At 34.6% G+C, this 72089-nt stretch overlaps 8 protein-coding genes across 8 annotated transcripts; 3 read left to right on the forward strand and 5 right to left on the reverse strand.

The window, feature by feature from the left end:
• Window positions 1-5479: 5479 nt before the first annotated feature.
• Window positions 5480-6994, reverse strand: LOTGIDRAFT_157986 (hypothetical protein; the record flags this gene model as incomplete). The annotated part of the gene is made up of 1 exon (XM_009050567.1): window positions 5480-6994. The coding sequence occupies one exon, from the start codon at window positions 6992-6994 to the stop codon at window positions 5480-5482; it is 1515 nt and encodes a 504-aa protein (XP_009048815.1).
• A 6415-nt stretch (window positions 6995-13409) lies between these two features.
• LOTGIDRAFT_157987 (hypothetical protein) lies at window positions 13410-14039 on the forward strand (the record flags this gene model as incomplete). The annotated part of the gene is made up of 1 exon (XM_009050568.1): window positions 13410-14039. One exon carries the CDS (start codon window positions 13410-13412, stop codon window positions 14037-14039), a length of 630 nt encoding a protein of 209 aa, XP_009048816.1.
• Window positions 14040-15075: 1036 nt separating this feature from the next.
• Window positions 15076-16371, reverse strand: LOTGIDRAFT_157988 (hypothetical protein; the record flags this gene model as incomplete). Its single annotated transcript, XM_009050569.1, has 1 exon — window positions 15076-16371. The coding sequence occupies one exon, from the start codon at window positions 16369-16371 to the stop codon at window positions 15076-15078; it is 1296 nt and encodes a 431-aa protein (XP_009048817.1).
• Window positions 16372-18345: 1974 nt separating this feature from the next.
• LOTGIDRAFT_112314 (hypothetical protein) lies at window positions 18346-20144 on the forward strand (the record flags this gene model as incomplete). The annotated part of the gene is made up of 4 exons (XM_009050570.1): window positions 18346-18499; window positions 19001-19113; window positions 19358-19472; window positions 19918-20144. Coding segments are annotated over 4 exons (609 nt in total), but the record flags the coding sequence as incomplete, so codon positions are not given.
• Window positions 20145-21598: 1454 nt separating this feature from the next.
• LOTGIDRAFT_112412 (hypothetical protein) lies at window positions 21599-39885 on the reverse strand (the record flags this gene model as incomplete). The annotated part of the gene is made up of 19 exons (XM_009050571.1): window positions 21599-21814; window positions 22048-22139; window positions 22371-22469; window positions 22899-23048; window positions 23601-23828; window positions 24077-24170; window positions 24489-24608; window positions 24999-25106; window positions 25466-25665; window positions 25834-25955; window positions 26439-26582; window positions 29841-29927; window positions 30323-30452; window positions 31104-31176; window positions 31607-31758; window positions 34254-34401; window positions 35819-36008; window positions 39247-39397; window positions 39792-39885. Coding segments are annotated over 19 exons (2598 nt in total), but the record flags the coding sequence as incomplete, so codon positions are not given.
• A 7017-nt stretch (window positions 39886-46902) lies between these two features.
• On the reverse strand, window positions 46903-48528 carry LOTGIDRAFT_157992 (hypothetical protein; the record flags this gene model as incomplete). The annotated part of the gene is made up of 1 exon (XM_009050572.1): window positions 46903-48528. The coding sequence occupies one exon, from the start codon at window positions 48526-48528 to the stop codon at window positions 46903-46905; it is 1626 nt and encodes a 541-aa protein (XP_009048820.1).
• Window positions 48529-55896: 7368 nt separating this feature from the next.
• LOTGIDRAFT_157993 (hypothetical protein) lies at window positions 55897-57596 on the forward strand (the record flags this gene model as incomplete). Its single annotated transcript, XM_009050573.1, has 2 exons — window positions 55897-55899; window positions 56037-57596. The coding sequence occupies 2 exons, from the start codon at window positions 55897-55899 to the stop codon at window positions 57594-57596; spliced, it is 1563 nt and encodes a 520-aa protein (XP_009048821.1).
• Window positions 57597-60302: 2706 nt separating this feature from the next.
• LOTGIDRAFT_157994 (hypothetical protein) lies at window positions 60303-61956 on the reverse strand (the record flags this gene model as incomplete). Its single annotated transcript, XM_009050574.1, has 2 exons — window positions 60303-61862; window positions 61954-61956. 2 exons carry the CDS (start codon window positions 61954-61956, stop codon window positions 60303-60305), a joined length of 1563 nt encoding a protein of 520 aa, XP_009048822.1.
• Between the last annotated feature and the right edge of the window lie 10133 nt (window positions 61957-72089).

A 72089-nucleotide genomic window follows, 5' to 3' on the forward strand; every position in this document is an offset into this window, starting at 1 on the left:
TAAACTTTATTCCATTTTTCAAGCCGCAGTGGTTCAATGAGTTAGACGCTTGCTTGCTAACCTGAGGCACCAGGTTTCGATCTCAGCATAGATCCAGATAATACCTTCGGATTTTTCAAGCCGGAATCCACTTGTAATACATGGACTGAAAGCGTTTATTCGTTCAGTAGGGAAATTAAAACGAGGCCCTATGTGCTACAGGCTTTGGTGTTAAAGGCCCCTCAACAGTTGGAAATAAATAAAGAGTAAGTTAATGTCACTGTTTGGGAAAAAATTCCCTCTCTTTGCATGGCCTTAAACTCCATTCATTAAAGATTGACCTATATTTCTTCAAAACTTAAATATATTTTGAATTGCCTCCCTTGAACATTTGACAAGGAAAGCCATTATTTAGATGACTGATTCGTTAAATTCAGGTCAACTTGACATATTACTCAATTATTAGTCTTTCAGTCATCATCATCATCATTAATCAACCGAATAATCATTAGTTTGCAGAATACTTTAATATGACCTGTACATGTCCGACATTTCCACCTTAACCTTGAAGTAACAAAACCTTGGGAGAATGTTGGACAAAACGTGGGAGAATGTAGAACAAAACCTTGGGAGAATGTAATGTACACTTTTACATTTAACGTAAGCACCTATACCCGTACTTTAAAAGTGTATGTTCTTATCGCTATCTAACACCAAGCAACAATGGTAAATTTATCGGGTCCTATTTCTAAATAATGATACAAGACCAAAAGTAAAAATAAGGGTAAACCCAAAGCAAAACAAATTTTGAGGATTACTTCAATAACAATTTTGTTGTGTTGCTGTGCAACAGCAATTATATACAGTCCGAGACACGCCTTAAAATATGACTGCTAATTCAATTCTCAAATTTCCATTTTAAATCAGATTATCGGTTTGGTTTCAATATCCACTTTCTAATTCAAATAATTACTTTTCACGCCTTTCTTAAAAGTGTATTATTGACATGTGTCACTTTGTAAGGAATTAAAGAATTTAAAAAAGGTTATTGAAATTAATGAAATAGTTGATATTGATTTCTAATTTATAACAGTATAGCCAGTCGTATAAAATACCCCAATTATTAGACGAACGTAACAGATTTTATCCTTTCTTCTTGCAACATACATAGTTAAACAGGTAAGACGTTTATATCTAAAGTACAACTCTAAATCTTGCTGTTATACACGGAACACGATATTTTGGTATAATATTCCAAAAATTTATTGTAAACACCGTTTCAACAATTTACATTGTCAGCATCATTTTCACCTGATGTGAATTATTGAAACGCTGTGTAAAATGGAACTCAGTAGTAGGATACCATAATATTGTGTTCAGCTCTAAACTTGTTCTCTACAACCCATAAATGTCGCTTATGGATGAAGGAATAAATCTTATCGACCTTTACCTGCATGATTATTGCCGGATCACTGGTTACAAGTCGAAACGTTACAGACCCTTACTATAAGCCTCTGATCATCTTCGTCTTCGTGAAAGTTTGTAAATGCAGCGATTTGATTGGATTGTAAGCTATCATCACCAGTCTCTGATAGATATTATTGAAGTATTATTGTAATTTGTCTGGTCAGTTGTCGCTGATCAGCACGTTATCAACCAGTACCAGCCTCTGATGAACATTTTTGGCGGTTAATAGGACTAGTAGTAGTTCCAGGCGTCACAAGTCCACACATTTCTGACCATTTCGTCGGTCATTGGTTACTGACCATTACAGGCCTCTAATAGACATGTCAGTTATTAAGAATAGCAAGATCAGTAGTCACAAGTCTGAATCGTACTGATCTCTACCAGTCTCACATTTCATGGTTAATGGGATGTGTAAGGTTAACGGACAATAATCCAAATCTTAAAATACCCTCATCAGATTCTGATAGATAGATTCTGATAGACAGTTATAAGAAAGTGTTGAGTCAGAAAACAGAGGCTTTCACAGAATTGATAATCACTATCCATATAATCTACGATTTGTTTCAGATAAATATTCAAAATGAAGGCAATGACATGTTTGTTATTATTAGTTGTTGTTGCCATGGTAACAAGTGACCCATGTCCACCACATACACAAAAATGTGATGACCTAGACGATGATGCTGTTTGCGAGTGAGTATATTAATTTGTTAACATATATTTAAATCATTTCTGAAGTCTGAGTTACAGCATATTTCACGGTTTTGTTTCAATATTTCTACAATTAATGTATTAAGCACTATTTTAATAGTGGTATTTCTATATAACTCTACAACTAATGTTTTGGGCACTATTTTAACAATGGTATTTCTATATAACTCTACAACTAATGTTTTGGGCACTATTTTAACAGTGGTATTTCTATATTGCTCTACAACTAATGTTTTGGGCACTATTTTAACAGTGGTATTTCTCTATAACTCTACAACTAATGTTTTGGGCACTATTTTAACAGTGGTATTTCTATATAACTCTACAACTAATGTTTTGGGCACTATTTTAACAATGGTATTTCTATATAACTCTACAACTAATGTTTTGGGCACTATTTTAACAGTGGTATTTCTATATAACTCTACAACTAATGTTTTGGGCACTATTTTAACAATGGTATTTCTATATAACTCTACAATTGATGTATTGAGCACTATTTTAACAGTGATATTTCTATATCACTCTACAATTGATGTATTGAGCACTATTTTAACAGTGGTATTTCTATATCACTCTACAATCGATGTATTGAGCACTATTTTAACAGTGGTATTTCTATATTGCTCTACAAGTGATGTATTGAGCACTATTTTAACAGTGGTATTTCTATATCACTCTACAACTAATGTTTTGAGCACTATTTTAACAGTGGTATTTCTATATCTCTCTACAATTGATGTATTGAGCACTATTTTAACATTTTTTTTTATATGATTCTACAATTGATGTATTGATTTGTAACATCAAACAACTCAACATAGTCAACCATAGTCAATCATCAAATTACGTGCTGAAGACATCTGGATCAAATTTTACCCCATTTAGTTTGTATCAATCAATAACAAAGAATTTGTCCTAACAGAAAAAGACTCGATAGATTTATTATTAACTAATATAATAATATTATTATGATAATTATATACCGCCTTACGCCAATTAACCTATATTTAATAGTTATTATACTCTAATAAACTTCCTTTCTTTATATTGATCTTGATTTCGTTAGTCTTTGTTGTCTTTAGTTTAATTTTTACTATTATCTGGTAGCAGCTGCCCCATAGATCAAGCGTATAATTCCCATCCACAATTCGTTTGTTATTCGGCCAATTGACATAATTAGTGTGTCTTAATTTTAATTTTCAAGCGTTTTCTGGCATCACTGTTGCAAAAGTTGCTTATAATATCTACAGACCACAGTTGTTTGTGAATATTGATGCTATCAGGGTCCCTACAACACATAAATATTTAAGAAATCTTCTCTACAATCGATAATAACTTCAACATTTTTTCTTCAACAGCGAAACCTGTAAAACCACCCACGGCGGTATGGGAAGAATGTGCACAGTCAAATGGACGAAAAATGGTGTTGATGTTGGATGTCATTCAATGTATGGTGTATTGAAGTAAGCCGCTGCTGATGATGAAATCTCAGAATGTTGAATCAGATAAATTGATAGGTCTCATATACACATATATAAACAAATAAATAGAATTAATAGTATTATATCGTTGTGGTTTTCAGTAATGTTGGAGTTCACCTATAGCCAATCAATTGAAATGACATGGAATTGGGTTTAATGTCATTTTTTTTGGTGACCAACTTTTGGGTGGACATGTTGGTCATCGATATTCTATATAACTTATGTATTGAACACTCTTTTAACTGTGGTATTTCTATATCACTCTACAATTGATGTGTTGAGCACTATTTTAACAGTAGTATTTCTATGTTGCTCTACAATTGATGTATTGAGCACTATTTTAACAGTGGTATTTCTATATCGCTCTATATTGATGTATTGAGCACTATTTTAACAGTGGTATTTCTATATCACTCTATAATTGATGTATTGAGCACTATTTTAACAGTAGTATTTCTATGTTGCTCTACAATTGATGTATTGCGCACTATTTTAACAGTGGTATTTCTATATCGCTCTATATTGATGTATTGAGCACTATTTTAACAGTGGTATTTCTATATCGCTCTATATTGATGTATTGAGCACTATTTTAACAGTGGTATTTCTATATCACTCTACAATTGATGTATTGAGCACTATTTGAACAGTGATATTTCTATATCGCTCTACAATTGATGTAGTAAGCACTATTTTAACAGTAGTATTTCTATATCGCTCTACAATTGATGTATTGAGCACTATTTTAACAGTAGTATTTCTATATCGCTCTACAATTGATGTATTGAGCACTATTTTAACAGTAGTATTTCTATATCGCTCTACAATTGATGTATTGAGCACTATTTTAACAGTAGTATTTCTATATCGCTCTACAATTGATGTATTGAGCACTATTTTAACAGTAGTATTTCTATATCGCTCTACAACTGATGTATTGAGCACTATTTTAACAGTGGTATTTCTATATTGCTCTACAATTGATGTAGTAAGCACTATTTTAACAGTAGTATTTCTATATCGCTCTACAATTGATGTATTGAGTACTATTTTAACAGTGGTATTTCTATGTTGCTCTACAATTGATGTAGTAAGCACTATTTTAAAGATGGGTCCCCATATTTTCATTTATGAAAATGAAAATGCTAATACTCATATGAATAGAAAGTAGACGTGTTCTAATGACTTGGAAAAATACCAGTTTGTCTCACCTGTCCATAATAAATTCATGTCCAAATATGAATTCATTCATAATTAGCTAAATTAGAAGAGAATTACCAGCAGAATTCAAAGTGTCTTTTTTTGTTTATCCAGACTGTACATACATAGGCATTTATGATTGGTTAAAACTCTTATTTATATGCAATAAGAACATAATGATATGATTTAGAATACATGATAATTCATTAGAAACACCAATTAATCAAATAATTTGCTTAATTTTATCTAATATATTTCAAGTGTGAAACATGTCGCACTCAAAAGGCGGATCAATCATATTCACATTATAAAATTCTCTAAGCCCTCGAAATACACAAGAGCTGTAAAACCTTGTTAATCTCTTTAAGAACGAACAATATTATATTCCATTATTTATTATATAATAATATATTTCATATGGCAATTTAACATTCTACCCACCTATAAATAGTTATGGGGTTTTAACTTCCTACTCTGCGTTAATACATTGTGTAAGGAGGACAACGTTTATAAAGACAGCGGTATTACCCTTACCCACTTGCTGATGACCCACAGTCGAAAGATCTGTAACGTCCATACTTGTACCACACTGTTCTTCTGTTTATTGTTCCATCTGAACGACTAAACAGTATCTACCTTCATATGAGGTTATCTATATCTAAACCGACACGATCGGACAGTTGTAATTTATCACCAAATGAGAATCGTCTTCTTTCTAGGAGCATAGCTTTGTAGTGGGCATCTGATTCTTTGAAGCCGTCCACAGTGCTGGGATCAGAATGGCGCCTTCTCACATCATAACCCGAGTCTTTGAAAACGTGTTCGACAATCGAATTAGATCCAGTATCAAAATTGGTAATTGGCCGACTAGTACAAGTGTCCCAGTCAGTTACAACTATAGTCGGAATTGGTCTTGCTGAATCTTGGTCCTCAAGATCCTCAGTGTCGTCTTCAGAAGCATCATTTGCACTAAGGGAGATGTGTGGAACAAAACTCTGTCTGTGATTGTAAAGAGGACTGCTAGGGGCACTCCTTGGGTGTTGATTAATGTTACAAGATAAGCCTTTTCGAGGGGAAGAGTCCGAGGTGGTGCCAAAAGAGACGTTTTTGTGATGCTGTATCGAATATCGTATAGGACTCGTTGCTCTGTATATTCTATTTACTGTTGAACCATACAATCGTCTAGGACTGGATTCCAACACATTTGTTCCCCTTTGAGGTTTTTTGGGTTCGTATTTGTGTGTAGTATAAGCGCGTTGGGTCAATCGTGGGCTTAATGGAGAACTTCGAGGTCTTTGAAGCACAGCAGCGGATGATTCTTGTAAAGAAGCTGATTCGTTCACAGTTCTTCGATGCGAAATGCTTATCTGTGAACTGCTTCTAGGTCTAGCTTTGCTCGATGTTACAAAATATGACTCCGGCTTGCTTAGTCTTGGCGATAATATCTTCTGATGCAAGTCTTGACCCTTTGGTGATACCTCTGATGTTTGAATTCTCAGCCTCGGTGCCGGAGACTTTGGTCTGCTTAGTTTCACAAACAAATCTTGAGAAGGACGAGGAGAATCTGGTTTCGCCAACCTTTCCTGTGCTGGTGATAATCTAGTACCGTGATGTTCACTGGAATGGTTATTGCGGGGTGAAAGCGGTCTGGCTTTCGGTAATTTACTGGTTTCTGTCATCATGGGAGATCTGGGTCGTTTATGTCTACCTTGAAGGGTGACGGACGTAGAATGGAGTGTAGAATGTTTTTGTCCACCGCTAATGAGCGCACACTTGTTTGTTGCTGCGTTAGTAATAAGCACATTGGTGCAGTCCGTTATCATTTTTCTGCAGAAGGCTGGTTTAAAATCCTTAGCCGTAGGTGTATCACCATTCGTAGGCGAACCATGAGCACTAGTATTGCAATAACGTTTCATAGAAGTGCCATGATTTAACCTGTTTTCCATATCAGTTATGTTTCCATTGATTGAATTGTCATCTGCCCGGATATCACTGCAGTCTGGTTGTAAAGAGTTCTTCCTTGAATAGTCCTTATTACAATAAGGTTGTATGTGACCTTCAGTCGAACGTCGTCGGTGGTATCCGACATCTTGTAAGGCTTGTTCGATCTCAAAATCAATCCGCTCAAACTTCTCAGATAATTCAAATTCCATATTTTTTTTAAACATTAAGTCACAAAGTCAGATCAATCAAGAGTCATCAAGAGTTGAATATCCACGAATGAACTATCTCCAAGTAAGTTCCAGTTTAAAGCTTTCCTTCGTTTATGGCCCTTAACACAATTATGAATATCCAAAAAAGAAATATAATATATCATGAATATGTTACATAAAGTCCAAATATTAGTCGTTATCACAAGATATAGTCAGTCCATCCTCAGTACACCGCCCTAGTCTACCTAGATTTCTTTACACTACTTACCAAGGGGTAATCCAAAACCAGTCGTGACCCCGGCACAGCTTTAGCTAATCTTCTAAAGAGCTTAATCGTCTCGTTAGACTGTAAACTTCAAACGAGATTATTATGCTGTATCTGATCAAGCGAATAAGGTTTGATAATTTTAATTGTTAAATAGAACGCATGAGCAACATGAGAAATATAATGCGGTTTATGTCATAGCGTTTAAAGGTTCAATGTTTACATAATATCCAAAATCGATAATTATCATTTTCAAGTTTAGATCATCCTGATCAATGAGGTAAATATAGATATTAATAAGATTCCAAAGCCTTTTGATCGCTTAGATTGTAACCAGTTGGATTTCCGTCCACCAAAGTTGAAATCCCAATAATAGTATTATAAAATAACACGGAGTATGATATAATATTTTTTTTAGATAGGTGTATATCGTGTTAAATTATCTACTTAAATTGCTTACGACCAGCGGATTCAAGTAGATCTTTTTATTGCAAGATTATCCATTTAGATTAAATTAAAATAGAACTATCTATTGTGCAATCTTCTGACATGTGATATGCTTTAATTAACATGTACATTAGTTACGTTACAAATCGTTAATGCAGAAGATTATATTTCAAACCTTAAGTGCTCAAACAGACAAATTTATAGTATTAAAGTATTTTTGTGGATTGATCTCGGCGAGTGTAATCGAAGTATGAATTAACGCAGTCTCGCGAATAATGTACGTTTTTTTCATGAATGGTATGGAACTACAATGGCCACGAGTTCGTTCCATGAAAGGCTATAGAACCTAATTCTATACGTATATCAAAATATACTCTAAATATGTATTTCTTAATAAAGGTTAACAACCTTCGACAACTGAAGGCAGATCAAAATATCAGGCTACGTATTCTCGAAACGATCTTAGCGCTAGGATGTTCTAGGTTCTTATCTTCTAACATTGATTCTAGGACATCCTAGCGCTAAGATTGTTTCGAGAATACGAGGCCCGAACTTTACGTTAAAAGTGTCATCTTAACGGAGCAGCCTAGAAATATTACGTTGGATATGACTCTGTATGTTTTTATTTAGTCTCCCACCCACTCTGTTCTCCCTGTAATTACGACAAAAGGGTTCAAATTTACTATCAAAGCGAATTCTCATAACCCTCATTGATACTTGTTTACGCAACATTAAATGTCGCGTTCGTGACTAGGTGTAGCTAATGTAAACACTAGAAATACGATTATGATAAGGAATCATAATAAAATTGTAATTACTCGCAAGTTACTATGTTCATTAAAAATCTCATTACTGTGTTAGAAGTTTTAAAAGTTCTGACGTGGTATCGCTTTTGTAACAAGATCGTTAACTTGTTTTTAACATAAAGTTTTTACAATTGCTAAATTCCCTTTAAAAACTTATGTTTATGTGACCGAATAGAACTATTTTCTATATCAGTATATTATATAAAGGTGGAGACTTTGTGTTTCATAAAGTTTCCGTATAGATTCAGCGATTCCATTTCTGATGCCGAATCAACTATGGGATTTCAAAGAGTAGGAAGAATTTCTTTTGGTTCACAAGAACTGCTCTTAAATATGACATATATATTTTTTATTGAACAGAACTCGATTGGTTAAATATTAAATGACCCTAACATGAGATGCATACCCATTTCGTCAGATCAAGTGAAGTCATTTACTAAGACAACACGAAACAGACCATTCACGGTATGCAGCTACTCACTGTATCAGTTTGAAATGAATTGTTTTCTTAATAAGGTAGACCACTATACCACAATGTAGTTGGAATTTTAACAATTGCTCACTAACAAGAAAATAATAAATATAATAAGTTAATATATGCCTCGAATATTAGTAATCAATAATAATTAATCACATACATTTCTCGCCTTCTTTCACAATTACTGAAGAGCTAATAAACCAAGTTTGGTAACCGATTAATTATATTATTAATTCATTCTTCAAGGAAATATTGTTGATAATAACGCTATGGTTTTATTGTTGTCGTTTGACGTCATCCTACTACATGAGTTGGGGATTCAGGTTTTTCATTATCCGTGCCACAATTGTTTCTGGTCCAAACTCAACCTGTATCGTTTTTTAATGAAGTATTTCGTTCGGTACACAAAACAGAAACCTATTTTATTTTCTACAAAGCATATTCAGGTGGGCAGGGGCGTATGCAGTATAATGCTTGATGTGAGAGGGGTTGGAAAAAAAGGGTTGTCCCTGCCTTGGAACAAAGCATGGAGTGCCCATGAAATTTCACGGGGCTGTGGGGGCATGGCACAATAGCCCACTCTCTAAATTGGTAGCATAATTACAGAATGGTGAAACAAGTAAACCTGGAATTGAAACTCAACGTATCTACATAACAATCCTCAACCATCAGCAAGTCTGATTCCACGAGCACCCTTTCCTGTCATTTAAACTTAAGGTACCCTCACACTATAGCGATCGCACATTGCGTATGGTTGTGAATAAGAATAGCGGTCATAAGTTTTGGAAATTTCATTGTTCGCAACGATACGATCGCTATGGCATGAGTTCACCTTTTGTTTACTTCAACACTGGAAATACGTTTGTTAAGGGAAGCAACTCCTTGATTGATTGGTGCTTGAATTTCGATAAAGCAATAATTTTTATCTTTTTCTATTACATTTGTTGAGATGTAAAAGGATACCAAGGCTTCGTGTGCTACAGATTGTGCACGTTAACGATCCATCGACATTTTAGAATGACAAAAGAGTTGGCTAATGTCACTGGCCTGTCGATATTCTGTCAATGCACAACGTATGTTACATTAGTCAAATCTATAAGACCAACCCAACCCAAAACACCATTTCATTTCATTTACTGTAACTGATCTTTCGTTGTTTGTTGCACACAATATTCTGATATTAGCCGTCAAGTGAAGAATAAACTCGACTTTAACCCTACCACTTCAATCAATCAATAAGCTGACTGGCTCAGACTAAGATTATGAATGATATAATTAGAACTGGCAGGCAAAGGGTTAAAGTAATCCAGTCTTCAAATTATTAAATGCAAAAACTGAAAGAACCCGATTTATCTACCCTATCACATTTGATTCGAGATGATAAAGAGACCCTCAGACCCTATGACATAAACGAATGCATACTTTTCCGTAACAAATCATACCATTCTACTACTAAGAAACTACTGGTCACTCGGATTCCCTTTCGGCCCTCCCACCCCTCCCCCCATTATTTATTTTTCCCCTGGGTCCTACAAAACGATATTGAAGCATTATTGATTTTTCACCATTGGGTAAACCATCATTACTTTTTAGGAAGTTACCAGACAACAAACACAATGTCCCTCTCTGAGTATGCGTCTAAATCCGATTTGATGGACGAAATTTACAATCGTCAAATTCCTTCTATATACGTCGTTATTTGACAACAATAATATTCCTTTAGAGAGATTCCTTTAATGATTCTACGATCACATACCTTATAATTATGAAAAGTCGTAATAAATATTTTACCTGATAAAAATTACGATAATCAACAGTTTTATTGGTTGATTATAACTGGACAGTACGCTGTTAGTGGTCGCGGTTCTCATATCTTTTATCGTAAACGTGACGGTTAGCAGTACACTGGTTGGTTGTAAATAACTCTTGGATGAGACAGTATTTATTTTGTGGTAAATACATATTATAAATTCAGTATTCCTGATGCAGAAGTAAAACAAGAACCAGTGTTAGATGGAGTATACCATGCCTTCGCTTTGTAAGGTAAGACTAAATATGTTATTTGAAGAAAAGTAAACAAGTTAACGCTCGCTTTGAGCTAAAGCCTATATTACAGATTATGTAGTTGATGGTAGATGACAAGTTAACGCCCACTTCCAGCTAAAGCTGATGTCGCAAACTCGGTAGTTGTTGGTTGATGACAAGTTAACGTAAGCTGACAGCTAAAACTTATATCGCAGACTAGGTAGTAGTTGGTAATGACAAGTTAACGTAAGCTTACAGCTAAAACTTCTATCGCAGACTAGGTAGTAGTTGGTAATGACAAGTTAACGTAAGCTGACAGTAGGAACTGATATCGCAGACTAGGTAGTAGTTGGTAATGACAAGTTAACGTAAGCTTACAGCTAAAACTTCTATCGCAGACTAGGTAGTTGTTGTTAGATGGCAAGTTAACCTGCGCTTCCAGCTGGAGCTGATATTGCAGACTAAGTAGTTGTTGGTAGATGACAAGTTAACGTAAGCTTACAGCTAAAACTTCTATCGCAGACTGGGTAGTTGTTGGTAGATGACAAGTTACCGTCACCTTCCAGCTACATATGATACCGCCGACTAGGTAGTTGTTAGGATGACAGTTAACGTCATATTCCAGCTGATATTACAGTCTATAGGTAGTGGTGGAGATTATATTCTGTGCTAGTTATTTATTGTGAGGGAGTGCGTATCAATATGATAACTTACAAACTATGAGAGCCTAGTTTATAGCTTTTTGTTATATTGGTTATAAATCAATCAGTTTATAGGTTATAAATCAATCAGTTTATAGGTTATAAATCAATCAGCCATTATTGATCTTCAAATACGATTAGTAGCATTTTATCTTAGATCTTATAGATTAATATTATAACGAGTATTTATGCACTTGGTAATGGATTGATTCGGAATACAATAGGTCAGTTATTTGCGTTTCTGACTGTTCTCTTTCTATGATCGGAAATTGATTACGAAATTGTGAAATTTGGAATCAAGAAAGATACTTTACTGGCTTTCGTGATCAAAACAGAAATCGAATGTCTGTCTGTACTTGATGGACAGCACTCATGTGCTCAATCAGCAAAATTTTTGTACTTTCCAATGAACGAGACCAGCAATATCATAAGAGTATTGCAGGCTTGATAGCATGTCTTTGAGAACTGTTTCACCAAGCAGAATATTACATAGCAATAGGTACTCTATGTACACTTAGAAAAAGTTAAAAATATTCCTCAGCGTGTTTAATATCTACCGAAATTGGACAACTTACTGAACTTATGCGCAGATTAATTACTTGGCTTTTATGTATTACTGTAATATACTTTGGTTTTATGTTTAGATAATGCAGATAAGTATATTAATATTTTGTTTGTGTTTTCTACAGGTTAGCCGAAGTTAATCCACGTAAACTGTAAAAGTGAGAAACACATTAAATTAGTCGTCGTGTCAGTGAGATTTGCAGAGTGTTATTACCAAAAGAGGAGTATGTGTTAGACTTCCGTGTTACCTACAAACGAATATTATATTTGAAGTTAGTTGAACAAAAATGCCCAACATAACGCCATAAACATGGGCTCATATAGCAGGGCAATTTAATACTGGACAGAAAATGGAATTCGCGTCTGTGGTTCTGTCACAATAGAAAAAGATCAGTCATCACCATAACGCGACCATTGGCCCGAAATTAGAATTTTACCAATCATCACCAAAACAGCCATTGACCCGAAATTGGAATTTACTGCTGTGGTGTTGTGGTGCTGTGGTGCTGTTGCATCATCTAAATTCGACGAGCGAAGGTGGTCTACTGGTAATCTTGTTGATCAACTGATTAATTCGTATCTGGAATGTCTGTGTTCGCAGTGTCATATATTATCACTACAATGTGGATCTCCACCTTAAAATATGATTTACAACCACCTCGCCGATAATACACTGTCTAACGAGTAATTTATAAACTGGTGTGTATTTTAATATTTGAATAGAAGAGTGGGGGATCATATTTATATATCAAAAAGAACAATAGTACGTGATCAAGTCCTATAGTGTTATATCAAATGATTTAAAATTGGTATCGGATATTTATGATACAAAACATATGGAATATTGAAGCTACGGGTATTTGTGTGTCTTTATGGTTGTGTTTTTGTGTGATTAAATTCGGATGTTTTGAAGTCATTACGTCACGAGTGTTGTCAGCGCATCGATTGTGATTTAATATTACAGATTGGATCGTATTGTCGATTTTATCTCTGTGATGTTTGTATGATAACAGTTTATGAAACAAGAATACCTCAAGATTCTCATTACATTTTAAGTAAGTTGTAATTTTGTGTATGTAAATTTTTCTGCGTAGTGTCTCGGTGTACATATTCAAATTGACACACCACCATGGATAAACGTGTGAACAAATGTAAAATACCTGCCACAAAAACAATTGAAGCCACAAAGAAAGCCAAAGAAGCCATGAGCCCAAAGATTGCTCCTAAAGGCAAGAAAGACAATCCAGGGCAAACCTCCTTATTGTTATTGGGTGTTAAAAATAAGAAACATTCTACTCCAGTGGGAAGCCCCAAAGGATCAAGAGGATCATCCCGGAAGTCCAGTCCAAATACATCGAGACAGGGGAGTCCTACTTCCGGTGACTCGGACCCGGATACGCCTGATGGTAAACCAAGACGACGTCGTAGTTCTCCAAAACAAGTTGTTTCTTTGAATCTCAACTCCAAAAATAATCCTTTACACCGAGACAAAGTCTTGGAAGGAATCCTCCCTGGAGGGAAACCCGATTTATCCAAAATCTCTAAACAGAAAGACGACGGCATCAAAACGAGAGAGTCGACCCCAGAGGAAGAACACCCGGAAAGAAAGAGTCCAACGATGGACGAAGAATTCCGTCAAAAAGTCAAGAAAATGGACTACAATACAGTGTTTATGTTAGCTCAAAGAACCAAAGGCCCCCAACAATATAAATATAGAAAAATACTTCAGGAAATGTACGATGAACAAAATAAATCCTAAATATATGTACAGGTTTCACTCGTTGACTGTTTATAATATAAATAAAATAGCTCAGGTTGTCAGTTTGTGAAAGGTACTAAAGTGATTGACAATCATGATGGTAATGTTCTTTGGAAATACATGCTAATTGTTATGATTTGTTGAGTGGAGGATATTTTTTTATGACCATTAATTTATTTTATAAAAACGAACATATTGTGAGATCTACAAATTTCTATTTTTGGTGTCAGTTTGTGAAGGGTCTACGAGGGGTAGATAACTCTTGCTATTTCTTAGGTTGTATTGATTTTTTACTCCATGGCCAGTAATTCATTTTATCATTACAACTTGTTGTAAGAGCTACTCATTTCTATACAGTTCTATATTTGAGAATGTGGCTCTATTAGGGTTATACACCACTCAAATTGCTGATTGTGCATCTCGGTACAATGATAATTATGTGATGCGATGCTCTGATGTTCTTTATGAAACGATGTTTAATTAAAATAATTCACTCAACCAGTGTTTTTTTTCACAACGGGTATACATGTATCTTATAGATACTGAGTGGAATTTGCACAGAATGAAACGGATATTCAGTGAATATTGTACCAGATGGTCGCGTAGGGCATACAATACGCGATTATCTTTGAATGTCTATCATAAATCTCGTTTTCATGCGGCCCACCAGAATGTTATGTTCCCAAACCCATTCGCCCAACAGCAATTGAAACATTCTAATGTTATTCCAGGTAGATTCAACGGCCCATATCAGTTTAAATTTGATGGCTTATTAAAAACACCTTTGCTTGACCATATTGATGCGCAATCATTATACGTTCTTATTTCGGAGATGAAATTTTCCTAGTTCAAGGGAGGTAATATAATATATTGCTTTTTTATCAAATACAAGGGAGGCAACACGAAAATATTTTTTATTAATTGTGAATCAAAAACGTCTAATTTTAAAGAAAATATTCGGCCTAAAAAGCAAAATAAAAAAGGGATGTGCAGAATTTAATCCACTATCTTGAAATGTAAATCCTGCCAGTGGCCATTATCTTAAATACCTACATGATGATAGAGCTGCGGCCCATGCCCCTTCTTTCAAATTAAACGAGGGTCCAGTATCTGTTCGGATATGGTCACTTAATAATCTGGCCACTATCTCGATTTTCTTATGTCCCTTGCGAAAGTTTAACAAGGATTTTAAAGTGTTCATTTCTAGTTCATTATCTTCCAGTTTTGGACAAATTGTCTCGAGGTCGTTCACTGATACTCGTTCTGGACCGCTTGGTTGATCTGCTATGATAGATTTGCGACGTAAAAGATGCCATTTTGGTTTAATTTTTTCCACAGCTTTCTGGGATATTTCTTGGCCTCTGAATTCTACTCGCTTTTCAATTTTAGGGCACAAATTCAAAGCCACATCAAAGAGTGATACTTCCTGTTTTTCTTCGGCCTGGACTTTCATTGTTAGCTCCTTTACTCGCGACCATTTACTCATGTTTTGATTCGTCTGCACTTTTTTGGTTTCGACATTTTCGCCGCCATCTTTTATTTTGGCAATGTCGTCTGGAGTAGGACTCAAACGACTGGATGGTGAATCTACAACATTATAATTACCGATATTATCTTTTTCATTTTTATCATCTTCTAAATTTAGTAATTGTGTTCGATATGCTGTCTCCGATTTGTGTCTCACTTTTTTGTTGTCGACATCATTCCTCATTTCACTGCACTCTGGTTCAGAATGTCGTCTCGTGATATCGCGACTAGACGTATATATCTTACGATTATCTAATACAGGATATTTTTCTTTGGTGGAGTCATGCTGATGGTCGCCTCCATCTTTTTCTGCAGCTGAATGCGGTGATTCAGAAGCACCATTATATCTGTCCATCGTTATTGAAACTGTGTTATAATTTTCGCGGAAACCGAGTTCATTGTGGGTAAGTGTCGATCTCCGCCGATAGAGTAACTTCCCTTGAGCCTGTTTATTGATAGATTCAGGTTGAGCAAAATTTCTTCGTCTCGAAAGCTGGCTTACTGCTCCTGACTCTATTGAGTGGCGAACTTGGTCTTTGCCTGTTACCGAATTCCTTTGTCTGAAAGTCCCTATAGAATCACTGCACGAGATGTTGTGGACACTACGTCGTCTGGTGGACTCAGCATGTTGGATATACCCGCCATATTTGGCTTTAAATCTGTTCATGGAATTATCAATGTCTTTAAGAAAACGTCGACGTTGAATCTCAACACTCTTAAATGTTTCCTGCAGCTCTCGACATGTAGTTTCTTTATTCATGAACAGGTCAATTTTTCTATCAATGTCTAATCTTTCTGATTTCATTCTGTATGCCTATTTCCGCTGTGATGCTGGTACTAAAATCCCGAAAAAGAAGTACCTGCTATCGTAATAGAAACATTTGGCTACAGATACTAGAGTAAATGTAACTATAATTATGTCATGCAATGACTAAATGGAATATTTCCACTCACAATTCTTCGTTATTTGTTCCAAATTCGCAACACAAAACACATGCCTATTTGAATTTACAATTTCTTGAAGCTCTGTAATCGTTAATTCTTTCCCGGAATGTACAGTTTATGTCTTCAAGATTTGAATTTTAAACATACATAGCCTATAGACTCCAGCTTAGCCTATCACCTTACTGGTTTGTTGGTTGGTAGATGACAGGTTAACTGATATCTGATATCGCAAACTAGGTAGTTGTTGATAGTCGTAGTCGATGGTAATTGGAATTTACCACGCCTTATGAAGCCCCAGATTAACTGATTAATTAACTATTGAATGGGGTCGATTAGAAAATACAGATTTAACACGATAATCTGACAGCTTGTCAAAATGTACTTCCTTAATCTGAATACGGTAGATATAACATTCTCGGATTTTTAATCTAGTTCTCTTACTTAATAGCAAGAATACAGCCTTGGCTAAATTAATGAAAAATATTGATTGGGAAATGGTATGCTTATATAGGCCCAGGGGTTGACTAGACGAGTCAGAGTTCCTACGACTATACGATTAAAAAAAACACGAATATTTTTTCAAATTTCATCTCATTGAAATAGAGAAAAATAGCTATAGTCCTATAAGAAATTGAGTAGAGTAGGGCGAGGGTGAGAAAAAAGCTTGGAGATCCTATTCCCCTTTGTCTGACTGAGAAGTTCGCCTACATTAGTATTCCCAATCACGACCAATTTTGGGCACCCGGGGTGCGGTGGGCTACGAAACCCATTCTTCTCCTGTACAGACGTATATATATATCTTAATTAAGAGAATTTATATATAATAATCCTGTTAAAATGAATAAAAGATACCATTGGATGGAAGTCTGTGAAATTGTTATCTATAACCTAAGCCTTATTATTATAAAACTTGGAAGATAAGCTCGGTGTTTGTTGGATAAAGCAATAGAACTATATAATATGGATAAAGTAACAGTGATCCGCTTAGTAAAGGGGAGACTACTCTTATTTAAAACAAAATGGCAGCCCCCATAGAAGAGAATAACTTTTCTGTTGAATTCGTGGGAAAAATCAAAGACACGCTTGCAGGAATCAAAGGTAGAACACATAAGGCAAAAGGTAATATGGATTTTTACATCATTTAGTATTTTGAGTTATGAAAAGAACCTTACCACAGACAAAATGTGTTTCTTACATTGCGTAGACCTAATGAACTCAAGTGAGTTGACATCGAAGTAGAATAGGCTATTAGCCTAATGACGGTTAAACCAAATTTAAGAGTTCTTTAAGGTTCATACTGTTCATTCAGATGATGCCATGTTGAGTTTTATGTTTGCAAATATTTCATTTATAAGCTTATTTAATTGTGGTCTTATGACCTGCCAGCATTTATCTCTTAGCAATGGAGAGTAGCCTAGGGGAAGTCAGATTATAATCTGATGAACAATATCGAACTGTTTTATCTGGATTTTTATTCCATATACCGTAAAAGGCCCTTCCAATGACAACAATAATGATATTTGTATATTTCAGGAAATTTAGAAGTGATATCAAAATGTGAAGAATGCAGTAAAAAATGTGAAGATTTACTTATAAAATTATCAGCTGACAGTAAACCAACAACCATTGACTTAACTAAATATCTACAACAATTCATTCCGGTGAGAAAAAGTGGATCTTTCTTTATTCGGTTTGCCATAAATACTTATTTTACTATCTAGTGTATTTCTGCAAGAAACTGTATTAAATGCATGTATCAAGTGTATCCCTGAGCCCCGAGCATCCCTTAACCTTAAGTAAAGTAAGAAATCATGGTATAGTTTAATTTCAGATAGTATTAGATGTTACTTTTATTGATGAAAATGAACTGGTAGATGAAGAATTTCCACCTGATGTTTCTACTGGAGTTATACAGAATATATTAGGTAGGACCTTTAATCAATCCCAAGAACACTGGTTGAAAACAACATGTACTCTATTGCAGGAAAGTGCATATATGCATGAACTCCTCTAATGAAGGAACATTGAATATAATTTCTTTCCTTATTCTCAAATTACTATCTCTGGTTTCAGAGTAAGACAAATATTAATCAAATATTTGAATTAGTTAAAAGTTTTTTGTATATTTTCAGATGAATTAGATGGTCTATTAGCCTTAGGCAAGCATTTAGAACCTAAAAAACATGTAGGTACCAAAAAAATATTTAAAATGTTGCATGATTACTTTAACTATCTTTGATCATTCAAGATGGGAAAAATTATTCTTCTGTGTCCATCAAGCCTGTAGCTAGCCAAGGTCTCAGGAGGGGCCAACATTTTTTTAAGGAAGCTCAACTATTTGACTTAACAAGTCTATCAAGTCATCTAAATTTCTGAAGAGAGAGGAGGGGGGATTAGCTCTAAGTTCTGCACCATGGTTTACCAACCAAAGAAGTTTTATTCTCAGAGTGATTGCCTGTATTTCTTACAGTTACGAGAAACAACAGGAGATGAACTATTAGAGTGTATTTATTGGAGGAAGGGAGCGTTGTTATATATGTATTGTAAAACAATAGAATCAGATACATCTAGAATTAAAAACAATCTTCAACAGTATAAACAGGTTAATTACATTTAGATATTTTAATGATAGCTCATACTGGACTACTGTACTCACTGGTATCAGTATCACATGTTCATTATCACGTTCACAGGAATTACAATTTCAAAAGGTTAAGCAAGTCTTTTTATTGATGAAAACATGAAAATTTGTACCTACATAAAGCAATTCTTAGTTTTTTTCTGAATGCATTCCCCCCTCTGTGTTTGCTGTGTTTTGACATTGTGAACTTGTGTGTATATTTCAGTATTTAGTTATTGGTGTAGAGAATTTAAGATGTATGTTAGAAACAAGAGAACCTGTAGATATTGATAAAGATACAGAAAGTCAGAATGATGATACTCTTCATTTAATACAATCAGGTATTGGTAATATACTATATTATATATCTACATATATACTTACATATCTATATAGTCTGTTAAGAAAAGTGGTCCATTACAGCTGTAAACCTAAGTATGTTCCATTACTTAACATATATATGCTGGTATACCTTGTACTTAGTGAAAGGATATAATACTATGTGTCTCAAGATTACCAGGAATCATGAATACAAACATAGAATGTAGGTTGTTTATTATATTTAGAGGCAAATACACTTTTATATCTTTTCTGTTCTCTATTAGCAAGGACTTCTAGCTATATTATTCATATGATCAAAGCCTTAAAGTGATGCAAATCAGAGGTGTCTCATCCATTAGCTTATCTCAAACAAGAATGCAAGACTTAGAACTTCATTTCATTCTCTTCTATAAAGTACAAGAGATATGTTTGCTAACATGTGTTATGTGTTTGTATTTTCCACAGGTATTTATTCAGATACTCACCTACTTAGTTTAGTATATGCTGGTGAAATGTGTTATTGGTTGAACCACTGTGATAAACTAGGTTATTTTCAAACTGAGGAGATAGATTATAGAGATATAGGAGAGACCTATCTATGTCGCTATTTACAAGTTGTTAACGGACCTTTAAAACACCAGGGTTGGAACACTGACAGTGCTCAAACTATGTTACAAAGTTTTAAATCCTAGGTTTTGTTATTTTATTTGTTGGCTAATAAAGATTTTTATTTACTGTTTATTTATTTTTTATATGTTTGCCTCGATCTTTCTGAACCAATGTACTAAGAGCATCTCGTCTCATTCTTGAAGTTGTTTATAGCCAGAAATTGCCTGCTAGCAACTGTGATCAAATGTAGGAATGAAGGATCGGACCGCAGCTGTGGTTAGCGACAAAAACAATATTTTTCTAGAAGTAGAACATGTCGGCAATTGCACATTTTCAGGTCCTTGAAAATCCATTTGCTCTCAGGTAACACCCCACCTCCTGTACCATTCCAAAAATTGACGGTATTAGCTATGAAGACCCAGCATATTGATGTCCAGTTGATAAACAGATGGAAGGATGCAATGGGTTGTTCTGAAAGAGTTTGTAAGTCCTCTGAAGGTTGCATCTCGTCCTATAGAACATTCTCCACAATGAATCCAGATTAATCCCATTCTAAAATATTTAAGAGAAACTTATTGAATTCTAAACGTCAGATAACGCACACGGAACGAGGTTGCTGACCTGCCATCTACCGAATCAATTCGGGGACGACCATAACAAATTTCCAAGAGACAATGAAGATATCCCCTAGCCTCATAAATTGTTTCGGATGTCGACAACTTTTGGCATACGAGTATTTATTGCACTGAAAATATTTACTATTAATTTTATTATTGCACAAGGTACATAAAGTTGACATGATAGATGTAAATGTGGATTGTATATCAAAATGCTCTTCAGGTGGTAATCTGTAATTCGTCGTTTTCAACACAATTTCCTGTCAATATTGCAGGTCGAAGAGGTGGGTAGAAGCGTTGTATATACAAACACGAATCATCTTTTTTGTCTTTCCTGATGCGTATCATCAACGATTATCACGTGGTGTTTCGGTCGCATTTTGGTCAATCTATAAGAACATCATCTGATTTCTGATGGTTATTTTTGCTCCAGAATCGTTACGGAGCTAACTTCTGTTTCGTAATGAAATTTAAATACATGCGGCGCAGAGCTGAAAACACTCTTAAATATAACAACGTTTTGGCAGAATGATATTCTGATGTAGTGCCTAGAGCTAGCACCGCCTGGCGCTGAGAAAGTGTTTCTGTTTAAATGATATTCACAAGGCAAACAAATTAACTTCAGTGAAATCCAGAATCACTGGAACTTAGTGAGTTTTCCTTCCTTCCGTTTCCTGAAAAATAACACAAAAATAAATGCAAAACCCAATACATATTTCAAAGGTTTCTCCTAAATTCTTCAGCAGAAATATAGATAAAGTTGTTATCAATATTTTAAATGCTAACTGATTGGACCATGTCACTTTTCATGTAAGTCCAGATAACTGTGTATTACTGTAAAATATGAAGAAAACGATTTCATTTATCTTTTTACCCAGGATAATACTCGCTTATAGCTTCTCGTTTTGTCAACTAGTTCATTATGTTACAAGACCTGTTTGGCAATATTTAAAAAATATAACTACGCTTAAAACGGTACCCGATTCTTGAACATAAACTAATTTTGTTTTAGAATGACTTGATAATGCTGATGATGGTCTACTTCCTTGTGTAGACATGGAAAAATTACTTCCGGATGAACTTGATATTTCTGGTGTTTTGGATAGAAGCCACCAAGTGACCATTTCACCCTTTCCCTGTAATATACAACGAACAATAATTATCTAGTCGGGTTCGAAACTTATGACCGCGAGCATATCTTCACCCGAGAACCAGACTTTTCTATATCCACTTCAAAGTTTCAAAACCACAGATTTTGTTCGTATTTCATTGGATACATTTGATATGCTAAAATTTCCCGGCGGAGGAGACACAACCCACATCCCGTTGAGCCACTGCATCATCTATTTAATTGGATTCTTTCTCTTACCTTTATGGGTATGGCTCCTCTACACTCGAAAATGTAACCTCCTATCATCTCTAGATGGTCATGTGTTGACGAACTGATGTGGATTCTGTAAGCTATAGATATAATAATAAATACAAATATACCAATTAAGATTCGAGGTATCCAATTGTATTGATTTAATACATAATATGTCGTCGATGAAAATAAAATAATAATAGAATATGCAAGATCCTTCTGCATTATAGATGATAATGGAGAATAATGGAACTATACGTCTGCCAACAATAATAATTTTGCTTAGCACCGTCAGCCGTTAGACTCTGCATGACAACAGATTACCTTACCTGCACCGTTTGATTCCATTCTAGAAGCTGTATTAACAGTATCACCGAATAAACAATATCTAGGCATCTTTAACCCAACTACACCAGTACATACTGGACCTGAAAGCATTCTCAATACAACAACTGAACCAATACCAATAGGTAGAGTTAGGATACGTTAGTGGGTGTGTTAGGGTTACATCGATAGTGTATGGGCGCCATATTCACTTGTTACAATAGTGCAATCAAATAATTAAGGCACCACGGTCAATGAAACATCGACGTTTCATCAACATCACTGACAAAGACGAGAAAACATATTTACAGCGTGGATGAATGTCATCTTATAGGCGATTAGGGGCCATGGGTTCGAACCCTGGTTTATTTGTTAACAGGCTTTCTATCTTGGGATTTGATTGGTTGTATTCGCTAGAGTACTGCATTTACCAATTGTTGCGATACAAGAAAAGTTTTGAATGATGTCAAGGTATTAGATGGAGATGGTGAAGACGTCGTTTCCCCAGCAATATTGACTGTAAGATTATCTACCTGAATGTAAGCCAACACGAATCTGTAATAGTTCGTCAGGAAGATGTGGTATAACAAATTTTTTACACGCTGCCACTATTTCTAAAGACATATTGCTGATCTCTCGGGCGTGGAATTCTGTTTTTATCGGAACACCAGATACAACCATGTCTGTAAAGAGAAAGATGACAGAATACCCAAGGGACATTTTCACAATATGATAAATAATGCATCTTTTAGTCAAGAGAATTTTAAATACAGCCAGTCAATCATTTGTTTTCTTTTATTTGCATATTTTATTTCATTATGACAAATTGTAATTATTGTGTATTCATAATTCATAGATACACATCAAATATATTGAAAACCGATTTAAGCCAGCCATTATAATTACTTAGTTTTCCAAGAAACTTGTTCTTTGAGCTGGAACTAAATCAGTTAAATTGGTACATAGCAGAATAAGGGTGGGATTACAATTGTCATTGTTTTTGTGTAGATTACAATGGAGACGAACAATATCAGACGAGAAGAAAAGAAATAATTAAATTAGGTTGTCTAGAGTATGAGGACCATGAAAACATTTCAAGACTCATACGAAAGGCACTATCTTTAGGCCCAGGAAACAGGGGGTTCCAAAACTAGTCGCCCCCCTTTGGCTCCGCCACTGTTTCTCCTTCGGCCAATACCTTCGTTCCATTTAATAAGTTATCATGGTATACTTACAAGCGTCACCTATAGTCTCAACTTTATACACATCAAACTGGTCTATAATTTCATCGAAAGTTGTATAGAGTTTATTTAGCAGGGCAATAACTTGCATAGCAGTACTTTTACCCGAGAGAGTTGTAAATCCTACCACATCACTGAAGTAGATGGTACATTCATCAAACGATTCAGCGTTTACCACGGTACCTTGTCGCAGCTGATCCGCTACTGGTTTTGGTAACATACCTACAGTGAAAGCATCAAGTTGCAAATAAAATATTGGTTTTCTATGGAGCAATGGAATGGATTTTAGTTCCAGATCAGTGTAAATGGGTCTTTTTTAAGAGCTGAAAATTTTGAGTTGCCTTCTCCGTCTGCAATGCTTTTCAATCAACTCACGTTTGCCTTCGATTTATCAACATGTAGATTGAGACCCGTTTTCTCCCCAAAGTTAAACCTTTTGGAAAACAATGGATGGCCTGTGCATTACTTACTGTATAATAATTTGTCAGTTTTTTGTTTCTCAGCCACCAGATCACGTGTTCTGTCAACAACTATGGATTCTAAATGCTTCGAGTATTTTTCCATCTGAAACGAAAGAAATCATTATAACATCTTAATAGAAAAATGTCAAACGTAACAAATTGATAATTGAGAAATCTGGCAAACAGAATCGGAGTGTAAAAGCATCCTGTATCGAGTGTTACACAAATAATATACTAGCCCGATAAATCTGGCCCTAATCAGTTCCTCAGACGTGATATATAGATGTGAGAATGTGATATCACGTCATATAAACTGTGAAGGGCAATATTATGCCGGACTAAATATGTAACACTTCTCCAAGCACTATAATGTGTAAACGTGTAAAGCCTAAGCAAGATGGTTGATTTGTTAGTGACTTACCATATGCATTATGAGATCGACAGCACTGAGTTTATTAGGGTTTATTTTATATATAGTTTTCTTGATGGTGTCAAAAGTTGGTCTTTCCTCTGGTTCGTTATTCCAACAGTCTTTTATTAACTGAAACAGAAATGATTAGTCAATTACAGCTACAATTGAATAATTCAGAATATGAGACTCTTATGTTAACGTCGTTGATTTTTCACCCCTTGGACCCAAATCAAAGAAATGAGGTTTCATATCGGTGTCCTCTTCTTGGACATAAAAGTAAAGACATAAAGAAGTGAGATATCCTGGTTAGTTTGACACCTCTAAAGATATTGATGCTAGAGATTTAGTACATTGGTTGAAAGTATATTTTCATCTGAATTTTTCGGTGTTGTTTTGACAATATCTCTCCAGATATTTCTGACCAAAGCTGGCATATTGATAGAATAATAAGTCTAATTGTTGACAAAGGAAACAAACTACAATACAGGAAGGGTAAAAGCAGAAATGTTTCGTTGTTACCGAGCAATATTCAAACGGACAAGGACATCGGCTCTCTTTATCAACAGTTGCATCTTCTTCTGGTAGAGGTGGTTTCCAATCCCCTGGTAGGACACTTCTATCTTCATCCTGGAAACAAAATAAATATTCCTTGAAGCTGTTGCCCGCAAACGTATTCTTCTTATGACTGGGTTATCAATGGTCATACAAAATGTATATTCAATATTTGACACAAAATGGTGTAATCGAATTCGTGAACACCAGATCTGTATATCCACTAAATATTATTCTGGGGCCAGCAAGTTGACATTTCCGTGACTAAAGAGCAAGAAACCATATTGTGCTATGTTATTTTATTTAACCAAACAGCTAACACAATGAGTTTTGATAATTTATTTTGACCGAAAACTAATTTTCAGAGGATTGTGACAGAATTCTCGACGAATCTGATTAGCGAATATTGAAATGAATCATTTATATCTTCATACCCCATATGGATCATTTCTATTTGCTATTTCCACCAGTAAGACGGAAAATGAGTATACATCTCCAGGACAGCTCGACCGTGTCACACCCTTTCTGATTTCTGGTGCAATATACACATCTCTAGCTGTTTCTTTATAAACCTGTTCTTGTTTGTCCTCATCACATGTTACATCAACTGCTCGATATGTTGGTAGACCGAAATCTGGGATAAATGAAACACAGAGTAAAAAATTTCTAATTAAGTATATTTATCATACAAAGGAATTAGGATTTGGGAGACTATTCTTAGCGAGGCACTAGATAATGAAGGAATAATTTGTCGAAACGCACATTATAGGTATGGATTGAAAAGAGAAGAATGGTCACGTACCAGTAACTTTTACCGTCCACCTATCATCTACTACACAATTACTGGATGTAAGTCGACCATGAACCATACCCCGACTGTGTAGGTAACTCATCCCACGACTTATGTCGCTTGCCAGTGAAAACCTAAAAATAAAACCAGAATTTGAACATTTTTTTTACACAAAGCGTCAACGGATGAATGGCGAGATGTTATTACCAGCGTTTTGTAATCGAAACATCAATACAATGATGTATAGAATATCAAATAATGATTAATTAAATTATTGATACAATAAACATGGCCATCTAAGTGGAATTGAACGTCTGAGACTGGAGTTGATTTCTGACACCAGCGTCGATAACCATCCAAAATAGAAAGAAGTTCAGCCAGGTTAGCATGGTAGCAAGATATGTTTACTCTCTAGACATCTGCTACCACTTTTCATTACGAAATACTTTCATTTATTTAATTCATTATATAAATAGTATAGCTGCAACCAATGTATTATTGCTAAAGTGTTATATTAGATTTCAGGTGTCGATTTCGAGTTTCGTTTAGCGGTTCGGATCGTTAGTACTTGGATTTTTTTTATTGCAATACTTTGAATGTGAAAGAAACATTTCTACCTGAAAGCCCAGTTGAGGGGTATTTCATCATTCAGCAATACGTCGTTTAAACTACCTTTAGGACAATATTCTGTTACTATAGCAACATCAGGAATATCTATACATCCACCAACAAATTTACATAAATTAGGGTGATCCATTTCTCTAAAATATAAACAAAAATGTGAAGTTATAGTCCAGAGCATGTATTCTCGAAACGATCTTAGCGCTAAGATGTCCTAGAATCAATGTTAGAAGATAAGGACTTAGGACATCCTAGCGCTAAGATCGTTTCCAGAATATGTGGCCAGAATTTTATAAACGTTTCCCTATTTGTTCAATTATAGGAGAATCGAACGTCAGATTGTCTTTTGAAAAGTATCTTGGATAACTGTAAGACTAGATCATGTTAAAATCATCAGAATTATTTCAAAAACATCAAAACAAAGGAACTGGCCTGGTGTCCGCCGAAAGCGTCCGCTGTACATTGCCAAGTGGGGTTACAAAGGATTCCATTGATTTTCAAGTAGTAGATATTGAGGTGCTTACGGCTATCTGATCGATTTATCTCGAGTTATATTTTTCTTAATGTTATCAATATATCTTATATTACTAGTGAGCTTTGGTATAAGAGCCTGGAGTGAACAAAATACTCCCAAAAGAAATCTATATATAAGTGAAAGGAGCCTTTGCCAATGTTTAGGCAAAGAACGTTTTAGATCGATGCCAGAAAGCGTATTGATTACAATTACGAGCATTTGTCATCCTCGGGGATAAAGGTCGAATATCAGTAAAAACAATTAGTGTATCCTGAGAAGCATTAGACATTGGATGTACCTTTGTTTGCGTCAACAAATCCCAGCGTTGGAGACGGCAAGGATTTGATTGGCTAGAGATGTCATCAAATCTATAAATGTTCAAGAAGGCCGTCTTAATATCCAACTGTAGTGGCTAAATTAAAGATAAAGCTGATAAAAAATGGAACGGAAGTTTTGGTCGAATATCTACACACTGTCTTCGAAGACAATAAATGTTGAGTTTACAACTAGTAGATTGTTTTCTAGCTTTCACCCTGAGACGACAGGGAGGATTATTTCCACACTATCCGATCTACCATCTCTTTTAACGCTTTTTTTTATATATTACTAGCTGAAGACATTCCAGCAACACATGATTGTAGGATCATTGACCATCCTCCGTCAGCTATCGAGTAACTAATTCGCCTTCTAATAAGTAACAGAATACCGATAAATCAAGCAAAGACACTGTCAATTATGACTATAAGAGGTCGGATATAAAATCAGCAAGTTTCTAGCTAAGAACCTATCATAGATCAGATATAACATCAGTACCTCTTGTTGAAAAGTTTCAACGGACTACCGTTGATGAGGCCAAATCGAAAGTCAACAAATCGACAAACTTTCTTCAACAATTACAATCTTCAATCTAATCATTAACAATTAAGTAATTTTAATAGATTATGAGGTCGATGTAGCGCTCTAAGCTCAAGGATGGGCGGTTTGTTTCTCTTTTCCTATATTATTATTACTGCCGTTAAGGGGGAATATTAAATCCATTGATCCACTAGGCCTCTTATCATTATAGAATCAATCACGTATTAAAGGGGTTGTTTTGTGGTCTTCTGCGTCTCAGGTATAATGAGAGCTGCTATTTGCACCATTCAAGCCAAAAATGTTTAATCAAAGTGACGTTATAGTCTGAAAGCACAAGAGCCACCGACTTCTGACAGGAAATCAGGGCGGTGCGAATTGAAGATAAACTTACAGAGACTAGGAAACCGCTTTAGAATCCCGTTTAAAGCAATTAAATTGAGTATTCGTGTTATTCACATTTCGATAGTTAAAATTCCAAGTATATAGTCTAATTATTATCTTTATCAACATTTAGAGCTAATGTAAGTTAAAGATACATATAACAATTGGTGCCACCACACCAATGCGAATACCAGTTGCGTATGGTTTCGAATAACGAAAGTGGTCATGAGTACCGAATGCAACTCACAACTTTTTATGACCGCTTTTCCTATATGCAATCATCCACTAGTGATCGCCATGGATCAGAATAGACATCATACGTTGTTATTGGCTACAGGTGTAACAATCGTTTAGGCTACCAGTCCGTTATCCAGGGCCGTAACTACATCAAGCCAAATGGGCAAAATGTCTTATGCTCAATTTTACAAGCAAGACAATTCCGTTATTCAAAAATCAAGTCCAAAGCAGGGCCAAATTTAGAGTAAAAGCAGCTTAGTAGTGAACTCCTCCAATGATAAGTATATCATCTGGTTTTTCGAATTGGATGTCTATGCCAAAGGTTGTTACCGTTTGAAGTTTAGCGAAAGCGTTGTGATGACTGATTTCTAAGACCACATGAGGTTTGCGCATTACATAGAAAAAAGACACTAATTAAGGGCCTTTTATCATTTTTCTACCTTATAATCCATTTTATAATATCATATTAGTAATAAATATAACATGCTTTAGCAAATAAGCAGCGCGTAAATTATAGAATTGGCAAAAATAATTCTATTACATGGTTTATGTCTTATTAACCATTGTTAACTAAGTTTGAGTAATAATTAGAGCGTACAAAATGTCAAAATGGTACTAAGATATTGACGAAATGATTATGATTACATAAATTTACAAAATAAGATATGTTTCCGATTGATTCTTAGACGAAATTATAAGCTGACTGGCATTTCAGGTTCATTTCATAACTATTATTCAATACGGTACATGTATATTGAGTAAATATTTCGACATCGGTACCTTTGATGTTTGTCGGGGGCTTCCAAGTTACACTAGAAAAAGGTCAAAAACCTTTCCCCGGGCTGCAGAAATTCCAGCGTCCTTGAACAAAACTTTCCCCTTCCTACAGAGATTTCAGCGTCCTTGAACAAACAGCCTTTCCCTGTTGCAGAGATTCCAGCGTCCTTTAACAAAAATCCTTTCCCTTGCTACAAAGATTCCAGCGTCCTTGAACAAAATACTGTCCCCTTCCTACAGAGATTTCGACATCCTTGAACAAAAAAGCTTTCCCTTTGCTGCAGAGATTTCAGCGTCCTTGAACAAAAACTGCCCCCTTCCTACAGAGATTCCGGCATCCTTGAACAAAAAAGCATTCCCTTGTTCCAGAGATTTCGGCGCCCTGAACAAACAGCCTTTTCCCTTGCTGCAGAGATTCCAGCGTCCTTGAACAAAAAAACTTGTGCCCCTGCTTCCAGCGGCCTTAAACGTAAATACTATTCCCTTGCTACAGAGCAAACAACCTTGAACAAACCACTGCCTTTTTCCTTGCTGCAGAAATGTCGCCCTAGAACAAAGCACCCTTCCTCTCGCCAAATATGTTCAGGTGTCCTTGAACAACAAGCAAAAAGGATAAGATAGAATCAAGTTTTACCTTACGGCTTTCACTTCTGATCTAATCTCAAGAGAAAGTTTGAAGTCGTTCTTCTGAATTTTCTTTACGGCTACCGTTCGTCCTTTACTGAAATAAGACCATACATCAAGCCAAACTTACGTAATAAAATTGCACGATTAATATAAGCTTAAGATGTAGTTCTTCGCAAGATTAAGGATATTCGGTAGCTGAAAATGCAATATTCATTGCAAAGTATTCAAGTCGCGCTAGTAACTTAAAGATTTTATATTTATATATAACAAGAAACATGACCAGTTTCTTCTTTACGATTCCAAATGTTTATGTATAAGTAGCTGCTACCGTAAACAACAAAAATATTCAACGCCATACCTCGAGCCCCCGGACGCGAAACGGATGAGACTAACTGCGATTCCGGGGCATTGCATTTGCGTTTCGTTTTAAGTAGCTCAAACAGTAACATTTCATCTGATAATCTTTAATCACATAGAATCTCGACTTACTAAATTGCTGTATTAGCAAATATCTGTCTACGCCTAGCGGAATCTGACATAGATGAAGTGTTCACACTGCTTCTACTATCTGACGTGTTGACTGTCAACATACTTCCAAACATCCCTCGTAACCCAATATCTATAACAGAAAGACCAAATTAGATAAAGCAAACTGAGCTAAAAATGCTGAAACGGCGTAGCCTTTTTTGGGATCACTGGTTTCATAATTGACGGTGAGTATGTTTTTTAACGACGGTATTTGGGACACAAAATTTGTACAAAAAACCCTCGTGATGTTACTGAATCATAAGCATTTGGACGTAACCCAATATCTATAACAGATAGACCAAAATATATAATGTGAACAGAGCAAATGGCGATGAAATGGTGTAGCTTCCTTTGGAATGGTGGTTGGTGGTACTGACTTAAAATCATTTAGAAGTTAACCGATGTTTGTGTCTTTTGTAGAAGAGGCGATGCGATGTATGAGTGAAAAATGCCGTTTTGTTTTCTAATTTCTATAATATGGCCCAGAATATATTGCATGTCTTTTTAACTCTAAGGATCCCAATTTTGTCGATTCTTCAATCACAAAAATTACAAGTAACATTAATTCCCCTTTTTGTCAGTTTCCGTTATTATCCGAGTTAGAAACATCTGCTAGTATTCCAGCCTCCGATAACAGTTGTAGGGCCGACAAATTCAAGACTAGCTATCAAAAGCTGGGCTAAAAGCAGATGTTTCGGACTAATAATAATATGATGCCGACAGTGAACATTATTGAACTAACCTTCTTTTATTTCATCATTTGAGATGATCCAACTTTCATCCCATAATAGTTTTCTTTGCTGATATCTGAAGTACTGGAAATAGAAATGCCAAGGAGGTCAAATTGAGTAATTATGAGACCATAGGCATCATAAAGAATTGAATCCCAATTTTTTGAACTCTTTGTACTATTACACTTCATGTCTTGTCTATCCTAGGTAAATGGTTTGCACCCCTATTGTACACCCACTTTATCTTTAACAAATTAAGAAATATGATTTTTTTTTACGTATTTGGATCAAATTATATGTCAGAATATACCAAATCAGTCCAATTTTTCGAAAATTTTCCGGGACTACCCTGTCAGACATTCCATGGGAGGCTTGCGACCATGACGCCTCCACAGTATTGCCGCATTTTGAATTTAGGCTCGACAGTTTGTCCCCCATGGAGCCAGCCTGTCCCCTATTTGTACCCCAAGATTCGGGAGGCTGGCACCGCCAATGATAAGGACAAATAACTTACCGCTATGATAATTATAAATATAACGGCTAATATAACCAAAGCTACAACTATCAGAGCAATTTCCCAGTCTGTTAATGGACATGAACCACAATCTTTAGGACAAGTCAAACAGTCTTCACCTTCATCATCTTCACAGCGTTCATCACCACAAACTATTAGATACAAATATAGATCGAAACAGGTCTGAATAGCCATTAAGCAACATTAGAGGTAGAGTTAAAACCCAAGTACTAACGATCTGAACCGCAAAACGAAACCCGAAATCCAAAGCAATATATTGACAATACATTGATAGCAGCTAATGAATTTTTTATATGTGGAAGTATATCAATCATAAATCGCTTGTATCTGATGTAATAATGGTATTATTTGTTAGGTGTTAAATTTTTCCTCATTTACCTGTCGCTATCAGGTTTGTAATGTGATATACTAGGTATACTAGCATTTTTATCAATTTAAACACGAGAGTAGTTAATGAACTATTTCCATCTTATCCCTGAACATTGTTCATGTTTCAATATTTACACTTTATTCAAGGTAAAATGAAAAGTTTTCACTTTTCCCTTTGTTTTTTTTTTTGTGATGTGAAAGCATATTAGCACTTTATCTAATCAATACTTAATACTAGTTAAAAAAAATAAAATTCATTAGAAATCATAGCGTTATCTCTGATCTGTACATACTTGGTGCATGTGAAATGAATATTGGTACATTTTTAAGCACCGTACAACAACAGAAATCAATTCAATGAAAAAAACGATGGTTAATGGAAAGTAACTCTTTATGCTTAATAATATATAGAATTATGTTTTTGATACCAATTACTTTGATCAACCAATACGTACTGAATCAAACTTTCCCCAAGGACAATTTAGTATTAGCTTGACAATAGATCTTAACAATATACTCCCGATACTATATTTGATAAATTGAAAATTGAATTATCCTTTTATCATCTGTTCAATTAGCCCAGGGTCATAGATTCAGGGGGTTAGGGGAAGGGGGTTGGCAATGCCCTTCCTCCCCTCGAAAAAATGGATCGCTCCCTGACAACCCACAAATTCCATTACTGCAACTTATAAACAAAATACACCATTGCCCCTCCGGATAAATTACTTTCCCCTCCGTTTTGTTTTGATATTGTAACAGTGAAACCGAGAGATGTGTTCGAAACTTATGACCGCTATTCATTTACGCATCTGGTGATCACTATGGTGTTAGGGCCAGTTAAGCAGCTAGTGTTCTCTCAATGGAAACACATAAGGTGTTGTTCAAGTGTTATTTATTAAAAGTGTAATTCAGTAAAAGAGAAAACACAGCGTGGTAATGTACAACTAGTACTTTTCATTGATCTAGTCATGTAAATTATTGACCACAAAGTCTGTTGTAATGAAGGCGTTAACACAATTTACCCCAAGGGATATTATTTGTTAAATGAAGCCCTTTACCTCTTATCCAAACACTTGGCGGCACTTCTCTTTGAAGAAGTCAACTATACTACCCAACTTTAAACTTCCATTTTGCCATAATTTGGACGAAATTTTGATAACGGAATTGTCTTTCTTGTAGCATTTTTATTACTGAGATAATTATATAATTATTGTATTACTATAAAACCTACAATTAAAAATATACTGCGTACACATTAAATGCCAGCAATAACTTTTGTGCTCGCTCGCCCTTATGGAAGCACTATACAACTTGGTTTTTCAACTAAAGATATCTTATATAATTCGCAAAAAAAATGTGTCAGTTCAATAGATCGACCATGTATGGATTTTTTTTTATGTTTCTGAAGGCTAATGATATAAACGAAAATCGAAACATGCTGATTACTTTCCAAGTGCTTGTGGCAGTATTTATTAGTTTAACAATTCGACAACAACTCCTACGCCGGGGCGTTGTAAACTGTTATATAGTAAATAATACATAGTCTGTAAATCTATAGTCATTAAAGTTGATAAAGATCTCAATCATCAATAATAATCTGTTATAATAAACGTGTTAGTATAGGTTTTCCCCAGAGAGTATCCAGTAATAATTTTGTAATAGACCGTAAAACCTACAACTATAGATAGATAAGTCTAGTATTCTAGTGAGATCAAAATGATATAGGTCAATGCAAAGCTGATTTTTATTTTTTAACTTTAATCAAATCTGTGTAAAATTAGAATGCTTTCATAAAAAAAAAACACAAAACACATAAATGTATATTTTCTCTTAAAATATAACAGCAATTAGCATTAAAGGTTTTTCTAGAGGGGGTCTAAAGACCGTGTACTCATTAGTATATTAGTTATTAACGAGACGGAACTAAAAGTCACATTTTTCTACTTTATGACATGGCATTACCAATGAATATATTCTGTTGCTCGACAGATGCAATAACCATTCTATAAATAGTTAATGATAAAATATATTCAGGTGGGCATTTCTTTTATTAAATTGTAGCAAGGTAATTCCCGAATAATTGCGAGGTAAGCTTGAAAAAGTATCCTTATAAAAAAACGAAGAAATCTCATGAAAAGAGTATATTCAAGAAAAATTGATCTAATTACCAAATATTCTTTAACGAAAGACAAGTTTTAATTTTTATCTGATCAATTGACTTCCTGAATTTATAGTTATTAATTGCAGTGAAACTAACCAGTTTTCGGTAGAACATGGACTGTTTTCTCTACTGCAATGTGCATCTTCGCCACTTTAAAATGTGCAATGATAGACGTATGTCCTTCTGTATATAAACCAGCAACTAGACTTGTCCAGTTTCCTGTGGTGGGAGGACCAACCATTACCTACGATGAAAGGATAAAATTTAAAAAATGCACTGTGAAAGTAGAATTTCATGCATCAATTACGAGGTAACATAGAAAAATAGATACTCTGAATAACCACGAACTCTAAACAGTATGTTGAATGACTATCAAACATAATAAAAACCAAGCTATCAATTAAGCAATTTAACAAAACAAGACAATATTATGGAATATAACACACTTTTTTAATAAGGTTAGGCACATAACGTTTCAACACAATATACATAAACATAGTATTGTCTTTATTGTGTTTTGTTATATGTGCTCCTCGCTTCTATAAGTCGTTCAAATCTTACAATTTAGCAATTGTAATTGACTTCCAAATTATGACAATCTTATACAAGAGGTAATGAGTCTTATAATGATATTTATATTTCTATATGCCGAGACGTCTGTATCTGACCATATTGTGGGTGTGTACAAATACTTCAAACAAAGCTACAAATAGGGTTATTTTGATTGATGTCATTTCCAACTTGATAAATAGGTTGGTAGATCACAAGTTAACTTGCTGATATTGCAAACTAGGTAGTTGTTGGTAGATGACAAGTTAACGTTCGCTTCCAGCGGATGCTGATATCGCAAACTAGGTAGTTGTTGGTAGATGACAAGTTAACGTTCGCTTCCAGCGGATGCTGATATCGCAAACTAGGTAGTTGTTGGTAGATGACAAGTTAACGTTCGCTTCCAGCGGATGCTGATATCGCAAACTAGGTAGTTGTTGGTAGATGACAAGTTAACGTTCGCTTCCAGCGGATGCTGATATCGCAAACTAGGTAGTTGTTGGTAGATGACAAGTTAACGTTCGCTTCCAGCGGATGCTGATATCGCAAACTATTTAAAACTTGATAAAGATACTATGGTGACCTTTTATACGAGGTAATGAGTTTAAATGCTTTCGGTATCTGACCACATTAAATAAAATATGATATTAGATGATTTGATTGGTGTCATTTCTATCAACATCAAGATCGGTGATGACTTTGATGAGTTTCATAATTAATAAGATTTATTCATTTGCCCAGACCGATCAAAACAATAGATACATTGATTCTCATTAACCCAACTAAAAACGAGAGAGAAAGTTTGAAAATAGTAAAGTCAACAGTGACTTGGTTATCAAGTTGATGACAATCTAATTCAGGCCATCAGCAAGAAATTAATACCACGATTTCCAACCTATCGTTTCATCTCCGAAAGTCCTAGACATTTTTTGTATGAAATAAATTTCAAAGAGCTGAATTCTAAAAATAATTATGGTACGAATTCGTTCTGAAAATATCAATCTGTTGTTGTTTATTACTATGGATTATTATACCCTCGCCTTTTTCCCCTAAAAACCGATCTCGGTATAGTTTTGATTTCATTGCGTTCATCATGAAAAAGACTGAATTACCTGGGAATGGGTGAAAATAGAACCGGAAGGTGGAATCCATGGACCACATAGACCATCTTTAACAGAATCTTTCTCTGATAGCGGACAGGAATGGACATTGACATGATGAATACAGCAGTTATCTGGAGTGGATTTCTGGACTGACGGACACACCACCGTCTCACACCATTGTTGGGCTTCAGCTGGGTCACTAGATTAATGATAGGACATTGTGGTAAAATTAGGACTGTTTATTATTATCTATGCTCATGCATGAAGTTCTTTTTTAGTCCACAGAAAACTGCAGTTGGTTTCAGCACAATCCACTTGGATTTGATATTTGGTAGGTTAGTTCAATAAAAAAAATATGACAGTTGGTTTCAGCACAATCCACTTGGATCGAATATTTCGTAATGTAGTTCAAGACATAAGACAAGAATATATGAATGTAAATACGAATGATAAAACGTTTCAATTAATATGTACTTAATAAATGTAGAACTTTTTTTCTTGTGATAAAGAAACAGATAACAATCAAAGCGTATAGTTTCTAAGGTGCTTGACAATGATTTGATGGAGAATAATCTTGAGCTACATTGTTTCAGATTGTGTTCAAAGCTTACTCAATAGTTGAAGAGGTTTAGAGAACTGTCTAGCAGAACATAATTACACTATTTCTTTCAATAAAAACTCCATCAATTCTGTACTACTGAAGCTTTTTTAAACTTATATAAAAAATCTATATGTGTGTCTATGTTTTATTCCTATTGTGATTCGTATCTGACCGTTGATTAGTCTTTCAAGGGTTGTAATCGTCTTAGTATTATCTCTGACCTTTTGAAAGAGCTCAATATCAGCTATGTGAATCATTTTTAACAACGGAAATGTGACTAGCATGTAATACAATTGACACGATAAAGACTTCTGCTCTATCCTTCTTTCTATCTTAAAAAGATCAGGGCTGTGAATTATCGGTTTCTTTTTATTTTTTTCTTTTGGATACGCTGGATAAGATAAATTTAGATATATCTCTTAAATATTTTGGTATATTTTCTTGAAATCTATTTTTAGCATAAAAGGATACGTTTCCTAGAGCATTTGGCGAAAAGACTATCACGGTTCTTACGATGAAATATGTCGACAAATAACACACCAAATAAAGTATTGATGGCGAGGATGGTGACAATGTAAATTGTTGAAACATTGAACAATAAAATCCATGCATAGTTTATTTTGATATTTGAAATTTAGCTACGCTAGTTAATCTTAAGTTTGTATCTGATTTACAATTTGAAGTACATCATTGATATATCTAAACAAGCATACATGTTTCTAAAGTGAATAGAATTGTAAATATTTAACAACTACTATTTAAATAGTGCTTAATTAACACTAAGTATGTAAAAGCGTTGATAATAAATATAATATACAATGTATATGTAAACAGAGTTGTTGGTTGTTGGTAAAAAAGTTGGAAAATGTTGGGGAAAAAGAGGGTAATAACGTATTTTAATGACGCAATCTTCTCCAACATGATGGTGCACCCATGCGTATTAGAAAATGAGTTGGGGCTCTGTTGATAGTGTTGTTGATAGTGTCAACACACCATCACATCAGTTGGTTTCTAACTAGAAGGTAATGATGAAATGTCAATCGGGTAAAACCGCCATTTGTTTCAGAGCCTTAGCGAAACTGTCATAGTTAACCGTTAGATGAATTTTTTGACGTTCATAATCAAATTTGAATACTTTGTTTTCGAACTTTAGTTCCGAAAATATAATTCAGCTTAACCATGAAAAATTGCACATAAATCAAAAGAACATGATTATGACATTAACATTAAAAATCAAAACTATTGTAAGTGTGACGACAGGGGTTTGGGTTCCATAACAGAATCATTCTGAAAAGTATGCAGTACAACTATACTTAACAGATCACTGGATTGATTGACAAGGGAAGCACAGATGGAAGAAAGAATGCTGCCGGATTCAGTGGCATTTAGTTATCTTGAAAGTAGAGCATGATCACCCTACCGTAACAAATAGCGACACCAGCTTCCCGAGACTGGGGTTACCATTAGGGGACAGACTGAATGGGGTGATAATCCTCAGTCTAGTCTCTTGATTTTATGCATTCGTACACATATATTCGGGCAAAAACTTATAAAAATAAGATATTTTTCAATTTGTTAAAGATATAGTGGGGGTACAATAGGGGTGCGAAGAATTTTCAAGGGTGGCAAATAGGCATCGATTTCGGAGAGTCTACATAGACAATCTTATTTTTTTGGAACAACACACTACTAAGACGGTGACTCTGTTGTTGGACAGGATTGTCTCTCAGATCATTCTTCAACCTATTAGAATTTACTTTATTGAATTTGAGCTCCTAGCGCAACTAAAATTAGTATGGGTGTCGCTAGCGAGGCAGAGCATGCTCACCCATACCCATCTGGAATATCGGATACTGCGACTGGATTACTAAACTCAACTCTCATAGATAATATTGTTTATTTCACCAAGCATAGCTGGTGGGTGTAATTAAATTGACATTGCATTGAGAAATAAATCGTAAAGGTTATGTCCGTTATCTAGAACTAACAATCATTGTTTTGCTGAACGATAATATAATTTGAACCGTATTTGTGATCATGGGCAGTAAGACTATAATAGTACATAGCTTTATAGTTTTACTATTGTTCACGATTTGTTGTATTTGTTGTATCTAAAAGTTATGTGTCAGTTCGCTCTACATGTTATTCATGGTATTAGAAGCCATTAAAAACTCTTCGACCACTATTATGAAAATAATAGAAACCACTTATAAATCTGTTACCTATTCAAACAGATGTTAATAAACACTTCATCCTCTGGGTATATCGGTTTTATTTATATTGTGATACAGTCAATCGATGAACTGTCTGATTTAAATGCAGACACGTTTCGTGTGTTTTTGAAGATGACTACACTGTCTTGCCATTCAGGGCATCTTCACAATGTCAGGATATTAACAACTTCGTTTCATACCTTGACAGCAAAAGGTACCTTTTTTTGTATCACGAAAGTTTGTAAATGTTTGACTGGATCGTACGCTTGTAGAATCCCCAAAAGAAAGTATATAAATAATAAGCTATAAAATTTGTCTGTCAAGGGCTCTGATTGACTGTACTGTTAACGTACCATCCAATCAAATCAAACTTCCGGGATGGAAGAAAGGTAGCTATTGTAGTTAATGTATAAGACGAAGTTCGTAATAACTTGACTTTGAGCATTCAGGGTCAATTCACCTCAATAGTGAGAGCAATTCTGTTATGTATGGACGAAACTCCAAAATGTAAATTGTAAGCTTTTCTTTCAGACATGATATGCTTATCTTCAGTATTATTTACCTTCTATGACATGAATATCAACCCACACTATCACTATGACTCTAATACTAAACCAATTTACCTGATACCAGTTCCGTTTGCAGCATCAAAGATACTCTGGCTTATAGCCCAGGGGTAAAACTGAGGATGTAGAATCAATTCATAGCTTGTATTAAAATATTGCTCAACCTTGATGTCATCTGGGGGTTCTATGATCCATCTTATATCAATACCTGAAAATACACATTACATGGATTTTACGTCCCACGGTGAAAACGAGTTATCTCATGAAAAATGAGAAGAAATTACGGGACAGGACAGGACCCACTTTGATTTTCACGGATTAAAACTTATTTCGTCGCTTGCACATTGGCTAAAATTATTGTCACTACTGGTAAATGCATCAGCCATAAAACACAAGAGGCACTACTGGAGCCGGATGTTTTTAAGGAGGGTATCTCCCGTTAGATACCACTCTGCGTATTCACGGCAATAACAGGCATCGTCTCACGTTCAGGAAATGAAATGAAATAAATGGAGTTTAACGTCCTACTTTTCTGTACCATGTGGACTAATGAAGAGATATAGAACTGTTAATATTGGTAACTGTCAAGAACTGAAACTTACCCGGACAGGAAGAGAAGGGTATTGGACTAGACGCAGAGGCTGTGTACGGCCAACAATGATAGTTTACATTGGTTAAATCATGCCACGTGGTAACCTGTCTTAAAATCAACTGAAAATTAAAATATTTGTATTAAAAGTAAGGTTAGTATAGAGTTATAGAGTTAATACAGTATCGTCCAATCTGAGTAAAATGAACATCTGGATGTTCGTTATGTTTTTTCTGTTACAATCCATGTTCTTGCCAGATTGTTATGCATCTCTTGTTCTGGGTTATTTAATATTCATCCAATCAAATGCTTTATTCAATCACAAAATTTATTTTTTCCCTATGGCTTGCATTATCTTAACAGTTAACTTAAGTTATGAACGGAGGAAAGGCAAATGGAAACAAGTTCGGATTTTATCAAGCGTTTGAAATAGATCAATGGTACCACTGACGTGACAATTGGTAATTCCCTCGCTATGCAATAATTCTGTTCCGGAAATAAAAATCATCATATATTTGGTCTTCCCAGCTTTTAGCACAGACTGTCTTGCCTAGATTCTCTGATCTATAAATAAGTGTTTATGGACTCTACTTACTAGCTAATGATATCGTTCCGGTCTAAAATAATACGATACTGATTATATGAGAATTAGGAAAGTATTCGTGATACAACTATCCATTATTCAGTTTACCAACTGATAGAGCTTTATAATACCTACATAAGTTTATGTCAATTTTCAAAAAGCAACTTCCAGCGTCTGGTTCCTGTACATTAAAATGCTAATGAAACTTGGTAATGGATTAGTTGGTATCAGGAACAATACGTCATGTAGTTTAATCCAAATCAAAAGACTAACCTAATTCTAGCAGAGCATTTGATTTGTTGAATAATATATGACTCAAAACATGAGATGTATAACAATCTTGTCAGATCATGAATGACAAGTGAAGTCATCCTCAGATAAAACACGAAGAAAAATATCAAGATTTACAAATTAATCAGATTGTTTGAACGGCGATGATTTTAAAATAATAATCTCATTGATTTCAAAATTAATTGTCCCTGCTTTTTTTTTTATCCGACAAAGATATCGATTGCGTTTTAAAATTTGACATTCCTGATATCAGCATTTTAATTGTTTTAATAAATTGTTATGATTTTGTTCAGTGTTTTAATATTTCGTTACGATTTGCTCTGTGTTTTAATGTTTTGATACGATTTTGCTTTGTGTTTTAATATTTCGTTACGATTTTGCTTTGTGTTTTAATATTGCGTTACGATTTTGCTTTGTGTTTTAATATTGCGTTACGATTTTGTTCTGTGTTTTAATATTTCGATACGATTTTGCTTTGTGTTTTAATATTTCGTTATGATTTTGTTCTGTGTTGTAATATTTTGTTACCTTTTTGTTCTGTGTTTTAATATTTCGATACGATTTTGCTTTGTGTTGTAATATTTTGTTACGATTTTGTTCTGTGTTTTAATATTTCGATACGAATTTGCTTTGTGTTTTAATATTTTGTTACGATTTTGTTCAGTGTTTTAATATTTCGATACGATTTTGCTTTGTTTTTTAATATTTTGTTACGATTTTGTTCTGTGTTTTAATATTTCGTTACGTTTTTGCTTTGTGTTTTAATATTTCGTTACGATTTTGCTTTGTGTTTTAATATTGCGTTACGATTTTTTTCTTTGTTTTAATATTTTGTTACGATTTATCTGCAATGTCTTTTGATATTTCGTTACGATTTATCTGCAATGTCTTTTGATATTTCGTTATATTTTCTGTATCCAAATTTAAAATGACAGATTCGCCATCCGTTTGACCAATTGTACTTTAGTCTCAGAAACGGGATTTCTTTTTAGAAAGCGAAACTCCTCGTTTGAGGTATTCTCGAAGGAATTAATGAAATTTTTATACAATTCTAGAACGCGTATTTCCGAAGAATATTTACATATATTCAAGACCCAAATCAACTCCCGAAATTGCGAACAGTCTGGTCTGTTTAAATATCATTTCAGTACGATTTTTTCTCTAATATCATGTTTCGTTACAACTGTTACTGTCTCTGATCTAGTTAGTTTATGATCGATGGAATAAAGGTAACAGTGTAGACAATGGCCTGTGATGTTTTAATTAGTTGACGAACACTGTTATTTATGTTATCAATGTTCTTTGTTTATCAACCTAATCAACGATATACACTGATAGAATATAAATTAATGACTAGGGGCTTATTGGGAGCAACATCAAAACTTGGGAATCTCGGATATATATATGTTTAACGTAATGCAAAGCAAGAATATATCTCTATGATCAACACATAGATTTTTGACGTTTGGAAATGCTGGAACAGCCATGACCGGTAGTGACAAACGTACACCATGTCACAAAGCATCATTTTCCCGTATGTACCCCATCTCTAATTATAACCAGGTTGTATACCTAGATCCATGGACAGTTGCAATCGATTTGAAAGAGAATAATGGTTAATGTAGATTTCAATGCAAATTCATTGCCATCCACAATCGTTAACCCAATTTAGTTTTAACATTTAATTGTGGCAAGGTTTATGATTGTGCAACTGGAAAGATAGGGGCTGACGGTGACCTCTTCGTGGACATATATAGTGCCAAAAAAGTTGGGCATGCAACTTCCGTTTTCTTCAATGATTGATCGTGGTACAACGTATTCAGAGTATATGATTGATGATTAAACATGATACTTCGACAGGATGTTCGTTATTATATATATGATATGATATGATATTACGTGTTATTTTATTAGTTATAATACGACAATAAACAATAAATAACAATATTTATTGTTTCGTTGTTTATATACGTCAACTATAATAGATAACTCGCTCAGTTAATAATATATCAGTAATTCTCTAGGGTAATAACAAGTTTTGATTTTCAATGAAGTAATTTTTAATATCATAATATATATTGACAGTTTCTTTATGTTTTAGAGAAGGCTATTATTCAATCCATCATATTATTATAGTTACAATGACAATATTTGACTCTGTGTAATGAAGTTGAAAGAGCAAGTTCTTTGATGGATGTTTCGTCAAAAGAATGTTTCTGTGTCAATTGGTCGCGATAGGCACTTTTCATAATTATTTGGCCCAGTTTCTTTCTCGCAAAATTATAGCAATAAATCCGTTTTTTATATCAACAAACCTGTTACTGGTTTCTGGCCTCCATGTCTCTTTGATCAGTGGCATATCAAGGATTTCATTGACGGTGGGCTCCCCTTTGCTTGTGGGGGTTAGTGGAGGCCTCCCCCTGGATAATCTAGGAAGGCAGAGAATGGATCATCCTTTTTTTAGAATTTGAATTTTGTTAATGAGAGTAAAATAAAGAGAGTTTTTTTATAGCCCGAGAGAGAGGGGGTGGGGGGTGTTTTGTGACTTTTGTCAATGAGTAAGGCAGCTTGGTACCAGAACAAATTAGATAGTATTTAAAATCTATGAGATTGAATAGAGTGAAACGTTTGCTTATGATGATTGCTTTAAGCTTTATCCCATAAGTGTAAAATAATTGTTATTTCTGTAGCTTGTTTTCAACAAAGAAATAAAATCCCAGTAAGTTCTGTATGCCTACCGATAGTTTTAGAACATTTAGAACGTCGGAGATTACCGCCTCATACATAGAAATCAGAAGTGACTTGTATGTTAATTTACTATAAAAGTATGAAAGATGTAGACGAGTGAGACGATACATTGACATCAACAGCTCTTACCTGGAATATAAGTATAATTCTATACATTTTACATCCATTGTTAACACATTCATTCATTGTGTTGATTATTCAGAAGCTAATCCTCTGTATGCACTATACATATCTTCTAATCATAGGTCGAAGATGTACACAATGGTACTTGCTGAGGGTTTGTAGTCCTTTGCGTTTTCATTTTTCATTCGCAAATATTAAGCGGACACACTTAGGGTCAAACGTTTGTAATTGTATATATGACACGGTGTCCAGTGCTCTTGATCTAGGCTATAAAGTTAACTATTGAAACTATATTTGGGGATACTCCTAATGTTAATCAACGAATATTTAATTGTTGCACTATTCCAGAGATTGCGTTAATAAATGTACATAACAGTTATTGTTTTCTCTCAGTAAGAAGCAGTTTGTGTATGTGACTCAATAACTGTCCAGTGAGCTCAGTTATATTGAAAGACCTCTGAGAAAACACAAGTTAGATGCCCCTCATAACAAAATTCTTAATTCCAATACCCGTTCCGAAAAATTACGCGATGCTTGGGATTTGGATAAAGACATTTCACATGAAATTATAATCATAAATCATAAATTGGACAACCGTGCTGTCCTGTAATTCAATGAAAGACCTCGAGAAAACACTAAGTTAAAACACGATATATTCTACTAATCCAACCTTAAATCTTTATTTCAATGAAATACATGGAAAATAACTTCCGATGTTAGCTTGATGCGTGGAAATCAGGGATAGATACTTCCAACTGAATATTGCTTCTTGATCATAAATTGGAAAAGTGTCCCGTCTTGTTATGTTAACTGTCCAGTCCTATGTTCGGAACTCGGGAAATCACTAAGACATTAACTGGATAGCTATATCCAATCCTAGCTCACTCAAGTCCCAATCATCAATCTTATTTAAAGGGATAGAGTCGCCATTTTCATGGGTAAATCGTACCTGGGTCTCAAAAACGAGCAAAGTTCGGCTTAACTAATCATTAATAATGTTCGCAGCTTACCGTCGAAATTTTAGCCTTCCTATTCACGTGTATCCCAAATAATCAAGGTTTGAAAGTGACGCGTCGTCTTACTCGGAGTCTCCATTTTGAAGAACTGTGGCCTTTAAATATACAATAGTACCTGATGAGTGTATTAACAACACACAAAGTAAAGATAGATTTACTGAATCAATCATACTCGCTGCGTTCGATTTCTGACTCCATTAGATATTCTATGTTACCAAGTATTATTTCTATTGTTGAAAGGTATTGTCATAGGCGTACGGACCAAAGGCCTGTTGGGGGAGGGGGGATCAGACTGGTCTGTCCGAATTTTACCTGCATTTTTCTTTGTTATCGGATTTTTGCCCGATATTTTTTCGGTTCGGATTCAAATATTGTTTGGGGATCTTGATCTGCATTGACAAGGTGCTGCACCTTAGATGTATTTGATGAGGCCAAACCAGGCAATTAAAACCATTCTCACATAATAAAAACTTTCAAATTTCTTCCTGCTCTCCAGGTCCACATAGAACCATTGTTTTACAGTTTGCATCTACCATCTTTTGTATTGTAGTCAGGTGATCTTTCCGCATTTGTGTTAACTTTGTGAAATAGTTATATTTTCGCGATTGTAGTCTGTATGACTTTGTTTTAATTGTATACATATTATCACAGGCGTAGAAGACACCCCTCCACAGACTCGCCCCTTCGGAGCTTGTATTCGTGCTTCGCCTGACATCTCAACCTTTTAAAATTTTCAGGCAAACCAGTCATTACGAAATGTTGTGTTTGCAATAATATTTCTTATCATAATATAACATTTGTGATCAGTTCCCTCCCTTGAAATATTGTAATTGAATAAATCTAGTTTTATCAGTTACAAAGTGTAGTCGTTTGACAAGATTCTTCTTAAGACTGGTATCCAAAAGCTTAGCTCTGTGTAGTGCAAGTGGTCTGTTGTACAGGAGATCTAAATGGAAGAGGGTCTGTCCAATTGCCTTTCGTGTTCTGGTGGAATTCATTATTCATTATTTGAAGAAATTGTTTGTCTTCTCATCATCCTTGGGTGTTAGCTTGCTGTTCAGGAAGTTCTATAACTGATGTTTTCTCAGTTGTAAGCTGTTCTGACAATGTTCTAAAATGTGTTGCGACCATTTGTTAAGGTATGTGTTATGTTGACGTTTATTACTGTTGGTCTGTGAGTTTGGTTATATATGTTACTTCCCTTGAACAGTCAATTCAAAGGAGCATTAATAATAATTAATTTATAAAGATCCCTGGACTTGACTGATAATTTTAAAAGTTCAAGGGACGTAACTGATACAAATATATTTATTCAATTACAACTTAAATAACAAAAAATCAACATTTTATAAAATTCAGTATTTTTTGATTGGATAAATTTTAAAATCAATTTTTAGTGATTAACCAATCAGGTGATTGCAGCAGTAAAACCATCTTAAACTAAGTTTTCGATAACAAGGCTACAGGTTTCCTGTAAAAGATTCTTGAGTAAAAATATTACCAATTTTCATATCGGCATCGATAAAAGAGTAAAAAGAATAAATTTTAGTTTATAAAGCTCAAACTATATTATATAAGATTAAAATTTAAAAATAATAATCACTATATTAGGATAAGAAATTAGGCGAAAAAGATTAGCGTGCCACTCTGTCTCAATACTAAAATGTAGGCAGGTGGAAATGGTTATTGGTTTCACAAATTGGGCCTCAAATGGGCAACACAAATCAGCGCACAGTCCTATACACGTAATAAAGGAATGCACTATATTTCAAAATATTTGAGGTAGCGCAATGTGGGAAATATGACACAAGCACTATGTAACACAACACAAATAGGATGACACAGAAAATGCCAAAAGAATCACTGAGATAAAAACAAGTCCCTCTTTTCATTCTTCTTCTCACCAGTCTTCTCTTTTTGACTTTCACTTCTATTAAACATTCTCTTATCATACTTCCATTTCCATCTTTTACTACATCAACCATCAGCTAAACAAGTATCATGATGATGACAATGATTACGGTTCAAACCACCTGAGCCTAAATATACACGGACACCATTCTCCTTTTCAAATTTTGTAACTTCTCTTTGGTAACTAGCTGCGGTCGGAATGGGCACTAAAATGGTGTTTGGTCTCTCCAATTCATGTCGTTCATGTCCAAAATAGACATGCACATTGAAGAAATACACACAATTAATCAGAAACAATTATACAAGCAATATAAAACAGTAAATATGTCAATTTGGCAGATTTAAATACAAATGTCTAAAACTGTAGATATTTGTTTTTGAGATGTACACTGAAATATTTTTATGAAATGATTTGGGTTTGTTCAAAACGACAAGAAAGCACGTTAAGATCGTTAAGATCCAAGTCTTTGGCTCAAACATTCAATAGCATTCTTCTGTATAAGCAATTCTTCTCTTACTCTTTGGTGATTTGCTTCGTTTCGCTCACGTTGTTTCTTCATCTCCTCGAACAGATTGGTAAATCTCTCTTCAAATTTACTATTTTGTTCTGAGAATAATCCTTGTACCTGGGCGACTAATGTTTTATTTCTCTCTTCAATTTTACTTTCTTGATTAAGGAATGCTGCTTGTACCTGGGCGACTAATGTTTTATTTCTCTCTTCAATTTTACTTTCTTGATTAAGGAATGCTGCTTGTGCCTGGGCGACTAATGTTTTATTTCTCTCTTCAATTTTACTTTCTTGATTAAGGAATGCTGCTTGTACCTGGGCGACTAATGTTTTATTTCTCTCTTCAATTTTACTTTCTTGATTAAGGAATGCTGCTTGTGCCTGGGCGACTAATGTTTTATTTCTCTCTTCAATTTTACTTTCTTGATTAAGGAATGCTGCTTGTACCTGGGCGACTAATGTTTTATTTCTCTCTTCAATTTTACTTTCTTGATTAAGGAATGCTGCTTGTACCTGGGCGACTAATGTTTTATTTCTCTCTTCAATTTTACTTTCTTGATTATGGAATGCTGCTTGTACCTGGGCGACTAATGTTTTATTTCTCTCTTCAATTTTACTTTCTTGATTAAGGAATGCTGCTTGTACCTGGGCGACTAATGTTTTATTTCTCTCTTCAATTTTACTTTCTTGATTAAGGAATGCTGCTTGTACCTGGGCGCCTAATGTTTTATTTCTCTCTTCAATTTTACTTTCTTGATTAAGGAATGCTGCTTGTACCTGGGCGACTAATGTTTTATTTCTCTCTTCAATTTTACTTTCTTGATTAAGGAATGCTGCTTGTACCTGGGCGCCTAATGTTTTATTTCTCTCTTCAATTTTACTTTCTTGATTAAGGAATGCTGCTTGTACCTGGGCGCCTAATGTTTTATTTCTCTCTTCAATTTTACTTTCTTGATTAAGGAATGCTGCTTGTACCTGGGCGACTAATGTTTTATTTCTCTCTTCAATTTTACTTTCTTGATTAAGGATTGCTGCTTGTACCTGGGCGACTAATGTTTTATTTCTCTCTTCAATTTTACTTTCTTGATTAAGGAATGCTGCTTGTACCTGGGCGACTAATGTTTTATTTCTCTCTTCAATTTTACTTTCTTGATTAAGGAATGCTACTTGTACCTGGGCGACTAATGTTTTATTTCTCTCTTCAATTTTACTTTCTTGATTAAGGAATGCTGCTTGTACCTGGGCGACTAATGTTTTATTTCTCTCTTCAATTTTACTTTCTTGATTAAGGAATGCTACTTGTACCTGGGCGACTAATGTTTTATTTCTCTCTTCAATTTTACTTTCTTGATTAAGGAATGCTGCTTGTACCTGGGCGACTAATGTTTTATTTCCCTCTTCAATTTTACTTTCTTGATTAAGGAATGCTGCTTGTACCTGGGCGTTTTGTTTCTCGATTATTTTAGTCATCTCCTCTCTTGTCTGGATGACTTCCCATAGCATTTGATCTATTTCCTCAGACACATTCTCAGTGGACCCGAGTGGGTTTTGTACTAGTTGATCCACCATATTATGTCAATAAGTTATCACCAAATAACAAATTCTCTGACTACCCTGTAAAATATATATATAAAAGAGATATATTTTGAAAGTGCACAAGTGTCCAATGCTTTTAAATATTTTTGGAGGATAATTTCATATTATTTATATAATCGATATTTTTTTAAAATTTTGATTAGACCTACTTTAATTATCAACATTAATACGTGTTTTGATTAATGTATTTTCATTGTGATCCTAAAAATGCATTACCTTAAGGTCTCGATCCAACTCCTCCCCATCCTAGGTCTAAACAACCCCTGATTCGAGAAAGACGCTTCCTTTTATACACTGAAAGGCTAAAGAACTTTTCACTTGTGAAAATACTGAAAATTATTTACAGACACTGTTTCTGACATCTGTAGTCAACAAATTTAAATTTAACATTCCACTGATCCTTTTTGTTTCCGTAAAACCCACTTCACATTTGTGTTCAAAATGGGGTGGTTTACCCAAAAGCAGATTACAAAAGTGAATTGAGACCCAGTCGCTGAAACGTTTCGTTTGCATTCGTCATTTCGATTCAGCAGCCATGCCAAGATTATCAGGAAATGAGAGACAACAAGCGATAGAAAGACTGCAAGCGGGCCGGACTATACAAAACCATTCAACGTCAACGTCGCCGGCCGCGTATAGTGATAATCCAAATGTTACCATTCTAAGACAAGATTGGTAGGCCTACGTGATATGCTAACATCTGCAAAACCGAACGACCACTAAACAGCTGGAGAAACCATTGGCAACAGCCCGCGTGTCATCTGTGACCGTACAGTCCGACGTCGCCTTACTACCAATATCTGCTCATTGATCGATCCTGAGAGATCATCATAGACAGGCAAGGCAGCATCAAACTTGGTGTCAACATCAATGGAGTCTCAACGATAGATGTCAGAGTCAGGGTCTGGTGAAGGGACGAACGTTATACTGATGCTTGTGTTATAGACCTTTTTAGAATATTGGTACAGACAGAGATAATAGAATCATAGCTCTTCGCAACGCTGACCCCACATCGACACTTTTTTGACCGTCGCCTAAACCGCACTTTGCAGGAAGACAACGCCGACTCAACTAAGTACGCCCATTGCCGACAACTGCAGAAGAACTGTCGGTAAAGTGTCTGGGGACCAACCCACGTAAAAGTCGTTTTAAACAGTAAATTAAATGGTGTGAAACACAGAATTTCTCTGATAACTAAGTTTGTTATTTCAAATTTAAAAAAAAGAGTAATTGAAACGTAGAAGAAATGTGGCTCAGCAACGACATTGCACTTCCACAAGACCCAATATATTAATGAGCAAATTTTCTTGATACCATCTGATAAGGTTTCTTGCTAGATAGAGGAATTTGTTGCTTATTTTAGACTGTAATTTCAGCCTTGATAAATTTTGAAATATTATGTTGTTGTCTCCTATTGATTTTGAATTAAGTTATTATTAATCCAGTTTATTCTTCCAAAGAATCGTTCAGTATAATACTAATAATATGAATGTATCAAACGGTACTACTAACAACCACATTTATACTTATCATGAAATAACTTTATGAATATTTTATCCAGGTGTCTAGTATAATAATAATAATATGAATGTATCATAGTGAAAGAATGGCCTGTGGCCCCCATGGAAAGTTTTGTGGCCCCTGTGCGCCCCCCTCACCTAATACTTCATAGTAACGCTACTGGGATGTGAATGAAATTTTTAAAAAAAATTACCTTTCAGGTTCTATTTCAAGCAGAATAATATTCTGTATAAAACTTACCTAGAGAAGTAATTCTTCAGACAACGTTCAGCTGCTCTTTCAAATATTCTTATGACGGGTTTGCTCATATTTATTACTTACATTTGTTGCAACAACAAAAGCATTTTAATAGGAATAATAGGAAAAAACATATTACAACAGAGTTTTGAAAAACAATTTTTTTAATTTTTACAACTAATATTCATATATCTATTGACCATTGTCATATTTCCAACTCATTGTTCCACAGGGGGGGGGGGGGAACCGGGACATCACCAGCAGATTGTCTCTATTGTGGTTTGTAATTTCCAAGTACATGTTATCCGAGTGTAAAGAAAATACCACCTTTGAAGTTTAGGTTTATCCAGATGATGGGAGATGTCGAAACGATGGCCGTTAATTCTTTCTCTCAAAGAGTTTTTAGTTTCGCCTAAGTGACCGCAGGAAATTTGTCTTGACCTCCATCTAGGCCTGTATCACCTTAAAAAGTTTGTAAACTTTGAAGGGAAGTGTGAAGAATAATAAATGAAAACCATCAACTCTGTTTTTGAACGAATCTTAGACTTTTCATAACTTTTAAATTACTAGTTCTGATTGGTTCAATGTGTTGTACAAAGTTAATAATGATATCATATGACTGAAAACAGTTTCCATACAACATTAAGGTGTGTATTAACGACCAACGTGTCTTTAAACATAATCTATTCACAGATTCTAATTAAGGGCGTGTTGCAAAGAGTCTTCTAAGTCATACGAAACTACGTATGTTTCTTACATGGAAATAACACACAACCATTTTGAATCTCTTCCTCGGCTTACTAATTTGAATTTTGATAAAGGTAATAATATTTCAACTAAGCCTTCAATTCACCTTTAAAGGCTTAGAAATAGTTGTAAATGTGATTTGAAGGCTTTAAGTAAGTTCTATTTAATAACCTACAGTTATAAGAAGTGAGCAAGACAAAAAACATGACGTCTTTTTATAACAAGAACTTCAGTGAACAATGAATGCATGCAGTTATGTTTTCAACAACTTGCTATCCAAGTACACGATCACAACATGTTATATGATCAAAAATGGAATCGAACAGGCTCATTTTAATGCTTTTTTTAATGCTTTTTCAAATGATATTTATATCTGCATGACTTATCCAAACACGAATGATGTACGTCGAATTGTCACGTCGATATGCAGAAGTTCAAATTGAAACCGAGACAACTGAACATTGTTTGCATATAGAGAAACAGAGATGAATGTAGTTTTTAATTGTTGTTTCTCTAAACTAGCCCTATTTTTCCAAGGCCTAAATTTCGGACATGAAAATTATACTTTAAATATCAAATTGAAATGAGATAGGTGTAGGTCTAGGTTACGATCATTGTCTATTGATGAATAGGGTGGATATATTTGTATTCACTTGGTTTATGACGCCAAAGTCCGGAGAGGGTAATATTTCATTTCATTTATCATGAGAGCGAAATTAAAAAGAGCAATTTCATTTACTTTAATTTCATTTTTTAGGGATTACATCGATTGTGGTAAAATATTACCTGTAAATCGGTATGGCAGTGGTTTCGTCACAAATTATCCTAAAAACAAGGGCTCTCATTGATGAGGCATTTAGGGGAGTGGGCCATTGGGCTTGCCCCCTCAGGCCTATGAAGGGTCAATGGATACTTAATAAAACTTCATGAGAAGTTTGCGAAAATACTGTCAATGTGATGAAAGAAGGAGAAAAAGAGACGACTGACAATTGTACTTTATCAAAGTCAATCCATTGTTTCCATTGATGACCTATGATCAACATAACACAATATAAAAACCGAACAATTCTTTCCACGTGTTGTACCAAGTTTGAGAATCTACATTCTACATGTATTGTCACGTTGATAGTCCGTAATTTCATTTATAAATCATTAGTGCTCTTTTGCCAAATGAGGATTTTCGCTGACACGAGTTATTAAAGGGCCTTTGGTGCCCTTTATTTTGCGGCACTGGACCTTGTCTAAGGGAAAAAACATGTTTTGCTCTTGTCTTGTAATCCCCATGTGCTCGAATGTCATCAATATTTTATTGATGTCGACTATCGACCAAGGGGAAGTAAATTATACTACAAACAACAATAAATTAAATTTAATTACATTTGACTACAGGAATCTATAACAAACAAAATATCGTATAAAAAACATTTTTTAAGAATAAGTTTCCCATATGACATTCTACAGCTCAAATATTATCGAGTGAAGGTGAAATATTTTTTATAAAACTTGATATTCATATATAAAAATAATCACTTAAAATATGATAATTGGATAATTTATCAAACATATTCTCTCTTTAAACTTTCAAACAATTCCGTGTCTAACCAAGACGTCTTTTATCACTTGGTTTCCACTTTCAACTCCCTTCACGCGTTCTTCAATTTTCTGAAGCTCTGTATCATAATGACTTGTTTTTGTGTTAATATGTGTCACCAGACTGGAAAGCTTCGTGTTTATCTCGTCGATTTTTCTATTTTGATCCACGTTTTGTTGATATAACATCTTCATTAACGCGTATAATTCGTCGCCCTGCTTTTCAGATCTTGCATCCTGCTTTTCAGATCTTTCGATTAACTTATCAACCTTCTGGTTTAATTCCTCAGTCATCTTTGAGTTTAAAGTATATTCTCTTTCTTCGCTGGAAAATATACAAAAGGTTTTATCTTCTTGACGCAATATTTTGCTTATTTTCGATGTCAAAGAGAGCACTTGTTAATCTTTTTTCATCAAAAATTTCAAGAAGGCAATTGCTGGTCACGTTACAATATTGTTGCAATAATTCTTATATAAATCTTATTATTTACAAGACTGTTTTATTCCATCCTCATTAACGAATGCCAGTCTAACTTTTCCCTTTTGCAGCTCTATAGAGGTTACAGTGGCGTTTCGCCCCCAATTTCAATTTTAATTATCATTTTTCACAGTGAAAGAATGGCCTAAGGCCCCACTGGAAAGTTTGTGGCCCCTGTTCGACTCCCTCTCTTAATGCTCCTTATATTTTCCTAAGCAGCTCTATAGAGGTGAACTAAATTCAAAAATATTTACCTTTTAGCTTTTATTTCCAGCAGAATAATTATGTTTAATATAAATTAAATATTTCTTCCCAGCAAGTAATTCTTCAGAGAACGTTCTGTTGCTCTTTCAATATTTGAATATCCGCTTTACTAATTTATGTTATTTATATGGGATTAACTATTCAGAATGTATGTTTTGAAATTTGAATACAGGGCAGGTTTATACTGCTCTACATTTTAATTATTTGCGTATCGTTATATATATTCTGATTACACCATGCTATGATTAATTAAGTGCAGGAATAAGAATATTTGTTTGTGAACACAATAGAGACAACAGTATTGTACAAGTTTTACAATGATATCATATGACTGCAGACAGTTTACCTATATGAAGGTGTGTATTCACGACCATTGATTCTATTCAGAGTTGTGTTGCTTAAACCCTTTTGAAATAATTAAAATGAAACCTCTTTTCATGTTGTTGAACATTTTAAGATGTGAGATTTCACATACATTAGAAAGCTGTTTATACATCAGCCATATTGAATCCGGAACAAGCCTCTAAAAGCAATCAAACATAAAAAATCCTTAAATATACATGTAATATACATGTAAATAAATATGTATTAAAGTGCAGTTTTTTCCAAAACTATCTAATGTTTTAAGAAGGATAAACAGACCGTAGCCAGACTTGGTTGTTAGGAGAGGCAAATAATATAATATGAATTTATATGAATAATATAATATGGTTTTTAATAATATATATCCGGAGAGGCAATGATGTATGGTGTTTAGTTGCAGTAGTGGAACTAATCAGTTGTCAATTTTTTTAAATCCATGTGTGTACAAAATTATCAGCGTTTGAAAGTTAATAAGACGACTCGTCTTTCATTCATATTTAGAAAAGACATGTATGAAAATAGAACAAAATTTTGAAAATAAAAAAATAAATAATTTTCTACTGAGATAAAATATTAAAGTAGAATCTTAAATATTTTGTCAACAACGTAACTCAGATTCTATTTCAACATTTTTATATCGCATCAATATTATTCATGTTATGAAAGATCACGTGTTTCTCATTATAAGAGGTATGTAAACCGATAGATAAAAAATGGTAGATATCAAGTTTTAGCATGTTATGAAAGTTAACATTGTATTTCGATCCAATACATATACAGGTATAATTTAACAATGTGATAAATATTAAAGAGAGCAATCTTGTTCTTAAATAATTCTATTAATGGGCAAAACATCTATATATATCAAATAATAAACGATTCTTTATAAATTATATTAGCGCAATGGAAGAATCCACTCTTATTTTGATAGAAGATATTATAACTCCGACGTGTTTTGGGAGTTGTCGCACGGAACAGGGATACATCGGTTCATTCCTCGTAGTGTGGCCTCTCCAGCATGCTATTGGGAAAATATATATTCAACTCGGCCAACCTGTTATAGGGAGGAAAGTGTGTTTATTTTGACATTACCTATGATCGAATAACAAATTTAAATTGATCGCTGATAGCATAGTTTTGGCAAAATACCAAATTTAACTTAATTGAGATAAATTGGTGTTGTTTATAAGGGGAATATGGCGCAACAGAGGACTTACTATAGAGGGGTTTAACACACAAGTATAACATAAAATCAACACAGACGTCACTTTGTTAGCAGCAAAATGCTAAAATACAAGATTATCATGAAAATATGGTATTTTTCTGTATTTTATGTTCTGCACTATATAAGGAATGGTGTTAGCTAAAAAAAACCTATAGGATCACTTTGTTCTGATTCGATAAAACAATAAGCAAAAGGGAGAAAACTCTTTCACAACATCACAGTCTAAGAAGGATTGAGTGATGAATGAAACGATGAATTATTTCAAGAAACATTGACACTGCTATCGGATGGTGGTGGGGCAGCGGCACTTGACCCTTCTGTCATCTACGACTATGTTGGTAGGTATACCAAATTTGCCTCACTAAATTAAAAATGAAAGCAGAAGAGAGATTGTGACTTATCGTCTTTATCCATGATTAAATATTCATTGAAATATATCAGTCTAGAATGAACGTATCTATACAGCACATTATCTGTGACACGTTTTAAAACTAATGATAGATTCCCAGTTATTCAGAGTCAAAAAAAAATCTTTGTTTCGTAGAAGGAAATTAAAGACCATATTTGGAAGTAGATCAGGAAATCTTTAGATTCTAATTTCTACTAAGTGACAAAATGATCGCATAATAGTTTCCATTTTTGCATAATCATCGTATTTTTAACTAAAACTTAAGTAACTTTATAACTTAAGTAAAACATTCACGTATTCTACTCTTTTTATATGAAATTGAGGTCGCTCATGTCCATCCGTCTAACTGGCTAATAATCGAATAAATACATAAATAATAATGCGGGCGCACATCTTTAAACTTAAAAAATATGATTAATTTGAGTGAAATAGAGTAAATTGTTCACTGGTTCAAAGAAAACGTCGAACAGCACATCTCCAATACGAACTGCTTTTTTCTGATAAATTATGGTAAGTTAGTACTAAAAGTTTTGAAAAACTCACAGACTAGCCTCTATCATCCAACCATTCTTTGTCTGGGCGTCAGAGACTAACCATTCTTTCCATTTCAGACAATACCTTTTATTTTCTCCATATTGTAATTGCAGGAACCAAGGCTTGGAGACAAATTCCTGAGTGGTTTATGGAAAGAATCAAAAGCTATTTTAAAACTGATGATATTAACCGTACCAACTCAGTTATTGGTGGCTCTCCCTTGTTCACTTTGTATTATGTTTGATGGACATGTTAGTGTTACAGCTTTGGATGCTGTGGGTATTGGATTGGCGTATATTTATTCCACGGCGTTTTCTACATCTATCGGACTAGGCATCACTTGTGAGGTTCTGTTTTCACAGGCACACGGAAGTACAAAACGCTCATCACTTGGTCTCGTCATTCAGCGCTGTCTCGTGATATCTTTTCTTCTCTTTTTATTGAATGGAGCTGTGGCAACCCATTCTTATATTCCTATCAAATTTCTTGGAAAAAGTGACCAAACGGTAGAGGAATATTATCATTTTATGCTTGCTGCAATTCCAGGATTTTGGGGATTTTCTATAATGTTGATCGAAATGAAATATTTACAATGTCAGAAAATTGTTAAACCGTGTGTTGTAATAGGAATTATTGTGAATATTTTACATGTTATGTTTGGTATACCTATAACATTGTGGACTAGTTTAGGTTCCATTGGAACTGGTTTATCATTCAGCCTCACCTATTGGTTGTGGGCGATTCTGCTTTTCGTTTATATCAAACTGAGTAAAGTTTATGTCGAAACATGGGTTCCATGGTCAACAGAATGCTTCAATTATTGGTGGCCGATTCTCAAAATAGCCATTCCAAATGCCTTCATGTTGGCTCTAGAGTTTAGTCTTTTCCAAGCATTTATTTTTCTCTCCGCTATGTTGGGTAGCTACTATTTATCTGTTTATCTCATTGCTGCTAATATTTCCGAATTCACTTTCAATATGTATCTTGGTTCATCCAGTGCTGTTATTATACAGATTGGAAACTATCTTGGAAATGGCGATTACAAAAATGCTAAATTGACAGCACAAGCGTCTGTGTTTCTAGTAGCATGTCAGTCAGTCGTAGATTCTTGTATAATATTAGCACTATGTTATGTGTTACCTTTTTTATACAGTAACGATAATCTAATTATTAGAGAATCCAGACCACAAATAATTCTAATGGCCATAGTTCATTTATTGACTGGAGTAGGATATATTTACGGAGGTCTTCTGAAAGCCTGCAGTAAACTGCAATTTGTTATGATAGCCCGTATCGTGTGTTGCGGAATTATTGGGCTTCCTGTAGCATACTGTCTCATGTTCTTGGCTAAGTTAAACTTGTATGGGGCCCTGATAGCCTTAAAAATATCATTTGTTTTACAATGTATTTTTACCTCCGTGAGAGCACATTTTTTAAATTGGAAACAAGAAGCATATTTAGCTGTAGAACAGGTTCATAAAACAACATCAATTGATAAAGACCATTATGAAGACTTGGTAGAAGATGTAAACTCTGTAAAAGAATCGACAAATTTGGTTTCAAAACCTCCAAATATAAACTGGAAGACACTGTTACAGAAAGGTTTCTTTATCGTGTTATTTACGGCTGTGTTTATAGGATCAATTTATATTAGTGTTTTAGATAGAGTTTAGGTTTTCGCTCACGCTTTCTTTACCCGGGATACTTAATTCTGTACCTCTCAGGTGTGATTGTGAATTATGCCAGATTGTCGTTTCTGTGTTCATACAACGCTATGGTCCAAATACAATTTTGAGCATATCAGAAGCGCGGTTCCCCAAAAACAAACATTACATGTGTACATAAGCGTAATTCATACTCAATCTCGAGCTTAAACAATAAGTACGAGAAACTAAAAATTTTGCGCACTCGTTTTTTTACTTTACTTCCCTATGTGAAAAGTTCATTAGCTGCCAATGTTTCAACAAAATGTTGTTCTGGATTTTTGGATTCGTGGTATGGTCCGGATCGTTAGCACTTGGTTTATTTATCAGATATCAAATTAAAGAAAGACAAACCTGTTTCTAATCATTTCAACTTGGACGACCATTTATCAGAAGATCTTATCCCAAGCCCCATTGAGCGCATAGTAATTGATCTGGCAGAAGATGAAACTAATAAATTCTGCCAAGCTATGGAAGCCCATTGGATTGAGACACTGAATACAGCAAGACGGATAGGACTAAATATTCAGCATAATGCAGGCATAGCACCCATTGTTCAATCGTTCAATCGAGCCCATTGAGTCTACAAGAGAAATTCCCGCATGTCTAAAGACGACGCATATTTAATAACCCAAAACTTAAATGACAACCTTGTTCATAGAAAACGTAAGACAATTGTTATCGCCCACTTGGCGAGTTATTATTTTATATAATTTCAGATCAGAACAGAAGAAATATACCTAATTTCTAATTGAAGTATTTGTTCTATCCTCGGCCTGTACATATGAGAGAATCAAACATACCCATCCCAGAAATCAAAACGTGTTTCCATGTGGTTTTTATGCAATTGTAACAATCGTTTGTTGTACGTTTACAATACAATTCATGTTATATATTGATTGATTCATTCAAATGGTTTTAAATAATTTGCAATGGTTTATCTCCCTTTAATTTTAAGATTATTCAACAATACGGCATGCGATAGGCCTACTTATAGCTTGGTTTCCATGGGTAAATCGATTTATACACCGAGTCCCAAGGAATTAAACCTTATTAGATATTTTTGAAGGAATTATGCGATTTATCGTACATTTCTAGTACTTCTGAAGACTATTTACATATATCCCATACTGAAATCCCCCCCCCCCCCCAAAATGGCCTTTTATCAGATTGGCTGTCGTGTTAGTAAGAACATTTTACTTGTCAGACATATATATCAACATTTTCCAGTCTTCGCTGTCTAGTCATGCAGTCAGTCTATGAGAGACATGCAGTCAGTCTATGGGAGACAAGCAGCCAGTCTATGAGAAAGATACACTCAGTCTATTAGAGACATGCAGTCAGTCTATTAGAGACATACAGTGAGTCTATGAGAGACATGCAGTGAGTCTATGAGAGACATGTAGTCAGTCTATGAGAGACATGTAGTCAGTCTATGAGAGAAATAATCAGTCTATGAAAGACATGCAGTCAGTCTATGAGAGACATGCAGTCATTCTTTGAGAGACATGCAGTAAGTCTAAAAGAGACATGCAGTCAGTCTATGAGAGACATGCAGCCAGCCTATGAAAGACATGCAATCAGTCTATGAGAGACATGCAGTCAGTCTATGAGAGGTATACACTCAGTCTATGAGAGACATGCAGTCAGTCTATGAGAGACATGCAGTCATTCTTTGAGAGACATACTGCCAGCCTATGAAAGACATGCAGACAGTCTATGAGAGACATGCAGTCAGTCTATGAGAGACATGCAGTCAGTCTATGAGAGGCATACACTCAGTCTATGAGAGAAATGCAGTCAGTCTATGAGAGACATGCAGTCAGTCTATAAGAGACATGCAGTCGTTCTTTGGGAGATATGCAGTCAGTCTATAAGAGACATGCAGTAAGTCTATGAGAGACATGCAGTAAGTCTATGAGAGACATACAGCCAGCCTATGAAAGACATGCAGTCAGTCTATTAGATTCATGCAGTCAGTCAATGAGAGACACGCAGTCAGTCTATGAGAGACATGCAGCCAGTCTATAAGAGATATACAGTCTATGAGAGACATGTAGTCAGTCTATGAGAGACATAATCAGTCTGTGAAAGACATGCAGTCAGTCTATGCGAGACATGTAGATACAGCCAGTCTATGATATACAGTCAGTCTTTGAGAGACATGAAGTCAGTCTATTAGAGATATACATTCAGTCTATGAGAGACATGCATTCAGTCTTTGAGAGAAAAACAGTCAGTCTATGAGAGACATGCAGTCAATCTATGAGAGACATGCAGTCAGTCTATGAGAGACATTAACTCAGTCTATGAGAGACATGCAGTCAGTCTATTAGAGACATGTAGTAAGTCTATGAGAGACATGCATTCAGTCTATTAGAGACATGCAGTCAGTCAAATCAATTGATACCTACAGTTTTATTCATTAAAATATACCAAATTAACTGAAAAAAACGTCTATGAATCTAAGAGAAGTATTACCACTGTGACTTCATTTCTCAGCAACGCTTGTTCTTCCCTTCTGCAATGTTTTGGCAACCACCTTCTGTGACGCGTCTGACACTTTGATATGTTCAATATTATATTTCGGCCACAGCGTTGTTTTAACACTGGAACGATCTAGCCTCCGACGACAATCTGTTCAAATTCACGAACACAGAAAGCATGAGCGAAAACCTAAACTCTATCTAAAACACTAATATAAATTGATCCTATAAACACAGCCGTAAATAACACGATAAAGAAACATTTCTGTAACACTGTCTTCCAGTTTATATTTGGAGGCTTTGAAACTAAATTTGTCGATTCCTTTACAGAGTTTACATCCTCTACCAAGTCTTCATAATGGTCTTTATCAATTGATGTTGTTTTATGAACCTGTTCTACAGCTAAATATGCTTCTTGTTTCCAATTTAAAAAATGTGCTCTCACGGAGGTAAAAATACATTGTAAAACAAATGATATTTTTAAGGCTATCAGGGCCCCATACAAGTTTAACTTAGCCAAGAACATGAGACAGTATGCTACAGGAAGCCCAATAATTCCGCAACACACGATACGGGCTATCATAACAAATTGCAGTTTACTGCAGGCTTTCAGAAGACCTCCGTAAATATATCCTACTCCAGTCAATAAATGAACTATGGCCATTAGAATTATTTGTGGTCTGGATTCTCTAATAATTAGATTATCGTTACTGTATAAAAAAGGTAACACATAACATAGTGCTAATATTATACAAGAATCTACGACTGACTGACATGCTACTAGAAACACAGACGCTTGTGCTGTCAATTTAGCATTTTTGTAATCGCCATTTCCAAGATAGTTTCCAATCTGTATAATAACAGCACTGGATGAACCAAGATACATATTGAAAGTGAATTCGGAAATATTAGCAGCAATGAGATAAACAGATAAATAGTAGCTACCCAACATAGCGGAGAGAAAAATAAATGCTTGGAAAAGACTAAACTCTAGAGCCAACATGAAGGCATTTGGAATGGATATTTTGAGAATCGGCCACCAATAATTGAAGCATTCTGTTGACCATGGAACCCATGTTTCGACATAAACTTTACTCAGTTTGATATAAACGAAAAGCAGAATCGCCCACAACCAATAGGTGAGGCTGAATGATAAACCAGTTCCAATGGAACCTAAACTAGTCCACAATGTTATAGGTATACCAAACATAACATGTAAAATATTCACAATAATTCCTATTACAACACACGGTTTAACAATTTTCTGACATTGTAAATATTTCATTTCGATCAACATTATAGAAAATCCCCAAAATCCTGGAATTGCAGCAAGCATAAAATGATAATATTCCTCTACCGTTTGGTCACTTTTTCCAAGAAATTTGATAGGAATATAAGAATGGGTTGCCACAGCTCCATTCAATAAAAAGAGAAGAAAAGATATCACGAGACAGCGCTGAATGACGAGACCAAGTGATGAGCGTTTTGTACTTCCGTGTGCCTGTGAAAACAGAACCTCACAAGTGATGCCTAGTCCGATAGATGTAGAAAACGCCGTGGAATAAATATACGCCAATCCAATACCCACAGCATCCAAAGCTGTAACACTAACATGTCCATCAAACATAATACAAAGCGAACAAGGGAGAGACACCAATAACTGAGTTGGTATGGTTAATATCATCAGTTTTAAAATAGCTTTTGATTCTGTCCATAAACCACTCAGGAAGATGTCTCCAATTCTTGGTTCCTGAAAGACAAAAAGTATTAGAAGGCGTTTCTTTTTCTCGCCATTTCTGCCCTTTTTTCCTTTAATTTTAAAACTTTCTGTTTTAACTCACCATAATGAAGTAGGAAAAAGCACTTAAAGGGATTTTAAAGAGGTTTTCTAGCCTATATCGTTGATAATTTGACTTCTATTTGGGACGTTCCTATACTAGTATCAGATTAGCTATTATCATTCCTTTGTTATTTCGGATTTTCAAAAAACAAAAACGTACTTATTTCTAAAACTTTAAGGTCCAACTCACCATAATATAGCAGAAAAGAAGCCGTTCGTAATAAAGATCTTATTTGCTGTTATACTTTTGCATTAACTATTAAATACGTTACTCTGCTAAACTCTTTCCACGTCAACTGATATTACAAAATTTATACCAATTAAATTTTATTCTATTGGTTTTAAAGATGGGTGCCGCAATTTCATTCATTAAAAAAGAACATGGTCTCACGTTTTCAACATAAAAGATATATGGATAAGAGTCTGTTCAAAGGCTAAAACCGAGGCTGACAACATGATAATTCTACTGACTAGCACCATAAAGGCGAAGAATATATTAAAAATGAAAATGAATGGAGTTTTACTTCCTACTTTTCTCCAGAATTTTTTTTATAGTTGATATATTCTTACCCTAAAAAGGTAACTACTGGGTAATATATAGATTTGTTTGCACTCGTGGAGATTATGTCGGTGACTGCATTTTTGATCTTTTGTTTTTAAAATATGAATTTTCAATGTGGTCTATACCATTGAAATCTTGGATTCATATTTCCGGAGAATTGTAAAATCGTACCGATTTCTACATTTTATAGACACTAGTCGTCATGTCAGTCAAGTGAGGTTTAGAATAAGTATAGGTGATTTAAGTAGGTAGGTAGGTAGATGACAAGTTAACGTTTGCTTCTAGCGGATGCTGATATCGCAAACTAAGTAGTTGTTGGTAGTCGTGGTAGTTGGTAGTTGGATTAGGTGATTTAAGTTAAACTTTACCGGTTATATACACAAATTGGAGAAGTATTTAGATCAATTAAGCCGTTTAATGGACCTTTACCAACACACACTTACTCACTGAATTGTTAAATATCGCTCTAATTCATTGCAATGTTTATATGTTAACAAATTTATTATGCATGTGTATTGATTTTTAAAAGTAGGTTTAGAGCAGATCATGATACAGGTCAATATATACCAAAGGCTGCGATAGAACTTTTCAATTTAGGTGCTTAAATCAACGAAAACTATAGATCAAAATCTTATAGATGAGTGTACCATAAAGGGACTGGCGTGCCATTCTTTTGGATCAATTATATTTTAGTCTCAGAAACGGAAATCAATAATAGTGTTCACAGCTCACCGTCGAAATTTGAGCTTTCAAACCCGTGTGTGGCCAGAATTAACCGCGTTTGAAAAAGGTAATATGACGACTAGTCATTTTAAGTTACTCTGTGATATATTGTAGAAAAGACATATATAGATATAGTGAGTAAAATTCCTAGTTTGAAGTATTTTTGAAGGAATTGTGCGATTTTCGCATATGTCTATTACTCTTGAAGACTATTTGCATATTTTCAAGGGTCCATCGCATAAATATGCCACTGATAAAGTAGCTTCATCATTACACGCCGCTTTACTTCAAAGAAAAGTTGCATGTGAATTTAAATAACTGCATGGACTATTATTGTGTACTTTTTTTTTTTAGGAAAGACCACTTTTGCATTGCATTTTTATAACAGAGTTATCTCCCTTTAAGCTACTCGTTCTCTTGCAGCTGATTTGACTCATTCTATTCACTGGCGTTTCTTTCCATTTTATATCATTGTTATACGCCAATATTAAACTTTTAAAGTTCTTTATGCTTTTTGGAAGCTCTTAACAAAAACTCTACGTATTTAAATGAAATGAAATGAATGGAGTTTTACGTCCCACTCTTCTGCACCTTTTGGTCTAATGAAGACGGGCAACGCCATGCAGGGTGCCATGAGGGAAATTTTGCCAGGACAGCCTGCTCTTTTTTCGATTTCCAACTGTCGAGGGATGTTTAACGTGCACAGCCTGTAGCACACGGGGCCTCGGTTTATTGTCCCATCCGAACGACTAGACGCTTTTTCCATGTCAGCCCCTCTTACCTACATCACTGACAGGGGGAAATGTACGGATTTAAGTAAAATACACGGCTTATTGTAGACAAATATGTCTCCTACGTATTCGAAAGGTTTCAACTAATAATATCGAGTCATTTTAAAGCCAGATCAAAAACTAGATCAACTGCTCAGTTAACAAGTTTTTAATTAACTAATTATTTTTTAAAACACATGCAATTTGATCTAGTAGATAAATAGATATAAATAGCAGATTTTAAAAATATTTTCAGGGATAATTTAGGGTGTTTTTGATAATGAAACTATTTTACAAAAAAAATAAAAAGGGGCAAATCGGGAAGGCACATAATGGGAAGTGGCGAAACCGTGAACTTTTGTTCTTGGACACATCTTTCACAATCATAATTGTATCCTAACGATGTATCTAACGAAAATACATTCTCGAGTGCGCGGTATGAAGGTCCTTTCCTACTCATGTTACTCCCTTGGAGCAGTGGCGTTTCCCCCAGAATTGAGGCTGACCCGGCTTTGCCTCCCCACCCCTACCCCAACTTTCAAATGTTTTACCATTTTACATTTCAATTCATAACAAAACACATTAGTGTCGGTTTACAAAACTTATTTGATTAAAGGTTATATTACAGGTCTTATAAATTCAAACGTAATATTGTTGTTTTATTTGTTTAGTGACAGTATGCACGAAGCACGATTACCTGTGGTGTACTTCGATTCAACTCGGAATCCATGATAAATTTTTAGACAATATATATAGAGCAGGAACAAATCAGCGTCAAGGCCAACAATGGTTTAACTGATATGTTTGATTGTCGGAATGCGTGCGTCTTAAGCCAAAGGATATTTTCAATATTCATAAATCAATTTGTCAATCACCTTATCAACAATATAGCTGATACGTCTTTTAATTTCAAAAACAACTAAATGCAGTTGAAGAATTTTGCAATAAATTTGTTATGAAAATAAACTAGAATAAAACTAAGATCATGGTACTCAGAAACAGTGCCCATCTTCGAAATTATGTGAGATGGAAGTTATATGGAGACCAAGTTGAATATGTATCAAGTTATGAATATCCAGGTGTTGTTTTCACTCCTATGTTGGTTTGGACGAAATGTAAAGAAACGCTAGCCTTACAATCCGCTAAAGCATGGAATCTCGTATAATGTCTAAACCGCAGATTCAGTGGATTACCAATTAGTACTTGGAGAATTCTACTTGGTGAATGTGGCCGCAAACCTTTTCTTTCTCAATATTCGTTAAAATGTATTAAATATTGGTGGAAACTGTTAGAATTAGAAAATGATAGATTACCTAGAAATGTATATGTTATGTTATATAATCATGATCAACAAGATAAAACTAATTACTTATGCCAAAAATTTGTGATATATATATAGTTAAGGTTTTCTTGGAAAGATCAAAATAATACTTATATCAATGTTGAAACAAAGGTAAGTGCTTGTAATGTATGCAAACAGGAAATATATACAAAACATATATTAACTTAATAATATAGTTTACATATAAACCCAATCCCATAAACAACGTCGACATTCATAAAAAAAACATCAGTATATGTACATAACATTTTGAATGTTTCTTCTTAAGAATAACTTCCAGAGAAGATATACTGAATTTGTATACAGTGTATTCGGCTTGAAATAGAATCTGGTGGCAGTGTAGAGGATAAATAACGGTAAATTTTTTCTTTCTCGAATGTCGTTGGAGGTACTACAGTCAAACAGAATCATCCATGCTATGACGGTGGTCAGCGTGGATTCTCAGAGATAAATTAGATTCTAAATATCATAGTTTAGTAGCAATCCACCAACGCTATATATAAACTATCAATGAATGAGTATTTAGGATAATCTGCGACGAAAAGGAAAAATACCACTTTTTACACTTCTTTTTAAATTTTGGGTAAAGGGCCATTCTGATTTAATTTCAACGTGTAAACTGGGCTTTATTATCCGCGATATAATATGTACGTCCTATGTATAGTTTCTATACACATTAACCTGGCGACAGAGAATTTGATAGACGTGATTTTTGCGTGGACAGAGTATTTCGAACTACGGACCTACAACTCTTCACTTTAGGAGGTACGTTTGTGAAATTGCTGCTGATCGGTGGCATCTTTCTCTACATGTTGACTAGCGGTTTTATGTATTTCATGCTCCAAACCACAAAAAACCGATTGAAATGAGCAGAATGTCCCTTTATTGAGTTGTTATCCCTTTAAAAGTTATTATAAATATTAGAAATGAGATGAAATGAATTGAGTTTTACGTCCTACTTTTCTGCACTATGAATATTAGAAGGCTTTGGATTTAAAATGTATATTTTTTGTTTATTTTACAGTGTTTTGAGAATATTTGGAGATAACTAACTGGTTTATGATGAGTCATCAAAGACAAAACTCAGTCGGTTCGGAAGACGGTGTGCCTGGACAAATCATGTTTCAGTTACAAAGCATGGTCGACGAGATAAATAAAAGGTTCAAAAAGCAAAATGAAAAATTCGACGACCAAAACAAAAAATTTGACGACCAAAACAAAAAATTTGACGAGATAAATAAGAAATTCGACTACCAAAACAAGAAATTCGACTACCAAAACAAGAAATTCGACGAGATAAATAAGAAGTTCGAGGATCAAAACAAGAAATTCGAGGATCAAAACAAGAAATTCGACGACCAAAACAAGAAATTCGACGACCAAAACAAGAAATTCGACGACCAAAACAAGAAATTCGACGACCAAAATACGAGTCTGAACAGGACTATGATTCAATATGATGAGTTGCAGACAGAACATCGAAAATTAACAGATCAAGTTGGGGGACTTGAAATTATAAATCAAACTAACAACAAGGTTATCGATCGCCTTGATAAATCTATTGAAAGACTAGATCAATGGAGAGAAGAAGAGTCCAGAACAAGGCCTGTCCAAGCTACAAGTGATGACTAATCCAGTCTTCATTTTTGACTACCAACATATTATTTTGACGTACATCTAAAGGAGTTAGTCAGTGTGGATACGACTGAAGTAACGATGTTGGAATAATACTTTCAATATATCTGTTCGCTACGTTTAATAGAATTCTTTACCATGATACTTGTTTTCCTTTAATGAATGTCAATTAGCTTTGGCCCATTGGTCATGTAAATGCTATATAAACTAACATTCGAATCAGTTCGTTTTGGTTCGATATTTTGGTCAAGTTTTGCTCTAAAATCAATCATGCTATAGAAATACAACGGAAAAGTGCAGCAAAAATTAATAATGCTATTTCTCTTTCTCTGATACCAACTGACCGATGTTCCAAAAGCGTTTAGTCAATGTTCAAACCAGTAATCGAACGTTACTAAGCGGAATACCCCTTTAACAATTAGGACCCACCATTTTATTATTACCCCTTTACAATCAAATCGTGTGGATCAAGTTGATACATAGATGTAAAAAGCATATACTAAATATCCTTTCACGTGTAATTTATAACGTTTTTAATAATTACAAATTGGATAGCGCCTGTTTAAAATGCCACAGACTACAATCATTACCTCAGAATTGTTCGTAGTCTGCTGTTTTACTACATGAGTTGTGTCCCTTTCATCTCGTTTCGACTTGCTATATCCAACAGACGTCTATATCAGGCACTGTCTCTTTACTCAAATGGCTAGAAAACGTCTTTTGAAATCTTAAATGTGCTGTTTATTTCTTTCACAAGATGCAATAATTACCAATGTCGGTTAGCTTATATCATAATTATGGTTCGTCAAACATCGTTTTACATGCAACAATATAGGGAATATTAATAATATGGGGCATCATTGAGGTTGTCATAACCCTAAGAATAGACATTGTATCTATTCAAAGGTGAACGACTAATAATGGCCCGCAGTAACACGAGACTTGGATATGTACATACCGGTCACGTGACCATATAATCCCTCGGATATGAAATGCCTGTATGTTTTACATGCAGATGAATTCGCCAGGGCGTACTTTGTCCTATATAAAAAACGAAATTCAATGAAACTTGATTCCTTTTCAAAAACCAAATGACTTAACAAACGATATTCCTTTATCAGAAACTTGTTCAATGATAAACGGTAAATTAATTTACGGCGGGATTATTTACTTAAGATGACGACCATAGAATTATAGTCTGGCAGTCAACCGAGTCACATGTCAATAAGCTTATACACATGCGTCAATCCGCACATTTTAAACGAATTCTTGTTCTTATAATATGCAGTTATATGTTAATTAGAAACGTATTAACACGGATTAAAAAGCTAATATGTATTTTATGAAAGATGTTGGAACTAAAGATCTTGCTCTTCTGTGAAATAATTCCACCACGTTTCGGTTCTAATCCACAACACACGATCAGGTATAAAGACAATACAGAATCGCTGATGGCTTGTAATCTAGGCATTTTGTATAAAAGCGGTTGCCGAATTTATTTGATGCCTTGGTCTTTTCAAGACTGCTTTATTTAAAATTTAAAGTAGTAAAATCCCTAACCTTCATGAAAATATTTAATATTATATAATGAATTTATTTAAATTTGACAATAAAAGGTGTGAGAATAGCTTATAAAAACCATAATTCAATCGACATACAAGAAATCGGCATGTTTATATAGAATAAAACTTGTTTATAGGCATACAATTTGTTTTCCAATTAAACTGTTAAACATTCAAAAAAGTGCTTGCTGAAAATGTATGTTGGTCAATCGATGATCGAAAAGTTCTAAAAGTGCTGAAAGTTTATTGGCGTTGATTATAGTCTAATTTGTGGTTAGTAATTGGTGTCAAGCCGGAAATACTCTCCATCCAACAATGACACGTGATTATAGTCCCGCACAAATAATAATTAAACAAGAATTAAACATGGACAGAGAATTAGAGTTGTCGACTCCTGGTTAGTTTGTAATTGATTGATAGCTGATTGACAGGTTCATGTCTAATATAGAACACGAGCACGAGCAGTTTAACAGTTATTATTGTCTAATTATTTAATGATCAGGTTTAAGTGGAAGTTTATTAAAGAATTAACCGAGTCGTGATTTATTACATGCTATTTTCTATATCTGGAAAGCTCATGGAATAGGGAGAGAGACAGAATTTTATTGGAAATTAGACCTTTTGAACATATCTTTCACCATCATGGATATCTCAGAAAACCTTAAAACGTCCCATACCATGCATGTGTGCACTATGAAGGTCCCTTTCTACTCATGTTACCATGGAGATGTTGATACGGTGATGCGAAGCTATGACAATTACTGTTTCTGAAATGTGCGTCCTCTTTGTAAAGTTATCAATTACACAGGACTAGTGTACGAAGTTGCCTATATACTTGGCCATTTTTAAAAGAAAAAGATGTAATATGAATGATTATTTCAAGATTTAATTCAACAAAATAGGCACCAAAAGGTTCATCATCAAAAAATATACATTAAATCTAAAAATATTGCACTAATCTGGAAGACAAATTCAAACATTGCAAAGTATACTTGAATATAGTCCAGCAAATATATTTTTTGCGATTCTGGGTCCGATTCAAAATAAGACCAGTCCACTATATTTTCAGGTAGAATAAATAGTGATAAAAACTATAGAAATCACAGTTATATTATGTTAAATTACAACTTTAAATACCTATAATAAAGTGAACTACTCGGGTTAATGTTTGAACTGGTCCTTGATATAAAGAAATAACTTTGCTGAACTATACCCAACTATTAACCTCTTAAAAGATTGGAAGCAACATTTTAAATAATATTTGTAAGGATATAATTTTTTGGTATCATTCCATAAAAACCGGAATGTATAAAATGTAAGGCATTATTGAAAAAAATGAGGCATTACTTAAGGCATTTTAACAATATTGAAAAATATACTGAAATACTGAATGGAATATTTGACTAGAAGTTAGAACAAAGCTTATATAGGTAAAGTTTATAAACATTGCAATCTGATTGAAGTAGTTTCTACATGTTTTTGCAGTGTCGAAAGGAAAAAAAACGTAACCAACGTTTCAATATATATCAGATTAATGGACTAGATTGTATCTGAAATGCTACAATTACATTTACAAGTTGTAAACGTCTTTTTTAAGTGAGACCAAGCTCTTCTTTAACAAAACAGGCACAGGGCTTTGTCTTTGACAAGAATTCGACTCTTGACTATTTGTAGGTTAAAGTAATATTAATACTATGGTTGGGTCTGCATAGAGCGTCTCTCTGACTAGGCATATGTTGATGATAGTCGCCTAGGTAACGTGGATACCGCTGTGATGCATCTGATGGCGGGAATACACTATTACGACAATCACTGATAGGAACTGTTCTGTTATATGGCTGTTGATTGGTCAATCCTGAACTTGGTGATGATGTATTGTTATCTCGAATTCTTATCCAAGGAATGTCACTTTCACGTCGAAATGAATTTTGTACATCCAAAAGATCAAAGGCTGATTTTGGTGCCTCGTTGCTGCAAGAAGTTTTACTGACGACGGGCTTGAGCTCTTCAAAACGGCGAGGGGAAGGCGGCTGACTAGATGGAACGGTTTTGTTCACTTCATTAACATTTTGAGCACTATCCTCAAACACCGATTCTAAAGAATCCAAAGTCATTGAATCAAGACCAAGTTGGTCAAAAGAGTCTTGAGAAGATTTAGGCGTTTTCGCAAAGGGTGATAACTCAGTACAGATGGATTGAGCAGATTTTAATCGAGAACATATTGACTGACTGACATCAGGTTCTTGCTTTAAAGCAAAATTGTTCATTTTTAAATGGTCATTGTCGAAGTGGTCGTCAAGCCTCGCACTTCCGCTGAAGAGAGTATCATAAAAATCTGTTAACGGAGCAGACGAATTCTTATTACCATGGAGACAATCCGTTATAATATGCGAGTCTGGTCGCGACGTCATGTCATTATCTAATAATGGTTGGCCGGGATGACCGAATGACGTCACACTTGGATGTGGTGGCAATGACGTATAACCACGTGATGGATCGTTATACAGTGGCGGGGGCGCAGCGTGGTAACCATACCGGTTTCTATGGTAATCATAACCGTGGATGGTAAAGTCTAATGTTGGTTGTGGCGTGTAATTATTACTGATATTTATCTGAGTAATGGCGGGTTGAGGTTGGAAGCCATCTTTGAATACGTCACATGTTGGAAGGAAATCTTTATATCGTCGTGATGTACCACACATACATTCAAAAGGTGGACAGGAACATAAAACATCATCGCCTGAAATTAAAAAAAAAAACAACCAACTTAACTATCAAGGATGTTAAAGGACATATCTTGGAAAGTGTGTAGCAATCAGGTACAGAAAAGTATGAAATATAAGTCCATTTCGTTTCACCAAACAATCAACACTAGTCATGCAGGTATCATATCTCATAATATCATCATGCATTAATTAGCATTTTCCTTGTTAGAAATTAGAGAGATTTCTCGTGTGGTTTGCTGCACATCGACGCCTGGTTAACTGTGCGCGTGTAGTATATTATTTGAAAATGAATCGATATAACGGTGTACAATTATTGTTATTGTTAAAAAGTTTATCGATTATTATAAACTATGAAATATACAAGGAAACAACAAAGAAAAAATCATAATTTTTAAACAGTTTTTGTTCGTTTTTATAGTTAACCATAAATTCCATTAATCATAACATAATTGTTTGATTTTGTGGAATTAACAGTAAAAAAGTGCGGGATGTTTTTTCTGTTTTCTGATTAAAAAAAACTCGACATCTTGATAAAACAATTATACTGGTATTAAAGATAGATATATATTTGCAATGTTGAAATTTTTATTGTTCATCATCAGTTTGATAAATGACACAAATTTATTGTTCATTGAACCTAACGGAGAGGCAGTGGACAAGCTCAGCCGTTAGCGAGTTGAATTGTCTAATTCTAATTATTTGGTGATGTGGCATAAACGACGCCGGATTCATGACTGGACTGTTAGTTTAAGACCATATTAGGTAACACCTCAACATTGCTGCGTGTGTAGGCTCCTGACAATGAAACAAACACCTA

The sequence above is a fragment of the Lottia gigantea genome (assembly GCF_000327385.1).
Source record: "Lottia gigantea unplaced genomic scaffold LOTGIsca_15, whole genome shotgun sequence".
NCBI classification, from domain to species: domain Eukaryota; kingdom Metazoa; phylum Mollusca; class Gastropoda; family Lottiidae; genus Lottia; species Lottia gigantea.